The 56,135-nt window shown below is 40.7% G+C and overlaps 1 protein-coding gene across 6 annotated transcripts; it reads right to left on the minus strand.

Moving 5' to 3' along the window:
• Window positions 1-12,323: 12,323 nt before the first annotated feature.
• IL20RA (interleukin 20 receptor subunit alpha) lies at window positions 12,324-31,267 on the minus strand. 6 transcript variants are annotated; one of them, XM_069008529.1, is made up of 8 exons: window positions 31,169-31,267; window positions 20,193-20,322; window positions 17,793-17,971; window positions 17,120-17,139; window positions 16,964-17,020; window positions 16,659-16,803; window positions 15,975-16,114; window positions 12,324-13,521 (listed from the first exon to the last, which is right to left on the minus strand). In XM_069008529.1, the coding sequence occupies exons 1-8, from the start codon at window positions 31,233-31,235 to the stop codon at window positions 12,607-12,609; spliced, it is 1,653 nt and encodes a 550-aa protein (XP_068864630.1). In that variant the 5' UTR covers window positions 31,236-31,267; the 3' UTR covers window positions 12,324-12,606. The 6 variants fall into 6 exon arrangements, with proteins under 6 accessions (XP_068864630.1, XP_068864629.1, XP_068864633.1 ...); XM_069008528.1 differs by having other exon boundaries at window positions 16,964-17,139; XM_069008532.1 differs by having other exon boundaries at window positions 16,964-17,139; window positions 20,207-20,291; window positions 31,169-31,253.
• Window positions 31,268-56,135: the final 24,868 nt, after the last annotated feature.

Genomic DNA, 56,135 nt, shown 5'->3' on the forward strand with positions numbered 1-56,135 from the left:
AAGGCATCCTAAGGAAGCTAAATATGAATTTCAGGTACATGCTAAAATAACACCATCACTTTTCATAATTTGATCGAGGATAACATTCTCCACACCATGTACTTTAAGCAGGCAGAAATACATTGAATCCTTCTTAAAGAAAGAAATACAAAGAAACTCCACATCCTTTCCCACCCACATGTAGGAGCTGGGCAAGCACAGCACTGCAGGAGCACCAACTGGCTTTTCCGTGTGTCACAGCAGAGGTGTGGGGGGGGACAAATGGGCTCCGAGAGTTTGGTGGGTTCAATGTCCTAATCTGCTGCTAAACAACTGGCATACCAAAGTACTGAAATGGAAAAAGCTGTCACCCCACTTAAAAGCTTGCCAGCAGCCTCTCTTGAGAAAGTGTGGAGCCCCAGGACAGGTTACTTGTGGGTTTAGACAGGTAAGTCCAGCTGCCGATTGCTGGTTTAAAACTTCCCTTGAATGTGCTGGTGGGGAAGGTGTTTGGAAGCCTGGAGAAAGATCCCCACAGAGATAACAAAAAGAAGAAAGGAAAAAGGTTTGGAAGTTCTTGTAGTTGTGTATGCCAGGTCTCAGAAGCATTTGGGCTTCAGGTTAGGGTTATGATTAGGGTTGAAAAAACCACAAAGTCCAGAGCTCCAAGGACACTGCAACTACAAAAGGCATGCCAAGGGGAGCACGGCACTGCCACAACATTGCTCCCTCCACAACTTTCTCCTTGGCACCACCCATGTGCTGGGAACCTAGCCTCAGGAAAAGGCTGCTTTTACTGCTGTGCTTAGGGTTAGGGTACAGGTTTACCTTAGACATGTGTTCTTTTGAAGTTTTCGGGCTTTACTGCAACAGCCTAGTAATGTGGCACTGAGTCCTGAAACTTTGCAGATTCTTTGACCTGCATGTCTTCGTGTGCTTTGTCACCCTTAACAGATTTCCTCATATAAAGCTTCTTCAAGAAGTCCTCAGTGACATGATTTACTTTTACACCATGGACAGCTTTCTGCCTGAGTCTTTACTAAACTCACAAGCAGAGTAGGGAAAAGTGTAAAAACCCAGGTGCAGCAAAGTCCTTCTTTCAGTCCCTTGGTGTTCTGGAAGTGAGCACATAGTCCTTCTAGTTCTGAATTTATAGAGTGGTTGAGAAAAAAATCTTTCCTTTACTTTCACTTGTCCTGAAATCCAAGGCTGCCCCTGTCCTGCCTGTGGCAGTGTGACCAGAGGCCCCTGCTCAGTACTGTGGTCCCAACCAGCAAGTGCTCATCCACAAGTGCTCATTCCTCCCTCCTCAGTAAAAGATGACTCTCCTCTCTGAATATGAATGTGTGTTCTTCAGACTCGAGTTTCTGCTGGCCTGCTTGCAGATGGATAAACTTCTGGGTGAACAGCTGGGTGCCTGTGTCCAAGCTTTCCCTTCAGTTTGCTAATGAGAGGTTTCCTGTAAAGGAAAATTCCCATGGATGTTGGACACATCATAGATTAAACTACCCAGGTAGATGAACCAGCTGATGCTATTTTGGGTGAGACACTAATTTTGGTGAATGGAAATCAGGCAAGATTATAAGCAGTCCATGAGATTGGATGCAAAATCACAAGTTAACCTTTTCAAGGAGGTCTCATTTGGAAATTAATACAAATGGATGGATGAAAGTGAGTCTGAGCAGTGTACGTGCTCATTTGTGGTTAGTTACAGGGCCAAGACTGCTCCAGGTTTATGCAGTAGCCTCAGTTATGTATCACACTCATGCTCCTTCAGAACAGCCTGTCTGGTTTAGCCTTCTAATATGATGTTTTTATTATTATATTATATTATATTATATTATATTATATTATATATTGTAAAATATTCATCTGGGAGACATCCACTTGGTTTATGTTTTTAGATATTGAAATAACATGTGGATTTCACCCACTGCAAGTTTTTGCCTCCTTAGATGTGCTCATTATAGACCAGAAGGTTCATGCTGAATCTGCCTTTGCCATTTTTGCTCTTTTTGTATTACTGACAGGATGCAGAGGAAATAAGGTGAGTCTGAACTGTGCTCTCAAACTCTTACAACCTAGACAAATAACACCGAAATGGAGAAGCTGAGAAAAAAGGGAGTGAACAGTGGGGTTCAGCATAAGTCAGAGTAACCAAATTCTCAGTCATCTGCTCTTCTTGAAACTGTGACTGACATGTATCTGGCTCTCTACTTCCTCTTGCACTTCTGGCAACACCTTTAAAATGTTAAAAAGATGAAGCAGGTTTATTCTACCCATTTAGTCCACCCATTTTGTGATTTTAACTTCCTATTTTATTTGTGAAGATTTTCATATTCAATGAACAACTTCCCCTGGTAGGCTTCCCTCTGCATGGGAAGACTTGAACATCCTTGGTTTCTTTAAGGCACCTTAAGGGGCCTGGGCTCCAATCCTTTCCTCTGAGAAAGCAAGAGTTTTGGAATGTTAGGGACTTCTTGTCTTGGGGTGTTCATGAACCTGCAGACAGGATCTCAGGTGCTGCCCTGGCCTCACCACACAGTGGTGTGACACATTTCTGCCAGTTTTCACTGTTTAGAGAATGAATCAATGGATTTCCCCTGTAGCTCCTGGTGTTAGTTATAAGAAGTTGCAATGTGTCTTGGCAGCCAAAATGCTCCTACTTCTTTCTTCAGTGAATGAAAACTGCCTGAGGCAGAAACTGAGTCCCTGCATGAATTGCACCAGGCAGACCAAAGCTGAGAGAGGTTTGGGGAGCTTTCTAAATACTAAACTTGGAGTAATAGAGGCAGAAGTAGAAAACAGGAAGAAAAAAGATTGATTTGACTGAAGTCCTAGTGAAGTGTGTTGCAAGTCTAAGGATTAAATGCTAAATCCCTGTCTGAATTTGAAATGCTAAGAGTTTTCCATCTCTAACTGAAGCTTTATCTTGGTATTTCTACTGTGCTTGTTGCCATGAGATTTCTATTTTTAATAGATAATATTTACACTACCTATTTCAGGTGCTCAGTTTAACTGAATTTCAACCATGTACACTGACTTTTGATGTTTTGTTGCTCCTAGGAGGACTGGAGGGTGCACTGGATCATGGAGTAATGAGATATCCTTGGTGAGACTGCTAGGACAAGGTTCTTTCCATCTAATTCAGTGTGGGGTCTCATGTGCTCTCTTGCAGAAGAGACAAAAAAAGTAGTAATCAAATGAGACTGAAAGTAATCTTAGCCATCTGCCCTGTGTCATGGTGACCAGAAGTTAGAAGATAAGCAAATTTACAAACCTAGTCTCAATAAAGTTGCTTGGTTTGGTCTTTATTTGTATTTCCTGGGAACTCTGATGGACTCACTATAGCAGATAGCTTTCAGATAAATGTTAACAAAGTTATGAGGAACAGATCTGCCTTCTTACTAATGAAAAACAGAACAGTAAAAAGCTAGGGAAAACAAGCCCCAACTGGTCCATTGACTTAATGGATTTTGATTATTGCTATTTACTGGAATATTTGGCATTGGATCAGGTATGAGCAAAATGCTAATTTTTAATGGAGCCAGTAGTAACATGATCACTGCACAAACTAGAGAGGATAGGTGGGATGGTTTTGCTTTTACAGGATGGACCTCAAAACAATCATAGTTATTACAAAGAAACCTAGTAGTGAGAGATTCTGCATTGCTGAATGCCACAGAAATGCCAGGAAATGATCAATTGTTAGGGAGTGTTCCAGGCATTCAGAACAAAATCTTCAGTTCCTATTCATTATCTGTATCATTACATCAAATGTAGCACTGAGCCCTCATCCCTGGGGGAAGGGGGAATTTCTATTCCAAATGCTCCAATCCTTGGCAGGAGTGTCCAGTGCTCAGTGCAATCACAGGATTTTGGGTGCTGACCACTCTGTTTTTCAGACTACTCAGCCCTGGCAGAAGCCATGGATTTCTCTCTCTCTCACACATTTTTCATGTGGTTTTGAGAAGAAAGCTGGCAATTTGGCACTGGCTTCTTTTAAATGCCCTACATGCTCCACATGTGGCCAGGTGGCACAATGGATCTCAAAGAAGCACTAAAATGTCAAGATTATGCTGCGATTTCCTTTGAGGTTAACTAGGGAATGAAAACTGGTGCTAACCTCAAAAGACTTGAGGAAACAGAGCATGGCACAAGCAGCAGGGTAAAACATCTGCTATAATAAGGTTCCATTGCCAGGAGAATGGGAAAAATAGAACCTGTAGTATTGAGACTGAAGGCCAGCTGCAACGTAATATTGCACAGCATTCTGCTGTAGAAGAAGGCTGTGGCTTGACTGCTCTGTGTCATTAATCTTGGTCAGTTTATTTCTGTTAGTGGCATTGATGCAATCTTGGGAAAACAGGAGTGCTTTCTGATCCATAAGTATACTCTGCAACTTGAAAATGAAGAGGATTTGAGAAGCATGCTTAGATTGAACTTGTGTTGCTTATGGAAAGGTTTCTATTAAAGATAATGGTGTAAGTGGGGTAGAACTGGTCTCTCCTGAGAGACTTGTTTATAAGAAATTTATTAGTTTGCATAATGGAAGCAAGACCCTTTTCTCTGCCACACAGATCAATTGTGTTTACTAATTGGGTAAAAGGTGTTGGCCTTGCCGCACCCCAGTGTGTTGGACCAGAATGTGTTTACAGAGATGTGGGACTGTTTTGACAAGGGCTTCAAGGCTGGGTAGTTCTGACATCTGTGTTTTTGATGATCTAGAAGTACAATTCTCTTAAAAGATAAAAATTGTGATCAAATATTTGTGATGGCAACAAGAAATTATGGATGTTGCAAATACAGGGAAGACATAAATGAAAGTAATTTAATGTTTAACTACTGAGGTTCAAAAAGCTATTGCAAACTAGCCATCAAGAGACAAATGCAGCAGATAATTTACAAGGCTTTTTAGGTTCATGCTCACATTCATGTATTATAAGCCATGAGATCAGTTTGCTGACAAACCTTTGCTTCCTTAGTAGTACAGGAACATACAGACCAGTTCACTGCTGATTCCAGAGGCTCAGCAGAGCAGGTGACATTCCTGCAGGTGACATTGCTTCAGGCCCTTTCTTGGCAGCTGCAATAAAGTCTCTTTGCAAGAGTGAAAGAAAGGAGCAGAAGTCAGATTTCTATCACTACCCCTACTTTTCCCTAGAAGCCTCTTTGCTTACAGAACTTACAGGAAGAGTTTGAGTGTCAGGTTCAGGCAAAGGCAAAACTTGTAGCTGTAATTAATTTGGACCTCTCTGCCAAATGCTGTCATTACTGCACGCTGAGGATCCTAGTAGGTCTGTTCTGGGATGTAGGCACTCCTATTTTCAGTAGGAAACAAATTCCCAGCAAAAGGAAGAAGGTAAAAAGCTCCTGCTGTTGCCTTGGGGTATGTACAGGGCCTCTTTGCTCATCTTTAGTATCATTAAACTCCTGATTCCATAGAACAGAAGACAACCCTTAAACAGCTTTCACTATTTTCCTTTGCTCTTTGGCAATGTACTCTGCCTTTACTGCAACCAAGTGCACTGCCTGACATTAATTTTGCTGGCTGTCTGTTGACAATTGCTGACTGTCCCCTTCTGACTGATAACTGCTGCCCTACTGCCAGACTGCTTTTTGGCTACAGATTAAAAATGTGAGCTCCAAGGAGACGGGTGTAGGAGGAAAGAGAGAATAGCATTGAGCAGCAGAACAGACTGCTACCCATATTATCCCACAGCTAAGAAATATGGTGGGGTTTAAAGTTTCTGCTTGGTCATGAAAACTCTATGGTTTCTAAACTCAAGGTTTCTAAACTTTGTATTATATCCTCATATAAGGATATAATACATATCTTGGGTAAATAATAAACACTTGTTTCCAGCAGTCTGTGAGCTATGCAAGATCAATCTTGCATGCCAGGGAGAAGAAGTCCACACCGAGAACTTTTAAGATTTATCTTTAAAACCTATTTAATTGTAAACATGAAATACTTATTTTTGAATGCATATAATATGTAATAACTGCTTAAAGAATAAAATGTCTCTGTGACCACATAGGGAAACTTAAGTATACTCAGTTCAGGAGAATTATTTTGCGGTGTTTGTGTAAGTCAGTTTAGAAGGAGACAAATAGAGCACACTGTGGTTTTAAGTCCAGTGGGAGAAGAGTAAATAAGTCTCTAAATTACATTACACAGGCTGAGTCCCTCTGATCTCTTTGTAGATGTGATGGTGCTTGCATTACAAGGAGCAAAGGCTAACCTTAAGAACATTTTCCCAGAGACAGGGTGAGAAATAGTTGTACAGATATATCCTAACAACTCTTAATTTTGCACAGAGAATAATTAAGCAAAGTCAGAAAACACATAAAACCATTTTCCAACAGTGTATTGGTGAAAGAAGTTTTATATTTGAGAGTTTGCAGAGCAGAGCTCGCTCAGGGGGAGCACTGGACTAAGAGTGAAGTGGCTATCCGGAGCTTAAAAGATCAGAAGCCTGGAAGGTGGCACAGATAGGGAAGGACTGAGGAACCTGAACACTGGTGGAGAGGGTCCCAGGAAAGAAGTTTGCAAGAGTTGAACCACTTCCCTCAACCCATGCTTCATCTGAGGCCAAGAGCAAAGGAGTAGTGTAGAAACAGTCTCACCAACATGCCCTGGGATTTTTCTTTGCTGTTTGGATTGATGACATTTGCTGTATAAAACAGGAGCAATTAATTCGATTCTCACCCTTCGACCTGACAAGATTGACTGTATTTGAACCACTCCAACTGATGTTTCTCTTTTTTTTTTTAACTCCTAAAGAGTTAACTGTCCTCTCTTCCCAAATTACTTACTCCACTGACTCAGTGCCCTTCTTGGAAGAAAGAAGTGTTACAAAATAAACTAGCAAACAAACCACATCCAGTGAAACAACTTTAATGTCAACATTAAGGAGGCTGTGGAAGAGAATGGGAGAGCATAGGGGCAATTTGGAGCTCACTCCACTCAGCATAGCACAGATTAATGCCACCTTAAGATGGCTGCCTGGTGTGACTTGTTATCTTTTCTTCCTTAGAGAGTGGTTTACTTAGATCCTTTTGGCTGACTTTGCCCTGAGGGTTGGGTTTGTCAGACTTCTGCTCTTGTTGGTCTGGACTCTGCAGCTGGTTCACATACTAAACTTTCACCTTAAAATTTAATATTTTTAATTTAAACCAAACTGGAGGTGTGTCTAGCCTTGAACATCTAACAGCTTGGAGTAACCTCCACTATGATGATACATTGCTGGGGAACTGTGACTTCAGCAATTACCACATTGGGGAAGGATCATCTGTGTTTTGTTGTCTCCTGCCCTGCATCCTACACTTACTGTATGATGGATTTCAATCCATTTTAGCCTTTCCAGGTATCAGTTGCCCAGTCTGTAAAAGTGGAAGATCAACTTCTCTTGCTTTATGTTTAATTACTAGTGCAGAAAATGCTTAAATATTTTGGTGTCTTTCCATCACACTGGGAGGGTCCAGGTATTTTTCAGTATTTCTGGCTGTTTTCAGCAGGGGGTCTTGCTGAACATTTTCCTCCGCTCACAATGACATTATCATTGAGAATTTAGAAAACCAAAACAATTTGCTGCCCTGCTGCTGGGCCACACTGCTGTCAGCTTGCTGACTTACTTTGGACATCTGGAAGATGTTGTTTCTTAATGGCAGTTTTTGGATGGCAGAGCTGATGATGCGTGTTTATAGCACAGGCTGCTGCTGCTAAAGCCAGCACCTGGGTGAGTTACTGTGAAATGAGAATGCTCTGGCACCATGGGAGTCGCTGCAGCAATTTCGGGTGCTAGCAGACAGCATTTGCTCAAACTGCTGACAGAGGGGAGCAGCAGTGCTAGATTTCTACTTGGATGAATAACTTCTTATAACTTTGACAAGGTAACAAGTAAGGTGTGAGAGATCTAGGAGGCCACCTTGCAATAACACAGAATTAGGACAATTCCCCTTCTGCAGGTTTCTCAGCCTGTAGAGACCTTGTAGTGTTGTGAAGAGCAGTGGCAAACGAGGCCTTCAGAGCATGGACAGTGTAATTGAAAAATATTGTAATTCAAGATATTGCTTCTCCAGCCAAACAGAAGCAAAAGCAGAGAGCTGAAGCAGCACTACTGGAATGTGCATCTTCCCTCAGGAGGTGAGAGTTTTCATAGCTGTGTGATGCTAAGGACCGAGTCCTCTTCTTAAAACCTAACTTAGGCCAGAAAAACTTGTCTCAGCTAAACTGATACTGGAGGTATTAGAAAACAGAAGTACTTTTTGTTCTTTTTTTTTTTTTTTTTTTGTACCAGAAAAAAAAAAAAATACAGTGAGAAACTATGGGGCCAGCTTGGCATCACTGCCAGGACAAACTAACAAAAATCTTGATGATTGCTAAGAGGTGGCACTAAACATGAAAATTACTTCCTACACTTACTGCTATGTGCTCCTGGGCTGATCAAGCTTGAAACCTACATGCAAAACTAAGGCAGAAAAATCTTGACATGTTGCTCTGTCTTCCTTTTAAGGAGAACTGTGGTGTTTTGTATGGACAATGTGAGACGGCTGAACAGGTTTAAATCTTTGATTTTGCAAGGATGAACCACATCAGACATAAAAGCTTCAACTGTTCAAAAACATGGTGCTTGGAGTAACTGTTCCTTTAACTCCACTGCAGAGATGAGCAAACATTTCTTATTTAAAGAGGAAACAAAGGGATTAATCAAATTTTAAGACTTGACAACGTATGAACACCATTGCACCACTTAGCATATTCCAGGCAAGAAATGTCACCCAACTGTTAGCATTATTGTTGAAGAACAACACACTTGTTTGAAAGGCCTACAGGCATTAGGGAATTTTCATAGGCCTTGGTAAACAATCAATTGTCCATTATTTTAAAATATTCAAACCATACTGCTCTTCTGTTTTAAATTTCACGTGTTTCACATCCCAGTCATTTAGTCTGGTTAATCCTGGTTTGCAGGTTAGACCATAAGGAAGTCATGACTTATTTTTGTTTTGATATGCTTTGATAGATTTTGTCAGTCCCAAATTCAGGAATTCACTCCATTTTAGGGAAGTGCTAAAGCATTACTTAAAATTTAACTTGAAATCAGCAGAAATTGAACATGTTTCTGTGTATTTGTTAGTAATGTAATTCGAAGTATTTCCTTGCTCAGGATGTTTTCATATTGTGCAATTTCTAGACCCTGAGAATGTTTCTCAGGGCTTTTGCTGGACCTTCCCTACTATCTGTAGGAAGAGCTGTGCTAAGTAATAGTGTTAGCTACTCTTTCCAGACCCCACCTCTGGATCCCTCTTGATCATTTCCTTATCCTTCATGTGATCTTGCATAAAGTACTAGGGAGTTATCATGGATCCCTCACCTGGCTAACCTCATGCCCCTGGGTGGGCACTTTGCAGTCCTTATCACACCAGACATACGACTCATAACTGCACATTTCCCTCAGGTATTTGGACTTTTCCATCTGGTCATTCTCATTCTGCAGTAGCTTCTCCTGGCCTGCTCTACATCAGGTCAAAGGTATCTTGCACTCAGCTCTGCTTCAGTCTCTCCTTCAACACCCTAAGTTGAAGGAGACACCCTACTGTCTAAGTAGTAGGCAGCAAAACCATACTTATAATTATAGTTACTTTTCCAAAACTGTGTGCCCACACCTAGCTATCAGTTTCATCACCATTAGATCTCATTTTGATAGCTAGGTTTCCTGTTTTTCAAGCTCTGAAGTACACTGCTTTGGCCTTTTATAGTAGCATTTGCCTTTCATCTTCATGACTTATACTGTAAACTGGAGGCAGTTTTTCTAGTAGTAGTCACATCAGGCCTGTAAACACAGCCAAAGGTCTGGTTTTACTGCTGTTACAATCAAGAAATATACATCCTATTGTCCTCAACAAACCACTTCTTCATTCTATTCCTCTCCCACGTAATTTTCAAAATCACTGATTTCCCAGATCCAGGTAACCTTGTGTTTGAGTATATCTGTAGTCGAGGTGTATGATTCTAGATATATGACCTTGCTTTTGGCTGCATTAAGTCTACTAAATGTGGCTAAGCAAAGTTTCATAAACTGCAGTAGGAGTAGGAACATGTCAGCTCTCTTACTGCTTGGCTCTTCCCTCTACTATTTTACAAATTTACATGGCAGTATTTTTCTCCTTGCTGACTGCTTTGCTGAAGGTACCATGTCTGATCAGCTTCATTTGATTAACATAATTACAAGATTCTAAGGAAAAATATTAGTAACTTTGAGGATATTAAAAAGGCCATCAACAGTCTACTGGCCTTATATTGATGGAAATTGGCACTCTAATGTCTGCTTCATCAATTCCAGAACTTGACTAGCTAACCTGAAAAATTCTTTTGCATATAAAAGAAAGTTCTTATCTTCATTAACATCTTTTCCACCAGTGCTTTTTTTTTTTTTTTTGGCATAGATCATTCTGAAAACACTTTCAAAATGTATCTGATAAACATGAAGGACTGTTTGCATAATCTAGTATCAGTTCTGAATTTAACGCAAATTCTGATCAAAAGGAAGCAACACCAAAAGTGCTGCAAACTTCTATCACAAATATTTTGGTCCAAAAATTAATCACTATTCCTAAGCATAAATCTATGGTGAAAATTATTGCAAGAATCTCAGCATGTTGTACCTTAATCACAAGTACTGTTAACTAGGAAGCTGCTGCCTTTTCAAGTACAAGAGGAAATAAATGCTATACAACCTAATTGTTACTGAAAAGTAAAAACACCCCAAAACCAAACCAACCAAAAACCAAAAATCCAAACCAAAACAGGACAAGATGCAGTGAAAGATTACAACCACAAAAGAACTTAAAGAAGTGAGATCTTATGGATAAGTTACCAAGTCTTCAAATTTTAATCAGCAATGACTTGATTATGGTATGTTAAATATCCTTACAAGCAGATATCCTTAACCGCTGGTGCAAGGTTTGCTCACCAAACAGAAAAAGCAGCAGCAGACACCAGCAGCTGGCAAATAAGGCCAGGGGAAATCCACACTGAAAATAAGGGATACCTTCCTCTTCAAGGAATGCTGGTTGACCTATACCAAAGTATTTACAGAGCTGAACCATCCATATCTGTCCATATGTAAGAACTCAAGTGATTGGTCTTAGGGCAGCAGTAACTGGGTAATTTTTAATGGACTACTGGAAAAAAAGTAAATATTGTTTCCTACCTATGAGTTAGAGGCCCCACATTGCAAAAGATCATGGATAAAGAAGATAGTTAAGAAATCTTTAGGAAATACTGAGAAAGATTTTGGATGACTGATTTTTTTTGGAGCAAAAAAATTCACATCTTTCAACTATTTTCTTCTTTCACACTAAGCTATAATTCTCCTCTGTAATCCTCCTGATGCACAAAGGTGTTTATGTAAGCTACACGTAACACTATACCTTTATTATAAAAGCAGCTGAGGACAGTTTTTTACTCCTGATAAGGAGTCATCAGCGTATTGTAATGCTGAAATTAGAAAAATTAGAAATATTCTAATGTAATTTCTGGTTTTAAAGTCTACGACTACAATTGAAAAATTCAGAGGATGAACAGTCACAGAGAATGCCAAGGCCAAGCTCATGCAACAACAACTGCTGAGAGAAAACATTTAGGTAAAGGTCTTTCATTAAAAAAACACCTAACCATGTACTAGTTTGGAAGGTACAAATTTAAAAACAGATTTTTTTTTCTTCTTTTGCTTATCCTCTGCAAAACCAAACAAATCATTACTGTGAGGTTTTTTTGTGTACTGGGAGGAAAAATAAAGATTCAGTAAGTGAAAAAGTGACAAGTTTTGAAAAGGAAAATGCCATCTGCCCTACTAAGTCATTTCTAGAATGTCCTGTAATTTTGCTATCCTAAATGTCACACGACATGAAGACAAAGTGAACTTGCATCAGGAGTGCTGGTCAGGACATCAGGCAATAAAAGCAAGCCCGCAGGAAGCCTTTCTTGGTGTGCCCCAGCAGGTGTGGAGTGTCTGAAGCAATGAAGTGGCTGGGGCAGACCTCTCCCTCTGAGCTGGCCCTGCCACACTGCCATTGAAGTCATCGGAGAGGAACAGACACTTGCAGGGCAGAGCCAGACAGATGCTCTGCTGCCTGCTGTCTGAGGCAGGACAAGGCATGGTCCAGCCAGTAAGATTACAGGCATTTCACCAAACCCCTTTGTCCTACAATTTTTCCAATATTTTTGGTTTGTTTGGTTTTTTTCCTCTAAAAATAAGTGCCTTTAAATGCTGGTAATTTGTTTTTGCAGGAATTGCAAGGTGGAAGCATCATCTGTAAAAATATTTATTTTAAAATATTTTTTCTTTTTACTTCTTTATTTTAAAATTATTTCATTTTTAAAAAAAGAATATAGCCTCACAACAATCATATTTTGCACAAGAGGTTTATGATTGATGTCAAAATCATTTATATCACATCTGGAAACCGTTATAAAAAACACATAATGAATAAACTGTTCGACTGAGATGGTTCCAAAAATTTCAGCATATTAAGATGTGTCTGTTCCCCTGAGCCCATCACTCTCTTTAGCAAAATAAACAAGATTTTGCATTTTTGAGTATTTTAGAAAATTACTTTTCAGTCTTCCATTTCTATGTGAAGTCCCCATTGTTCCTTGAACCGCAGGAGATACATTTTTTGGTCCCCAGATGATTCACCAGATACCTCTTTCTCATACAGTCTGAGCAAAATTCCTTCTTTGTCAGGATCATCACACTTGAATACTCCTCCACACACCTGATTTTCAACACTGGAAAAGGTAGGAATATACAGTCTTCCACTGTGAGGATCCCAATCAACTAATGTGGTCTGCACACCTTCTTTCTCTGTGAGGCCCTGTGTGATTTCTTTCAGCAGATGATAGGATGTCTGCCCAGATGTTTCAGTATCCAGGTCCATCAAGTTGATATGGGTCTCACCTGGCAATTCATCTGCTGCATCAACCACCTGCAAACTAAGTTCCTCTGTTTTCTGTCCCAAACAAAGGTCTGCTACCCTTATCTCCAGTTGGGGGGAATATGGCTGTCCTATTTCCATACCAGCCAAGTCCCCCAAAGCAATCTGTGGCTCACCCTGTAGTCCCCCGGGGGCAGAACATTTCTCGTCTAGTTTCTGACCAGGAGTGAATCCTTCAGGCCTTACATCATGTTCATACTCTACTACCCCTGGATTTTTATCTTTCCAAGTATTCTGTGTTCCAGACTGGCCATGAGATGTCCAGTGTCCAGTCTGGTCCCCTTCCACTAAAGTATCTTCTTTCAGTGAAATCTCTTCATGTGAAATACCAAGCAAATATTTTGCTTTCAGCACTTGTTTAGAAGGCAAATCCTTCCCTTCAGTGGCACTGTAAACAGTGTAGTATTGGGGACTTTTCCTTTCTGATAGACGGTTGGATTCCTTACAGTCATCCCCATTAACAGTGATAAGGTTGAGAACTATTTTTTCACTTGGTATGAAAACCCGTTCCTTGCATTTGTCAGTGTACTGCCATACCTGGAAAGTAAGAAATACTTTGAGTGAAGTATAATAAAAATACCATCTTGCTGCTTCTTATACCATCTTATATTCTTAAAATATAAGGCTATGTTCGACCTTATTAGGAGACTATTTCAATTTAGGGAAGAAGAAAGTTCATCACATAAACACTCAGGAGTGTCAACATGCTCCCTTTTTTAATTCTATCTAAAGTAAAACTGTATTATGACCAGTTTTAATATCCCTTTCCTCACCTTCCCCATGTCAAAATATTGGTTAGAACCATTCTGTCAAATATGGGTTTTGTTTCCACCAGCATAAACTCATGTGACTTTGGAAAAAAAACCAGTCGTCTTCTCAGATCAAAAATTACCGGAAATATTCCACTCCTTTTAACCAGTGAAGAGAAAATGGTAGTCACAACCAGTTCCCACAAGAGGTGTGAGGTAACATGTTAATGTATGGCTTACAGAGAATAAATTAATAGCAGGTCTCCTTTCAGAGAGGAAGCTACACATCAGGCTGAAGCACCGACTACAGAGCCTGCACTGTGCAGTCTGCCACAGGTGACTCTTTTCAAAATCATCAAATTAAACAATAGGGATCTTCCTGAAATGACAGGAGCGTGTGGGCACTGGTGGAGTGAGCAGGAAAAACAACCAGAAGCCGCATTTCAGTGTTTTCAAGCTTGAATGGAAGACTAAGACCATTAACTGATGTACCAAGTAGTCTGAAAGGTCCCGCAGGACAGAAGTGCTGGACCAAAACAAACGGCTTATTCCACGTCCCCCCAGCCACACAGGGTGCACAAGTGGAATAGTCTGTATGTTGGGAAATCCAGAGCATCATTAAAATATCAGCTCAATATTCATTCATTATCTTAACATTGACTGACTCCAGAGGTGGAGAAATAAAATCGAAGCTCCAAGATGGTCATTAAAAAGTGCAATGAACATAAAAAAAATTCCCAACATTGACATTACATCTTTACTAGAGAAAAAACTCCAGGAGTTAAGTCTGCTACTGAGTGGGAATTTTTCACTAGGTAGCCCTTCATGCTCTTGGACTTTAAAGAGTTCTGTCCTTTTAGCTCCCCAGGAGACCGAGCTACCTCCCCATACCATGCCCTGCATCCAAGGGATAAAGCGTATAGAGTAAGACAGAGACAGACTTTTTACAAGGGCCTGTAGTGACAAGGGACAATAGTTTTAAAATGAAAGAGGGTTCATTTAGACTGGATTTAAGGAATAAATTCTTTACTGTGAGTGTGGTGAGGCACTGGAATAGGTTTCCCAAGAAGCTGTGGATGCCCCATAACTGCAAGTGCTCAAAGTCAGGTCGGATGGAGCTTTAAGTAACCTGATCTAGTGGCAGGTGTCCTTGCCCATGCCAGAGTGGTTGAACTAGACACCTTTGAAGGCCCCTACCAACCCAAACCACTCTGTAATTCCACAGCTCTGTAATAAAAGCAGTGCCTCATCAAGTGCAGAAGATGTTTCCATGCACATCTGAACACACTGCAGCAGCAGCTGCTCCACTCCTTCTGAGCCTTTCTGAACCCACAGTCCACCTGTGAAGACTTCTCCTGTCACTCCTGCACTGCTCTGATCTTCTTCAGCAAGATCAGCATGTTGAAACCAACTCCCTTGTATCTCCCATCCCACGGTGTCACGCAGATTGGATTAACATTGAAGTCTTCATTCATTATTATAACTGCATGCCTATGGTTGAGCAACTTACTTAAAGATACCTGTGAGAAAGTTCTGTTGACCTCATGAGCTGGAAACCAGTAACATTTCATAGATTTTATGTGTTCTTTCTAAAAATCAACAAACTTTGCAGCACTAAGAAATTTGAGAACATTTTTTGCAGAAAGTGCATTTGGGCTGTCTAAATAACAGCATGTGTTTGTCTATACATTTTTGGGTGCTAGGCAATGGTACAGTATTTCTAAGTATTCTTGAAATCCAGGTTAAATTATCTGTATGAAACACGTGATAAATCCGTAACAATCACAATTAAGTGGAAAAATCTGGTAACACCCAGTAATAGTCCAAGAAAGCATCATGGTGTTTCCATACTGCTTAATTGTCTTCCCTTCTTGTTTCTGAATTCAACAAATTAATAACTTTTTTCCAACTGAATTTACACAGTGCTTCATCTTAGATAAATTTATGGAGTTTGACATCCTGACAGACCTTGCCTAGTACACCCCAGACCTTGCTTAAGGCAGTGACTCTTCCCAAACCAACAGCTCTGTTCTGATCATTGCAAACTTGAGTTATTATTCTGTTTATCTTGCATTTAATAACCCTCAATGTGGTTTTCTTCTCTTGATCTCAGTGGCAACTAGAGCTTTTATTTGGAGCTAGCCATGGTTTCCTCCAAGACTGCTTGGAGCCCTGGAAAACACACAGCTCTGCTGTGAGTGCCAAGGCTGGCAGTGACCTCCTGCAACAGAAGACACTTACCAGGTTTGTTGGATGTTTTTGTTTGTGGATGTGAATATACTTGTGCACACAATAGCATATCACAGAAATAAAAAGGAGAGCCAGCATGGTAGGCATAACATATCCAAATGTGATTGTTATAGTCTCGTCTTCTGTTTTATCTGTTAATAAAACAAAAGTTTTCATTGCAATGGGCAACTTTTTCATGTATGTAGACAGTAATATGTGCATTCACCACACTGTCTTTTGGATACTGAATGCAGATGTTTTAGATAAACAAGGAATTTGCAGGAAAAAAAAAAATATATATTTGAGCTACAGGACAATGTTTATTATTGTCTAAATTATGAATTATATTGTAAAAAGAAGCAACAACCCCTCCCTTAGGTTCTCCTGCTGCTAACTTCAGATTGACCCAGGTCTGCCACTCCCAAATCTCATTCAAGGAAAAAAAGCATTCTTCATGCACTAAAACTCCAAGAATGCAGATACTTTTCTTCAGAGGTACTGATGTACCTTCCAGACAGTCCCAGCTATGTGTTATTAGAGGCAATCATTTTTTTCATTGGTACAAGTGCACAGAGGAGGAAGAAACCATGCTAATTATCACTCTCAAAATGGATACATAAAAAACTCACAAATTCAATCACCATTATTTTTTCTAACTTGCATCTTCTTTTTCTTAATTTGCCACCTTACACATACCTTTCAGTGTAGCAATGCAATGTTCTTTGGAAAAGCTGCTGTCCAAAACTGGTGTGGTGACGTGTATCTGTGCACTGACACAATAAGCTGTTCCAGGTTCTAACCAGGGCACAACCAAGGTGTTGTTGTTGATGGAGAAGAACCACTGGAAGACATTAAAAAAATATTTTCTCCCCTTTAACTCCTCAGCTACAGAAAGGTCAAAAGCATACACATTTTCTAGAAAGATTAATGATACTTTAAGAGCTGCCAGCTGCATCCTTTTTTTCCAAATGCATTCAACATTCAGCCTTGTCAAAGCTTACCCGCTTCCTTGTTTTTTTGTTGAGGACAGACACGTTGTACTGTAGGCCAGGATACACCTGAAGCAGAGATACGGATTCTTCCTCAGGACTTCCCTTCCACTTCTCAGGAGCAGTCAGAACGATTGAAATAGATTTGTCAGTAGAAGATACACTTACCATGGGTGGATCAATTTTAGCTGGAAAAATGAACATGTACAAAAAGCAGTCAAATTCAGCAGAAGCAGGCTGATTTGACCAGTTTCAAAAAATTGATCATATTACATTTTTGCAATGTTTGGGGGAGTTTAAGTAGAGCTTTGAATAATTTACTTATATTGGTAAAAAATTGTTTGATCAGATAACTAAGAGGTTCTTTATAGTGAGAAAGTGAACACTGACTTGCAACTTTGCCAAGGAATTCCTGGGACTTCACAGGATAAACAACCTTGAAACTCAATTTACTAAAATAGGCTGAATTAGCAATAGGTTCTTAGATTATCTGGCACAGATAAGAAATACTGGGCTCTAGAGTATGCTGACTGATTGGTTTAATAAAGACTTTTCAAAATGAGTTATTTACACTGTGAATGTGCCACAGCTTTTATTTGCCTTGAGTAAGGCTTTACCATAACATTACAAAGTATTCCGTATATACCAGACTATATATATCTCTCTCCAAATTCCAATTTTATTATTTCAATTACTTCTGTCAAAAGCATAACTGTGGAACAACTGCAAAAAAATGTAACTTCATGTTAAAATATCATACACTATGAAGGCACAGGCAGTCTGAGCACACATTACACATCAAGGCCATTGAATGTCTGGCTGTGTGCTCAGCCCTCCTTACTGTCTGTTAGAGGGTTGAATCGTGTGGTCTCCGTCCAGTCAGAGCATGTCCCATTTAGGAATGCTTTAACACTTGCATAGTATTGTTCTTCATAGTCAGAGGTCTCACTGGAGAGGTCACACCATGTTCTGTTTATATTCCTGCATTCTGGCTTTCTAATCCATTTGCCAACACCGTATCTATATTGAAAAAGAAAGAGAAAGGAGCTCTACAAAAGCTATTTCCATTATATTAGTCACCTCATAATATAATTTTCTCTGCTTTATTACAGCTAATAAAACAGTTCTCATGTTTAGCAGAAATCTGAAATTTCAAGGAATCCCAACTTCAGCTAAGATGAAGCACAAGACTTTCACAAGTTTTTAATGCAAAATAGATTAGAGTAGATCCTAACCAGAAGAAGCCAGATGGAGCTAAGTGGGATGTTACTGATACCAATCTAAGTCAAGCTTTGCTTGCGCAGACCAGAGATCTCCCAACTTCAGTCTCCACAGCTTTAGTTTAAATTCTACACACACGATAACAGAGAAAGGATAACTATTTACATGGAAACAAAGAGTTCCGTCAGAATGGTCACTGACTCATCCTCAAGTATGGACACAGATGATGCTCAGGGTCTCCAAGATGAATGACAGGAGACTACTCATTCCTGCCTGTTGCCTCATTTTCTAGTTTCAAAGAAAGCTTCAATTGGAACACAATGAACTTCAAAACCCTTCCAGTTGAAAAAAGGCCATATATCTGCTACCAACAATGCTTGGTACTGACCAGCTCTTATACACTAGTAGAAAAAAACAAGATTTCATTGGAAAACTCCTGCTTGGATTTGCTCAGAAGCTCCTGCTTCTCAAATTCACATTAAGAACTCCCCTTTGGCTGCTAATTAGTAAGGGCGAGTGGCCGTTTCTGCCTGACTGCCAGACAGGATCACTCAGCAGCATTTTCAAGCTGTCCCAAGGCCTTGCTCTCTGGGCTGGGTAGAGGCACGAGTGTTTTTGTGTTCAGTGTGAAAGACGGCCATACCTATGGCTACAGACTCTTCATGGACCAGCTGGCCCTTCAGAGTCAGTGTAGCCAGTGCTCTCTGAACATTTTATCTCCTACACAATAGTCCTGGATTCAAGCCAAGGACAGGGTGAATTTTTGCAGTAGCCATGAGTGGATGGAGCCTGGAGCCATGTGGGCATGGCCAAAATCTTAGTGTTATTCCGTACCATCTTTTGTCATTGCTGGGGGCATGGGAAAGGGACTCTCTCTCCATTCCAAGAAGAAAGGTGTTCCTTTCCAGTGCAGCAAACGTGGTGGATGGAGCAGTGTGGTAACATTGGTCCAGACTGGAGGGAGCTGTTTGGGTGGCATGGCTGCAGTCAGGTCAAGCTCTGTGCTCTCTCTTTTGTACATTTTTATCATTAATATTGCTGCTGTCACTGCTTTTTGTCTTATCTCACTGCTGTTTCCAGTAAATTGTTCTTATCTCCATCTGTGATCTTTGCCTTTTGTGCTTCCAGCTGGAGGTGGAGGGGAAGCGAGTGGTGCCATGTTTTTTTAGCAGAACTACTGAATTGGAGAACACTGTTCCCAAACCATGACAATAATTCTCGTTCACTCTGTAACTCTCAAGGTACAAGAAACTTCCAGAGATCTACATTCATTTTGCTGTTCTGATAATATTCCTAGATTGAGGGAAATGTAAATATTAGAGGTAAAGATTGGGAGCATTTTGCATCATCTGTCACAACAGTGCTACACCTATTTAGAGGCCAAACTTCTATCACTGCCCTTCAGAATGACACAGCGGGGACAAAGGAAATGCGGGCTGGTTCTCAACGCAAATTCCTTGACACCCTACTAAGGTGCACACCTTGACAATGTAAACACCTGATTCCAACCACATTACTTGGTTTTGTACAATGCTTGATAACATCAGTGGATTTTCTCCTAGAAAGGCTTGCTGGATCAAAAAAAATCTGGGGGAGTGGGTCTGTCAGGAAAGAGCAGTGACACACTGGGTGTTATTAATATCGTATTAAATACTACATCTCCATATCCATTTAAATGTCTACAGAGGACGTATGTGGACAGATACCAGTCCCCAGCACAGTCCTTCTTCATCCTTCTGTCTCATTTTAGAAGAAATGCCTCTGAAAGCTTCCGTAGTATTAGAATGTTGTTTCCTACACTTCTTTCATAGGAAGAACATCTCCTTATGCATTTTCTAACTCGGTGTGAAGTAAACAGTGCCAGAAGTAGAAGTTAAAAACCACACTGCTTAAGTCTAGCTCACACTTTAGTTCTTTCTTTACTTTGTATCAGCAATACCTTGCATGAAGTTGGGGTTTTTTAAAATTGTTATTTAAAATGCTAAAATAAAGTCAGTAGGAGTTAAACAAGCCAACTTACACTGCATACTTCACCTTGTAGAGTACTCCATCACCTGTGCCTTCTGGTGCTGACCAGTGAAGGACATTCTTCATGTTTATAGACTCAAAATGGACATTCCTAGGGTTGGGCAAAGAACAATACAACTCTCCTGAGAAAGAAAATAAGAAAGGAACAACACGCACTAAGAATCCGCAAATACATACACTTCCAACGTAGCCAAAAGAGAGAGTTATTTTTGAAAAGGCCATAAATTCAACCTTTTTTAGCATTCAAAGTGTAATGTGCTTGGCTATGGGAAATCAGTTTTTTTACAAGTGTCCCTACCTAGTGCAGTCTCAAATTCCATCTTTACAAGTGTGTTTTTTCTCTAGCAAAAATGACTTTGCCATTTATGACAGGCACTGGCATGGAAATATTCAGGGACTGGAAGCTAAAACTAGGAAAGCTTAGCCTAGAAGAGACACACTTTTAAAAAATTGTAACTGTATTTGAATTGAAGAAAAATTTAACATTGAAAATTAGAAAAAAATCTTTAATACTTCATTAGAATCATCTTGTAGCTGAGTGGATTTTTAAAAGACAAACCAGGCATTTTTTAAAAAGACACATAGAGCCTACTGCACACACAGCTTTACAAACTGAAATAAGACTTTAATCTGGAGAATTGGACTGGATGATTCACAATAGCACCAGTATCATTTGACGACCCCTTTTGATTCTCCAGAAAGTCAAAAGCAAACATCTACTGGTAGGTCACACATCTAAATTGCTGTTCATTGAAATTTTGAAATTAATAAACAGGCAAATCTGGCTATCTTAAGAACACAGTTTCACATCTTTCTAATACCCACTACTAATCTCAAAAATGTCATGAAGCACTGCTAAACTGCTTGCAAAAAGAAGCCTGTGGGCCCAGGGGAAGAATCCCAAGTGCAAAGTTATGGCTCAAGCCCCAGATACTCCTGCCATGCACCAGGGGGAGCAACCCCGAGACCAGCCCCGAAGCTGCCGCTGCCCACTGCAGGTAGCCAAAAGAGCGTAACAGGGAAGAAAAAAGTGACTCTGTGGGTTTTCGGGACTTTTTAAAACCCTGTAATTTCCTCCTCTAGGAATGCAATTCTAGTTCTTGAGATAACAAAATGAGGCAAAGAAAGGGGGAAATAAAATCTATCAACACAAGCAGTGGGAACCTGTTCAAATGAATAGTCCTTGAGCTGTTACTTCCGTAAGCAGACCTTAGGGGGTTTTGTAGTATATTTTACTATTACTAGAGCAATAGTGTTCATCCTCCTCTGTATGTAACATATAGCTGCTTTTGTAAGCAAAAGTCACCACCATTTTCCTGATTAGTGTGCAGGCTCCTATCTGTCTTTGAGCCAAACAGTAAAAGCTTTTTTCTCTTCAATACAATTATTAAAACAATCTCCTTGCAATTCCATAGAGACCTATTACTTTAAACTGTCTCAGTGCAAACTCTGGGTCTTCCAAGCCTCTAGCTGCTCATTAATGCTGTAGTGCTATATGTGTGCATCTGTATCTTCAGATCACAACACTGTTTATGGAAGGTATTTCTAATGTTGCTCTCTTTTATCTCTAGCTCTTAGTGTTCAGTAGCTTGCATTTTCTAGTCAGAGAACAAGTTTTGTCAGGTATAGTCCTTAGGGCAAGCTTATCTATTTACAAAAAGTAGAAAGTCCCATTTCCTTGACTCTTGGACGCAGAAATATCCCATGACCGTCAGCTTGTAAGAGTTCAAACTATAGACTTGGTTGTAACAACATAAAAATTCCAGGGTGCCAGGGGATGTAAAAACAGCAAAACAGATTCTCCCGGAATTTGCCTTACTCTAACACTTGCTTCCAAGTGGGAGATACAGAATCTAGAAAATCAAAGGTTTTCATTTCCCCAAAATAAATGTCCTTTGCAATTGCTTTAAGAGAAACCAAATGTAAAGATGAAGCTGCCCAGGAAAGCTGAGAAAACAGTTTGATTTTCTGAAGAGTTGTTTGCCTGTACCTTTCCACATTTGTCCACCCTTATTTTAAAACATTTGTATTCCTCAAGCGCATTTTAAAGTAGCAAGAGTCATGCGTTTGGCTGTTACATTAAAATATTTTTAAACTATTAATGTGTAAAACTGGCTCTTTGACTTTTTACATTTTTATTTTTTTTAAATTTTAATTTCCCTCCTCCCAGTGTGGTTTCTGCTGTGGTAAATGAAGTTTCAAAACAGAAACTGACTGCAGCAGAGGAGCCAATCTCAGTATGCAGAAGCCGCAGACTGTATCTTTACAAGATCTAAAGCATTACAACACTGCTGGTTGTGCTCCCACCTACCCCCAGCTCATTGAGATTTGGAAGACAGAGCAGAGGGACCAAGACCATTAACTTTCCATGAGAAGCAAAAGCAGAGATTTGGTTTTTACTTCTGGTTTTGCCCCTTTACTAAAGGGCTCCTGCCCTTACAATAAATCGTGCAAGTTAGTTCTACCTCAATTCTGCATGTGTAAAACAAGAATAAAATGACCATACTCCCCTACATCTCTAGGAAAAGTTAAGAATAAATTCCTTCCTGTCTATTTGGTGATCAGCAGTATCAGGAAGCACGTGTAGAAAACAGATCATACATAGAGCTTGAATGTTCCATAGTTATCAGTCAGGAAAGGGCTCAAGAATATGCAACAGCTGCTTGTTTCAATCTTTTAACTTGTCTTCAGTCTTTCAGTTTCTTGTCTTTAAACAAAATACATCCAGCTATATTCTGATTTTATTTCCATTTTTCAGGATTAATGGTATGGGTGTCACATAGAGCATTTTCAGTTTGTACTGGCCTAGGAGCAGAAATCAGTCACACACGTTGCTTTGCTAGGTTAGGTCTGCGTAATTGATTGCTAGCAATGGCTGTCATTCAGTTTCCAGTACAACTAAGTCACTTTATTTATTTATTGCATGGAAAAAAATGGAACCCTTATTAGTGTCTTTGGAAAGGCTGTAAATCAAACCTTGAGTAATATCATGGTTTACATCTTCATGATTGACATCTGGACTGGAATTAAAGTAATAATATGGGCTTGCAAACTTCATCACCACAAGGAACAGCCAAGTCCTGATCTTAGAATAAGCTATAGCAAGACTCCCCAAAACAGACATGACTTAGCCCGAAAACACCTTTGCATGTGAGTGAAAAACCCCGCTGACGTCAGTGAGATTATTCACATGAGTAATAGTCTGCATGGCAGGTGCTCCATCTTCTCTTTATGAAATCGCCTGCTATGTTTAAAAACCTGGTCAGTTTGAATCACATAGAGCTGCCTGCCAAGTACCTGCTTTGCTCAAGTCAGTACAGTTCACAGCTCAGTTTTGATTATAGCCCTGTCTATCTGTCTACATGCACACACAGACACATACATACAGACACAAGGATAAACACACATGTTTTCCATGTTACAACCATTACCCATTCAGTGCATGTCTTTTACCTGCTAGGAGGTCCCCCTGCCTGCCTCTGTGACAAACAACTGTGTTTAATGGCAGTGCTGCAGAACAAATACAGCTGCAACTACCCATGTCCTCTGGCTCTAAACAGATTTTTTAGCTTTGCACTTCAGTTGGGTAACCCAGAAGCCACAAAGCATAAAAATATAGAAATATAGAAAAGTTTAGATTATTTTTTCTGTGCAGTGGCAAAAATTCTGGAGTGGGGAGAAGGCAGAGGACCCACTGAGAGCTGACCTATTGGTATCCAAGTGCCTCCTTGTGTGATCACTGTTGGTTACTGTAGCCCTCTCAAGTAGAGTGATCATCTGCTATATTTTACTGTGGCATGGCACAAAGGTGCAAACACCAAATTATCCAATCAAATACAGCAAGAAGTATCACAGAACCCTCTAGACAACTGTAAGATAAAATTTAAGACAGTGAGTGATGTGGAAAGCATTAAGACAGAAAGATGAGACTTACTGCAACAGTCTTGCTACCCACAGCAGTAAAACCCAAGAACTCTCCCCTACAGTCCTCTCAGAATTCAAAAGAGGAACTGCTTCTCAGACTTTGGCTTCAATTGCGGTCGTATTTTCTTATACAGAAGTGGCCCTTGGGAGCACCTCTGATGGAAGCGAAACCTTTGTGCTGGGTACCGAATTTGTGGGCATCACTGCAGCTGTGCCTTGGCATTTGCAGCTGCCACTTCAAGGCCATGCATTGAACTCCCACTTACACACCTCAGAGAGCGGACAGCCTTTCAAACAGGCAGAGTCCCTGATTTACCTTTTCCCACTGGTAGCTTAGAGCCACCAGTGAAGCACCAAGCAAATGAGGATCAATCTAGGATACACTGCATCTGAAAATGAACACTCTAAACCACTGCCCTTTCTTTAGTCTTACAGTTCAACTTTGGATGACTTCAACCATATTCCTCTGAAATCTCGTTTGCTCCTTCTATGCTGTTGCTCTTATTTTTTGAGGCATTTTTTTCTCTCTTCTCTTCGTCCAGCTCATCTGTTTTGATTATGTTGTTCTCAGTGAAAAAGAGTCCCTCAAACACATGCCTAAGCATAACATAAAAATAAAACTTGTCATACTCAGAGTAAATGTCCATTTAGCATCATGTCCAGTGTCCCTCACAAGCAGAGGGTTGGGGTTTTTCTGGCACATTTCCAGCTTCAGGCAAGTCAGCACTGGCCATGCAGGAATGCGAGGGACTGCACCAAGTGGTAAACAGGGGGACTGAGCCAAAATTGTAGATCATAAGATAGACAGAGGAAGGGAAACCCAGCAAAACCAAGAATATACTTTAGCAAACTTACGACTTACTCATTGTCTTAGCAACAATTTAAGTAAATGAGTAAACTTCTTAAAAATTAAGTGATCCTGAAAGCTTTTCTCTGTGCAGATTCTTTTTGACTCAAACTCAGCAGACTGAATAATGAGGAAGAGAAAAAAGAGCGGTAGGAGGAGGAGGAGAAGAGGTACGTAGAAGCCATTACAGCTCAGCTGCCTTTCTCCTGGTGGGTTGCTGGAACTCTGGTGTTGCTGGGTATGAAGTCAGGTTAGTGAAACCCTTTGACCTGAGCGGCACTGGTGGGAATGTGGGGAGGGGCACAGAGGTGATTTCCTGTTCAAGTCATAACAGCACTCTAGAGCTAGCCACAAAGCACACTCTTTGCTCTCCCACAAGAGGAGCCCGTCACTCCCTACACAGCCTGTTCAGATGGGCACATGGGAAAGAAAGACAGGGACAGAAAGGGAAGCATAAGGCTGCATGAAAACCAAGTGGTGGAGCAGATGGAAAAGCTTGAGGGAAGAGATGGGGAAAGGTGGGAGAAGGATGAGACTGAAGCACATGGGGTTTGTTTTTCAAGAAACGGGCAGGCTGCCATTGGAAACAGGTGAGCCTGAGGAGGTAATTTCGTCAAAGAGTGTGAGTGGAAATACAGCCTGAAGAACAGGAGATACAGAAGTGGGACTGAAGCTATGGCTTGCCCTGACAGGCTCTCCTCCTCCATGTCAAGCCTTGTTGTTATTTATCCAAATCATGTGCTAACTTATAAAAAACACCTCTAAAGAGAATATTGGTCAAAGAACATTTCAGACTCAGTCCAGAAATACCCAACTTCAGAGAGGAGGAGGAAGTCTTCCCAGTCCATTGAAGGCTTGTTAGGAGGGAGCTGGAGAGGACCATGGCAGCTGACATCCATTCCTTTTTGCTAACTTTTATGAAATAAAACAAACTGAATTTTCTTCCCACTGCATTGCAAGTTTGCAAGTACAAGAGTAGAGCTCCCACTGTCTTCGCCATGCCCCGCTGCAAACACATTTGCTTGATGCACTCCAGCAGGCAAAAGTTACTGTAGGTATGTTTTCTATTAATTCTGAGTGACCAATACTTGCCTGAAACAAGCAAACAAGGTGAGTGAAATTCAAAGTGAGCTTGTCTAAAATTAGTCACAGCCCTTTCAAGGCTTTCAGAGTTGTAATCTGATGGAGGTGTTTTGTGCTTTATGGTTTGGTTTGGTTCCAGTTTGGTTCTTGTTATTTTGTTTTTTAATTTAAAATGCAAAGAGGTTTTGTTAAGTTTGGCATGCAAAACCATTTTTTGTCAAAAAGAGCTACATTAATTTTAAAAGCCCAGTGGTGACACAATGCCATGACATGATAACTGTTTTTTAAAACAGATGTTTTGAAATTATATGAAATATTGAAAATTGCCTGTCCAGCATTTAATGTTGAGGATTTTCTTTTCTACCTAGAACATGTTTAGCATTACCCATTTATTGCTGCTTAGATCAATCACATTGAACAGCCAAGAAAATGCAAGCTTAGTTAGAATACCTCTGACATCTTACATTTGTTTTCCAAAATATCCAAGAGTTAAGCTTTCTATTTGAAATACTGTAAAAATGACGCTCTGTGACAGTTATCAGCCAAACTGCCATACACCACATTTTGGTACACTCCTAATCCATCTTTACATAAAATATCTATTTTTTACATATAAATTGAGCCAAAATTAGGCTTGGCTTTCATCATTCAGCACTGACTAACAACTATTAGGCAACAACAGTCCAGTTAGAACTAGCAGCATTATATTTATTGCCTAATAGATGTTGCTCGTTGCTCTGTGACCTACTGATGGCTTTTCTAGAAAAGGGATTTTGCTTTTCTTGGGAGTCAAAACAATTTTAATTAGAGAAATCCACAATTCTCAATCCACATTTTGCCTTGGACAGGAGACTGAATGTAACATCGATGGGGGATGAGCACTTGCCTTCCTTTCTGAGGGAAAGGCAATCCTAAGAAGATGGAAGTTGAACACCTTCTTCTGCACCCGAGATCTCAGAGGAAGGACCAACACTCCCAGAAAGTTTGTAATGCCTCACCTCTCGCAGGCAATGCCTCTGGGAAGGAACTGTCTGCAGAGAACTCCTGGGGCACCCCCTCATTGGTGTGAGACTGAACAGAAATCCGGTGCCTCTGAACAATACCCAAGTTACTGGCACAACAAGTACAAAGAGAAGAGCTGTATTTAATTTTAAATTTTTATCTAGAGATGGTCCTAAGTTCCAAAATTCAGGCTCTTACCAAGTCAAGCCTCTTAAAATATGGGAGCTCTTGTTCAGCTGGCTCATAAGGGTGGTTTTTCTCTCTCTTTCTTGCAGATAATCAATACCATTTCTCGAGGAGAACTCAATCAGCAGAAATCAATCTGTTCAAGCCAAAACTATAAAACCAAACATAAACAGGAACCACACACACACAAATGACTTGAGTAATCCTAACCACTTGCTTGTCTTGGAATTAAGACTATAAAGGTCACTAGACAACAAGAGGCCCAGAAAGGAATGGTTATCAGCTACAATGGTGAACCTGAGTGTTTGCTGAGGAACTGCAACGCACATCTAAGTTTTGCCCTTTAATCACAAATCCCAAGAGTGTTGGAAGTCCCTCTATGGAATGAACTGCCTCCTTTAACAATTTCCATTTCTCTTTAACAGGCAATACGAACTTGTCGAGTCATAAGCAAAGCCGAGTACTAGGGCTAGATCACAGTGTGGTCCAGAACAGCCTAGCATGATATTGGAAGCTGGAGATGAGAAGGTAGGGATGAACCTTTCAACTGTATCAACATGCCACTCCTTCTTCATATACTGCCAATATCCATTCTCCTTATGCCAATATCCATTTTTATTTATTTCTATGTTACATTTATTCTTTCCTTCACGCTAGCGGAGAGCAAGGAAATACTGTGTAAAAACACCAAGCTCAACCCCCCTATATACTTCCATTCTTATTACTGAAGCTTTATGCCCTCTCTGGTAAACAGATTATCACCAATACACATGCATTTCAATCTTGCAAAGTATATAGATATATACTACGTTATACAAAATACTATGTGCACAAAATTTTCAAGCTGAGAGTTCAAAAAATCGTTCTATTTTACAATTTTTCCCCACTGCTTTTCCTATCTCTAGCCTTTTATCCTGTATTTCCCAGAACATCAAAAGAGATGTTTTGTACATTCCAGTACAGTTCTAGTAACTGTGAAAGAAAACACATCGAAATTTGCTTAAAGGAAGTCCTGAAGCTGCTTCTCAAATTATTATTTATTAGTAAAAATACGATAAAGTGGAATATGAAAGACGTAAATTAAATCAGGTATGTCAGTGCAGAACAAGCAACTTACACTGCTATTAAAAAACATCAAAAGGGGGAAGCTTTCAAGGTTGCATCATATGAAATGTAGTTGATATAGCCACATATCAGCTCCAGTGGGATCTAAAGCTGGGTGTATGCCAGCAAGGACTGCAACCCAGTCTGAGCAGGTCTGTTAGATTGAAATGTTTATACTGAGAAAACCCTGTCTACATTATATACATTTCAGGGTTTTGCTTTTTAACACTGGACCACCTGTACTTGGCACTACATGAGCTGATGAAGCACATCTTCAAGGGCAGCTTCATCCAGAAAAAAATCCAGTTCCAAGACTGTGTCACAATATACACAAAAATACAATAAGGGAAATGATTGAGATTTGCTTCAAAATCGCATACCTTACCTGAATGAAAATAGTAAAATATGCCTTAAATAAATCAAAATGCTTCTAGTTTTGCTGTACAGCATTCAGGCTCATTTCCCTTTCCTCACCATAGTATAGATACCATAGTATCCAGTGCATTCTTTCTTCTGTATGGATCTACAAGAGAGAGACTGGACTCTACAGGCCAAAGATTTCAAGGTTTCTCTAACTGCAGAAGAATGTGGTTAGGGAAACCTCCCCTAAAAGCAAGCAGAAGGATTTAAAATAGAGCTTGGTAAGTTAATAGATTAATATTCTACCACGTAAAAAAATTCAGGCTGTTCCTTCACATCCTCACAAAAATTGCTGAACTCTTCCATGTGGTAAAGAGGAACATGCTTAAACATTCTTGATCCCGATGGTTAAAAAATTAATTTTCCATTTTATTTCACATTTTCTTCACTTTTTTATTTGCTCTACAATACAGATTTTTAAATGGTTGAGTGGAACACCAATTTATAAAAATCCCAATTGCAGTGACAAGTGAAATTTTTATCCTTGCTCAGATAGTCTATTAAGTACAGTTCATTGACAGCAGGGCCTGAAAACAGAATGCAGTCAGAAGCTGCTGGAACAGTAGATGTAATCCAGTAATGATAAAATCATGCCCACTAACACATCACAGCCAAAACAAAAGGTGTTTTGCAAAGGTCAAGCTCTAATTTAGCATTTAAATGCTGCTGCTAAGGAGTTCAGAAAGGAACTTGACAAGAGATCCCAAGGAGACAGGCACAGGACAGATCCCATAAGATCTAAGAATCTGAGTGTGCAAAGTCCTGCTGCAAAACTGCATTACATGGCACTTGGGTCCTGGTTTCTGTTGTTGAATCAAAGTACCCAAAAGGAACTCCTCTACCTATCACTTCCCTTCAGAGAACGCACATGAGCACTGCTATGATGGTTCTGCACTTCATATAATTTCTTCCATTATTAGCAAAATACTTCTAGGATGAATTAAACTAACATTTACGGTCTCACGCTGAAAAAGGTAAAAATGGAAGCTCTAAGCCTTCAGTGGAAGGCACAGCTCTCCTTTCCGTGCTGGTATTGCTGACTGTCAACAAAACTCTGAAGTCATGTCCAGCTAAAACCTCAGGAATGTGCAAACAGATTCCCTTCTTCCTTGAACAACCACTAGACAAAAGCAGCATAACCCCCTTGACATTTTTCTAAACTTTCTTCAGAATCAAAACCAGTAGTAAACATATTTTAAAGTTTTTTTTAAAGGGTAACTGAATGCCAATTGTACAGATTTTCCACAACACTTGCACTGATGACCATCGGACTTAAATAAGATGAAAATAATGTGGTCAGTTAATTAAAAAGAAGCTGGCATTGGTACCTCTGAAAGCAACTCAAAATCACTGATGCCTATTGGAGTAGTTTGTCAAAAGAGTAACTGGGACACAGTACTTAGTGGTACTCAAAGGCATTCAGGGTATGAAGAACTCTCCTCACTGCCTTCCAGCTCTCACAAGATCGGAAAGTTTTGCTGTGGAGTTAAATGGGAGCAGATTCTGTCCCTGTGCATTGAGTTTTGGAGGCAAGACTTGCAGCAGAGAACAAAATTACAAAGTCAGAGTAGGTTTCTTAGAAGATCTGCTAATCCCTCCAAAGCCTTGCTCTGTTTTATAACAGGAGATATATTAAAAAAAGGAAATAGTGTATGATTTTAACAGCAGCAGGGGACCCCCCCTGCACACACATTCCAGGCTACAGTTTATTAGCTCGTTCCCACTGGGTAACATCCTTGTCCATGCCGAGACACTTCTGCTCTCTGAGCTGCTCCCACAACCCACTCCAGCTGCCACCTTTTTTGCTCCCTGTCTGTTGTGCTTGGATGTGTGGCTGTCACCATATGATACAGCCAACAGGTGGGAGAAGGGACTTGGAGCCACTCAGGACACTAACACGCGGGCTGAGTATCTCTGCCAAAACCCTACCCTGACTTTTGTTTTAATCTAGCTCTTGACTGCTCAGTTACACTCTTGAGGGTGATGCCTGTCAAACAGAAGGGAAAACTACAAACACCAAAGGTATTTGGGGAATTATCGCGATGGGTATAACAAGAACTATCTCAAGAGCACGCTATCGACTTAGAGCTGACAGCAAATCAACACAGAGCTTTGTAAAACCTAATTCCAGCTTAATTACAGAGAAAAAGAAAAGATGAAGCAACATTACAGAAATACCCAGTTCTCCTCCTCCAGCCGAAAACACGAACACCAAATGCACGGCCGTCCAGGGCGGACGGCACGGGAGCACCCGAGCCCTGCTCCGGTCCGCGGCTCCCGGGCGCCGGCCGGCCGGGGCTGAAGGAGCACAGCTCGGCTGTGCGGGGTCACGGCCCGCACCGCCAGCCCGGGGAGGGATGCGCGTCCCCACCGCGACAGGCGGGGGCAGCGCCGGCACCCACCTGTGCGCGCCGCGGGGCTCGGCGGCGGCAGCGACAGCCACAGCGCCAGCAGCAGCCAGGCGCCCATCGGGGCCACATCTCCCGGCCCGCGGGCTCCCCGCGCCGCGCAGGGGGCGGGAGCGGGCCGGCCGGCCCGGCAGGGCAAGGCAGGGCAGGGTGGGGCAGGAGGTGGGAGGAGGAGGCGGGCGGGAGGTGCTGCGCTGGGCGGGAGCGCTCCCGCGGGGCCTGCGGGACCCGGTGAGCGCCCGGTGATGCTTCCACGGCCCTGTCGTCCCGCCGTGACACCGTCTCACCGTCTCCAGGCTGCGGGGTGATTTCTGCTGCACCCCTCAGTGCTTTCACTGATGAATAACTCTCCCTCGAAACCACCGTGAGACGTGAGTGGGATGCTCTTGCGCACCCCCTTTTTTTTTTTTTTTTTTTTTTTTTTTTTTTTTTTTTTCCGGAGGAAGCTGAAGGCTAACATGCTACATCACTGGGTGTTCAAAGATATGATTTTCCCTACTACTTGGCATTTAATTGTGTATTTGAAGATGGTAAGAGGCTATGGAGTCCCCATTCCTGGAGATACTCAAAAGCCGTCTGGTGATGGAGCTGAGCATCCTGTTCCACCTGACCCCGGTTGGAGTAGAGGGGCTGCAGAGGCACATTCCCACCTTAGCATTTCTGGGCTTGTGAGAAATAACATGTTTTTACTGCGAACAGAGCTCTTGCTGGGGGTGTGTAGAGCTGCCCAGTGCGACCCTCACTGAGAGCAGGAGGTGAGAGAACCTGAAAGGGTGCACGCTTTGCTCGTGGGGTGCTACAGACTGAATACTTGGGGAGGCTCTAGCAGTTGAAGGTGCTGAGACATAAGCCCTTCTTCCCTGAGATAGACCCCAGCCAGCTCCTTTCCTGCCAGCTGATCTGATTAGCTGTCCTCCCAGTTGTTCTGTTCCCTTCAAGTTTACCTCCTCCATCTTGGCACTCTTTTGCTAGTTTTTGGTCTCTTAGTCCTTTCATCACCAACCATTTCCCTTGGGCCTTTCTGCATAAAGGGAGTATCATGCAAACAAGAGCCAGGTGTCAATGCAACTGCTACAGATCAATTCACTGAAGTGATGGTCAGCATGGGTTGACTGGTAGAACAAGAGGCTGTGTCTGGACATTATTGTCTTGCTTGTTTATTTAATTCTAATTTGCAGAGGATTAGAAACTGTACATGGTACATGTACAGAGTAATATATATTGTAAGTATATATATACTTATAGAGATATACACTACAGTGTTCCACACTGGTCTCTCTCCCAGATTAGCTGACTCTGTCACTCTGTGTCTTTCCTGCAACTCCTGCTTTTTTGCCTGCTGTGCTGTTTGTGTTAGGAAGGGGGTACTTGATGCCTTTGTCTGGATACAGAGGCCCAGTCTGAAAGTGTGCTGAGAAAATGAGGTTTCTAGCCTCAATTCTGGCTCCACAGACAAAACAGCTTCCCAAAGTTCAAAGCCATGGTCTGAAGGCAAGTAATCTGGCTTGCTCACAGTCTTAAGTATACATACCATGAATGATGAGAGGACCTATAATGAGTTCAGGTACTCAACTGGACAGTGTCTCTCCTGTCAAGTTTTGGCCAGATTTTTCACAAAGACTTTGATGAAAGATGACACTACTTTCTCTAACTAGAAATGTTTCCACATTCAGCTGAAACTTCTTAAACTCTTGTGGATAAATGGCATTTTAAGCAGAAGTGGGGAGAGGAGGCCTTCTGGTGGGTTTTTTTTTATTCTTCTACCCTTAATCTTGGAAATGTCCCAGCTGACTTGACTTTTGAAGACTGGAGCCTGGCTTTAGATGGGAAACCTTGTCACAAGTGGCTGAAGTTTCTGAGTATTACAAAGAGTGGAAGTAGCCCCTCAATTTCAGTGTCTCATTTTCCATTTTCTTTTTTGGCTTGAAGAGAAAAATTAATACCCTTTTCCTGCCAGAGTTTGGCACTGCCAGTACTATTTGCTATGACCTCTGACTGCATCTTCACCCATGACAGTGGAGCTTTTTTTCCATTGTATTTTGATCTTTTTCCTCTCCATCTTCATTTTTTCTGTCTAAAATAAAGGATACACATAAGAGATTAATGATGGAATACTCTAATTTTAGCAGGACAGGATCTCTCTCATTTACATTACAGCAAATTTGCATATAGCCCTTAACTTTTGCAGATTTACTCCAGATTGATTGTACAAGAGAGGGGTTTTATTTAGAATTTAACTGCAGTACAAAGTAGCTAAAAGACTGAATAGGTTGAAGAATTTACTCTTTATTATACAAAAAATTAGCTCAAGAAGTTAATTTAGCGTACAATGGAAAAAGTCAGAAGAACATTTAGGATTATGTATCATAAATGGAAAAAAAATCCAATCCTTGACATTTTGATTTATTCTCCTTTTTTAGCTGGGTGTTGAAATGGTGTTAAGATAAACTTCTACCTTTGTAAAATAAGTGTGAGAAAGAGATTATAATCTTTCCTGATAAGATGCTGTGTGACAGGTGTTCAGGAGCAGTTTGCTTCTCCAAGGAACTTGCTGGCAGGCTTGAGGTTTTTTTTTCACCTGACATCCTTAGCCCTAGAAGCCCAGCAGGAGGGAGGAAATTCTGTGCTTGACCGGGTGGGGAGTGTTAACTAGCTTGATTGCATCAATCTGGGACTGTGAGTGCCCTTTTTTATTTTCTTTCTCTTTCCCTGATCACAAGACCTGCAGTTGAAATCAAGTAAGAGTTGTGCTTTTCAGCAGTCTCCCTCTCATTCTCAGTACTGCTCACATTTCTTAGAAATATGTTTATTTTGTGGAACAGTGCACACACATCTTTTGGCTCCAACACTACCTGTAATCCCACGCTCCTTTCTCAGTCTAAGTTGCTGTTGGCTTTCATTGGAAATTTGCCTGAGTGAGGCTGGCAGTGTCTGGCCTCGTGTTTCTGCCAATTGATGGTGATATGTTGACTGTGCTTGGGTGGTGACTGTTGCTGGGTGTGTTAGCAGGCAAAGAGTGAGGTAGATGGACTGCACAGATACTTCTACAGACTATATTTACTGTCTGCAAGCAATAAGAAAAGCCCTGTTTGGACAAAAATAGAGTTTCAGTCAAGAGAATCACATCCTAGATGCACCCCACTGGATCTGGGCCTGCTATTGGTGAAGACAAGAACTTTTCTGAGACGTTTCCTCCTGCCAGCAAATAGAGAGATGGTCTTAGAAAATCAAGGGCCTATGCTTTACTCTGTAAATAGTTTAACCCAGGAGTGTAAATGAAAGAGTCATTTCAATGCATATAGCATGAGACATTGCCAAATGTATCCATAAAGAGCAACACGAGTACTAGAAGGAACTGGAAACTTCAGACATGTGGCTACAATCCAATCCAGCCTTGCACAACTGATCTTTCTACGGAAATTTTTTAATTGTTTTTATTTAAGGTGCAGGTAGGCTGCCTTGGATGCTTTTTTAAATTATACATGGAAAAGATAAACCTACACTGTTGCTCAGAAAACATTTCAGGAAATTTTTGCCTTTGCATTCTTTCAACAGAACAGTAGCACTATAGTAATCTTCAGAGGAACTTAAAGAAAAAGTGCTTGAAAATACTAAAAGATGCTATCAGACTGTGTTTTGAAATCCAGATGCAGAACTGAGAACGATGGTGTTTGTGTTTTGTGCTCACTGCAGGAACAAATCTGTGTCTTGTGTAACCTGAACAACCACCTTCCAAGAGGATTTTTTAGGTTTAACCAATTGGTTTAGGGTTAGATTGGGATGCTTTTTTTCTGATACTGTACAGTTTTATGCTTCTCATATCTGCAATGTCCTTTGCCTACTAATCAGTTCTTTGTTGTTGAATCTGTATTTTTCCAGCCAGGTTAAAACTCAGGTGCAGGCTACTAGGTTTTGCTGGTGCAATCAAGAGGCAATGGTCATCTTGCTGTTCAGCTCAGCAGAAGATTGTTGGGAAGGTGTCTCTTTTGCTGATCCTGATACTTGTTGCTTTGCCAGTAAGTTCTTCTGACACTGTTCACATCGATGGGAAGACTGTCTGACTGCTAGCTTTGCTACCCTCCATGCTGGTATTTAAAAACTCCTAAGAAAGTATCCAAAGGAAAATAAACCAGGTCATTTATTTGTGGTACTTCCTTTCTGATTATGAAATTCACTCACATTTTGAAAATAAATATATACTTACACAGGGTATGAGTTATATAATTTAAGTAGCATTTATCCCTTCTTTGATATATGAATCTATCACAGCTTTGAAAGAGAAAACTGAAACAAAATTTTTTGAGTGACGATTTATGTTCCTCCAGACAGAGTTTATAGCTTATTCCTTGTGCTACAGTAGTTTCAGTGTAACAACAGTTACTCATCTTCCCCCATAAAATACCTCTCGTGAAAGAGGTTCTTCATCATCTTGTTTCCTAAAATATTTCTGTCATTTACTGTAAAAGATTATATAAAAGTTCACAATTTTCAAGGTATGAAAACCAGCACAGTTATTTTCAGTCATAGGCTGAAGGAAAAGGATCAGATGTTTATGTTTCTTTAAGACCTTGGATAAAGAGTTTAATAGATCTCATTTAAACAAAGTTCTTTTTCAGAACTTTGGAAGAATAAACGGGCCTGAAAGTCCTGCTTTTGCTCACAGTGAACTGAAACACCTTAAAAATTCCTTCTTTGCTCTTTGTAGATTGATTGGCTAAACAAAATATGCAGTCTTTTAACTCAGAGGTAAAACAATCATCAGCAATGAAAAATCATTCTTAAACACAGCTGTAATTAGGAACACACCTACACAGCTGTACAGGGAGCTACCTAAAGTTCAAATTCAAATGAACATGAGAGTAGTACATACTCTAAACCCTAGAGATAGTTCCGTTGGATCTTTTGCAAATGCTTTGCCTTTTGTCTCTTACAAAGTGTTTCTAATAAATGCAAACATGACCAAGGAGAAAGTTCTCCTATACCAGGAGCCAACATGTGTGGAGATACTTTGTGTGTAGGTTACCTGCAGTTAAAAAGTTGAAAATGAACGTATACATCCTTCTGCATTCCTGTCCCCTTGCAAAACAGCCAGAATATCAGTCCTGTGTCAAGATGGTGCCACCTGCAGCTGAACCTCAACTCCACCATGTCATGGGTTAACCAAAGGGAGTCAATTCAAGAGACTCCCTCCAGTGTCCCTGGAGCTCTAGGCTTTGTGACTTTCAGAAGCCTAAGCCTAAGTGGAGCAGTGAAAGTAGCCATTTGCTGAGGCTGATGTTCCTAGCCCACGGCTGTTTGTTACACATGCACTTTTTCTTGATCTTTTTGACAGTGAAGTCACAAAATAAGGGTCTCCTCACAGAAAAAAACAATTCCTTCTGAATATTTCATCTCTCCTTCTTTTGACAATCTCTCTGTTATAAAATATATTATAATATTGGCTTCTCTCAAGTATTAATGTAGATATTATATAATGTTAGAAATGCTTTTTGCTGTGTGGATGTAGTTTTCTTTCTTTTTAGCAAGAATGTTAGCAAGTGTGAGCAAGTAAGATAACCTCCAAGTGAAGAGAGGATGAGGCCCGAGAAGCTGCTAATCAACACTTTGTCCAGGGAACAAAAGGGCCCAAAGGCTGCTCTGCCCGGAGAACGGGGGCCCAGGGCCGCTATCACCGCCCTGCCCGGGGAGCAGAGAGGCCAAAGCTGCTATCAGCCCTGACTGGACTGGAGAATTAAGAAGCCCACTCTACTATCAACTCTCACCTAGCGAGCCCAAGCATCAAAAGAAATAAAACCACAAGGCAGAAGAATACGCATGCTCTAAAAAGGCAGAACCAAGGAGTGGCCATGCAGAACAGCTCCTGGAAAAGTTTGAATATGCATAGAGAACAGACAGTAAAAATGGTATAAAAAGGACTCACCTCGAGCATCAGGTGTGCTCTTGGCAGAGTGCCAAGGCACCCGGCCGTTACCTCTTTGCTTTATTTTATGTGTCTCTTACTGTCTTTATATTAAACCTTTTAAATTCTCACAGGAGAGTGAACCTCATTTTTCACACCTCTAAAATTAAACTGCTTATTATAAGACTTACACTCCAGGAAAGCATGGTAAGCCTTGCAGTGACCCCACTTGTTAATACCTTTAACAGAGCTTTTCCTTGTCTCTAATTCAATTAAGAGTAGTTATGATTTTCCACAATATTACATGTAGGAGGATGTGGCACGTGTTCTTGATCTGTCTTGGTCTTCTGATACTGCCAAAACCAGCAAAGTTAAACCATTGCAAACGTAGAAGTAAAAGTCATTCTTCCACTCTCCTAAGTCACATCTGCAGAGCTATTTTGAGTGGTGTATTCACAAATCCTGATTTGCATAGCCCAGAACAGCCAACCAAACCACTGAGCACAGCCAAGACCACTCCCAATTCATAAAACCAAATCCAAAGCGAGTTCACTGAGATGGAAGAAAACTAACCATGACTGGGAAGTAAAAATCATAACAGCACTATTCCCAACTGAGCTTGACCCAGGACACTCACTGAAGCAAAAAGTGCTCTGGGAAATGCTTGAGTCCAACAGCCTGCAAGATGAAGTTTGACTCTGATTTAAGATCCTCTGCTGCAGGTAGACATCAGGTAATGCCTCCTCTAAAGGAAAACAACTGATATCCTTCCTGAAGAGACATCATTTATCCTGTCCTCAGAATGCAGCCTCTAGAACATCAGGAGGTTGTGCCCAAGGATTAAGTGGGATCAAGAGCAGCCTGATTGGACTGACCATGAATTGAATATCTCCCCACTGTCTCTTTGGGAGGAGTTAGTAGAGGAATAATGACTCAGTATGTCATTTGTATGCATAGGTTTCACTGGGCTACTCAAGTCATTTTATTTCTTTCATTCTCTTCCCTTTATTAATTTGTTGGATAATTAAGTGGTATGATAAGGCATAACTAGAGAAATCCTGCTGTGCAAAAGTAGGAAGGATTAAGCTCCCAAGAGGTCTCTCATAAACCTTCAGAAAATCACGATGACAATATGCTAAAAAACGTGCCTGTCCTGCAAACCAGACTTCTTAAATTGCTTATCAGAAACATTAAGATACAGCCTTGTAGGACAGAAATGAGTCTAGCAAACACCTGGAACAGGAGGGAAACCTATTCCTGCCTGGGTCCTCAGAATCCAACCTATCCTTTATACTATGACACCTAGCCTAGAAACCACAGAAACCTCAGCTACCTCCCCTGCTGCTAGAGGCATCATTCCTGGCCTGAGAAGTAGAAGAATGATGCAATCTCATCTGAGTTTAGATCAGACATCTGAATTTGTGGGCCTACTCTATGTTCACAAATTATTTTTGAACACCTGCTGTTTTTTTAATGCTTGTTTGTGGTGCTACCACATCTGCATGGCTAACATGCCTGAGCTTTAAAAAGTCTGATTTTCAGTCATCTGTTCACGTTTGTGTTTCGAAAACAACACCTATTTTAGGTGTCTTCCTAAAACAGAGGACTGCAATTCACTTGGGGAGATCTTCTTGTGATTAGTGCTGCAAACAGCAAGAAAGCCAGACATTATTATTAACTTAAGTGCCCAAAGTCAGTCATGTCTTTGAAATCAGATAAGCCTGAATCTGGATAACTTATATTTTCAGGACTATTTTATCACATGGGCAGTAAGACTGGGGCCACCACACACAGGGCAGAGTTCACTGCAGACATGTAGATGCAATGGCCATCACACAGGCAGGTGTGACATGTCCAGAATTGTACTTAAGGTGTGCCTGCTGGGGGGATCACCCTTCACACTGTGGCCTAACATGGTCTGCTTAGCCCAGGCAGCACTGCCACCTAGGAATTAGGTGTGCAAAATATGGTCGTACTCAAGAAACTGTGAATAAGGGAGTCAAGCATTCAAAAGTTTACACAGAAGTGCTCGGTTACCTCCCCTTGGGAACAGAGTGGAAACTGTCCTTTTCAAGGTGGTACCACCCTGTTATGATAATGTAACAAAGAAAAGGAAAAACATGGCAAATGCTTAATAAATCATAAGAGACAGATGAAACAGTTACTCACATGGATGGAGAGGGCTTTTTCCATATCAATAATGAATGGCTTCTCCTGTGAAAATGAAAGACATGGCACGTATGAAAGAGGGAGCGATGTCACTCTAGCAGTGTTTTGTTAAGGAAGGAGAGATGCCTAAAAGCAGGATTTTGCCCTAACAGTAAAAAAAAGTGCTTCTAAGTGGAGCAGGAGCATGCACAGGCAATATGACATGGCACTTCCCATCATCTTGGGAATGGTGCTGTGCAGGGCTGGGAGTTGGACTCTGTGAGCCTTGTGGGTCCCTTCCAACTCAGCTTATTCTATGACTCTGTGAATAATTGTTATTATGATGCAAGGGACAAGTCCCTTGAAACCCATGGCAGTTGAAGGTGATTTTAAAGCTCACAGATGCAGGAACACAGTAAATGTACGAGTATGAAGTTTAACACAGCAAAAATTTAATGAGGTTCCCAACTAGAAGTTACCTATAGGAATCACCGCCCTTCTTTTTCAGAGGCTAGAGGAGAAGTTTGCATTTATTGTAGTAACAGCAATAACCTGAACAGAATTTTTGCTTCCATTATAGTTGTTCAGAAAATAAGCAAATCTCATAGCTTCTGAATAAAGTTTCTGTTACTTTCTTCTTCCCTGCTTAACTCCAGTATCAGACTATCAACTCTTGAAATCAAGTTTTTACAAGTATTTTGTTGCTTGAGAAAATTGAATGAAGAAACAGCCTATAAAGAAGCAATAATGGTATCATTTTGAAAGCATTAGCTATAACTCATGCCATTAACTTCTGAAGGAATAAAGCATTGTTGCTACTTGGTTTCTATGTAATGGTAAAGAAATCAATATGACCACACAAATGCTTGATAGCATGAATACTTGAGTCATTGTAAATTATATGAAATCTATTTTGTAAAATGTCAACAATTCATCTCTGCAGGAAACTGCAACTTCTGCATTATATTTATCAACATCAATGTCATACAAAACATTAGAGCATCTTAGCTCTAATAAGAAAATAAGTGCTAGATTTATATTTGCTACAAGAATCTCAAAGAGTTTAAGGATAATTTTTATTTTTGTTTTCTTACCATACCATCTCCCATTTTAAGAAATTTAATGAAAGGATATCTGTATTTATTGCCTTAGAGCAGTGTTATTTAGAAAAGTTGCACTCAATGCATCAGCTTACATTTAAAATTAAATAATAAACAAAGAGAAAATATACAGTCAAAGCTAAAGCTGCAGCTCTGAGTAAGATTAGTCTCAAAATTAATGTCCAATTAGCCAATCGATGAGGATGTGCAAGCCCTTTGCAGGTCTCAGCAGTGGCCTGCCAAATAGCTGGTAGTATTCATCTCACTGAAAAAGCAAGAACTACTTAAATGTAGAGAATGGATATGTGTTCTAAGTTGGCTTCTCTTCTTTGCTGTTAGGATGTGAAGAACTATCCATTAATTTGTTTTTCGTTTTTGCCTTTCCACATAGAAGATGCTTTAATTTTTGACTAATAAGCTTCCTTCTCATAGGAGTTTACATGTCAATTTGAGAGTTATTCCTGATTTCTGCTGGATTTGCTGAAAGCCAGTAAGTGTTGTTGAGTTCACATCTGCCTTACTATGTTCATTTGTCTCTGTGACAAAGTGTTTTTTTTCCTGTTACCCACTCTACCACCACAGGCTATTTCTAAGCTTCTGCAGCTGTTTAGTACTCATATAGAGTTCGCTGACCTGGCTCTTTCTCGGTGCAAAGGTTGCAATAAACCAGTCCACGAAGATGTGTTGAAACTCCTTCTGATTATCCCACATTATGCCATTTTATCAAATACTTTCATCTCATAAAATATTTATTCAGATAATAGTGGAAATGTAGTCAGAAATCATTATAAGGACACAGCAGGATTCCATCATTTTTTTTTTTTAGAAGGCTTATGTCAGGATGCTTCATACTTTTTTCTGGGATGGAATAATTTTCTCAGTCAGAAGGAGTCTTAGAGTAAAGGTTAGAGTTTCTTACCTTGCTTAGATAGATATATCTTCCCAGGATGGACTTCCAATATAAAAGGCTTTTTCCTCTATCAGTGCCCTTGCTCCTTTCCCTCTTTTTCCAAAATGTTCAAATGAACTAAAAAATTTACCAAAGTAGCAACTGGATGTCACAGTTTTCTTTTAATATCTACTCCACCTTTTTATTGCAATATTGCAACTTTTATGGATGGCCCATGAACCCGAGCTTAAAGTCAAGGCAGATCAAGATACTGCATCCCTACCAATGAGGTCCTTGGGGACTCACTTTGAGATTAAACTAAAGTAATTTTCAATATGGAATCATTTTATTGTGTGGGTGCATCTGCGCATAAAGTTTACATTGGGCTCTGAGCAGCATATAAAGGCTTGTGAGAGATAAATTAGGCTAAGTAAAGCACTCATCATTAATCAGAGTACTGAACAAGCATGAGCGCTAGAGAATGAACACAGCTGCCATTTCATTTGTCTTGCTGTCAGAAGGTAACTCTCCTACAAAGAGAAGCTCTGAAGTTGTGGCTTAGGTTCTTTTGTGTCTCTCAGCTTGCAGAGAATATATATGCTCATATATATTAAATCATCTTATACGTCAACATATATATATATATATATATCTACATTACACACATAAATGTTTTTATATCCAAAAATATACCATATATAAGCACATTTTTCTACTGGTGGGTGTAGACTGATGTTTGTGTTCTCACTAGTCCTAAACTCTAGTTTGGAGCTTAAAAGTGAGAGATATGCCAGTTTATTTCAATGAAAACATATTTATTACTGATTTTTGTATACTCTGGGTTTCTAACTCAATAACAGAAATCTTTGCTACCGTCTTGTTATCTTCTGTGATAACTTTCATCAATTCATCCCTCATGGAGATGTGATGTGTAAATAGCCCATATGGTAAATCAGAGTATCTTGGCTTCCATTTCAGAGTGAACATGTGATGCTGGAAGGTGATAGAACCTATTTTCTCATTTCCTTTGGAAAAAAAACCAGAAAAGTGAAATGCAAGTTACTGAAAATCTCCAAGTGTTATTTTTATAGTGGCTGTTTGTCAAAGGATGTTTTGAAGACAAGCTAACAAACAGCTTGTCATATACTAAGTTTATAGGGCAACAGACTCTAGTGTCTGGTCTTCCTTAGTCTGACCTTTTGCATGACAGCAATAAATCAGTAGCCTTCCATGTCTCTCGTATTGTCCCAAGCTCTTGGGAAAAGGATGATTGAATAGGAAGAATTAGTGCTGCTGCACAGGATTTAGCATAATAGATAGATCATTAACCTTTTAAGTCTGGTATCCTGGCTTCCAGACTGGCCTACCATGGCTGCTTCAAGGAAGCAAAAATCTCCATACAATAGCAGGGGTGGTTTGTGCAGGCAAGGGGAAAGATTTCCCCAACCAGAGTAATGAGAATGGGTTGCTGTGAGGCCGGGTGGCACTGCAGCCACAGTGGGACAGCACTGTGAATTACACAGACCTCAGGGACATAGGCAGTGACATGTATAGCTTTCACCACACTGCACAACCAGAGCTAAGCACTCACTGTGCTGGGGTTATGCTATCTCGTGGTGTCATCTAGACCTGTATCCGAGGTACCTGAGATGCCTATAGCAGTGTGTCTGAGGGAATATGAAGCTCTGTGTGGGCTGCAGTAGTCAGGGGGTTTGCTTTTGGGGGCATACTGCCTTGTTAACAGCATCCAAATTAGCTAGCTTCAAGTCAGCCTAGGAGTGGGCACCTAAACACTGATGCAGGACCTGCACTCATCATGATGGCAGTTTTCAGTTTATGTGAAAGAGGGTGTGCGATTTGCTGCACCTCATCCAAGAACTTTCAGGAGGGAAATACATCACCAGCTAAAGGACAGATATCAATACACAGCACTCTGGTAGCTGATCATATCAGATATTCAGGGTACCATTTCCTTGAGTATCCAGGACACCTGCAAGGACAGGTATAGGGAGACCTATGTGTTACAGGGAGGCCTGAAATCTCTTTTGCAGTGGCAGCTGAAGACCAGGCAGGATACTCTCAGTACCTAAGATGTACCTGCTTCCCTGATTTAGGCAACTACATCCTGTCCCAGATGTATGTTTACAATGGAGTCCTATTAAAATTGGAATTCAAAGTTGAAGATAAATAAAGTTTCTAATCTCATGTTGGATATTTGGCCTGAAAGAGGCTGCTCAAGGGTGCCGTTTCAATTCCGTTTGATTTGAAATTACCTCACAGGATGTGTTGCAACACTTGAAAACATATGTCAGAGGATTCACCTTGACAGGGCTTTCCATGAGAGAGAATAACTAGATGTAGACAAAACTAGATGGGTGACACATAATCAGATCAACCTCAAAAGTACCAGCTAAGCATGTTCTTAATTTCTGGTGATTTTGATGAGCCCACACTGAAAGCATGTGTCCGTAATGTAGTTCATACCTATAAAATCTATTAAAAAAAAAAAAAGGTTTTCCAGTCCAGGAGCTTTAATTCATGTCTTAACAACACCCCACACTGGTCATTACAATGCTTTGTGTATTGTCTTACCATCTGCCTACAGAGAGAAGTTACAGTCCCCTTACATTATACTGTTGGTACTGTGCTAAAATGTAGGAAATTATCTGAGAAGTTTTCAGCTTAATTGATGCTGTGATATTTTCTAAAATAATGGTAAAGGTAGCAAGTGTGCCAGTTTGAGCTGACTTACACCTCACGTTAACAGTGCCATGGAAATCTAATTGTGATATTTTGTACTTCCTCATCTCTTACAGCGTGTTACTGACAAGCAGCAGTAGCACAAGAAGTCAGAGCAACAGTCTGACTTTAAAGGGAACAGAGATCAGGCATAAACTTGTTTCCAGTCATAGTAACACCTCTTTCTGGCAAATCACATGGGAAAGTGGGGAATTTACAAAGCTGGATCAAAGCTGGAGTCTGACTGCTGAGGCTACCTACTTCAGAGATGATCGAGTATATAGCCAGCTGCTTGGCTGCCTGAATTGTGTGTGTTCACAAAATTCTGTGTAAAACCTCTGAGCATATATTAGGTAGAGATTTCTCTTTTAAGAATTGGCTATTCATGCTTTACCCTGCCCACCAGGTGTTTTACTATTATTGCCTTTATATGGTCCCCTGGGCTTTGCTGTCATCCCTGAGCAGGTATGCTGCCACTTGCCCATTGCCTGACTAATCTCACCTCAAGAAACCTTCTATTTCTGTACTCTGCTCAAGTCATGTCCTTACTGGTCTGGTTTTGCTGCTGTGCAGAAGTTTTTATTAGTTTTATTAACAGTGTAAAACCAAATTGTTTAAATAGCAGCAAGCATAACAAACATCTGAATTTCTACCAGTTCTCTTCTGTCACTGGCATGTGTGCTCATAGTGTAACAGGCTTCACCCTCAGGAAATCCGATTTTCAACTTCTACATTTGTTTTGTGCTTTGCTGATTTTAGAAGATCAGGGAAGGAGTCGGGAGCGAAGCTTGTCCTATAAACAAAAGTGAAAAAAAATCAGAGTGTAGAGCTAGCTGTCTGGGAAAACTTCATCAGGTCTAAAGTTCATAGCTCACCCACAGAAACTTCCTTGCATGGTCAAGGTGTGAGTGTCAAGAATCCAGAGGACTGTCACATTGTCACTCCATGACTTCACCTCTGAGGAGAAGCAGAAGTTCAAGAGGAAAGCAAGGCTTTTTGCCTCTTCAGGTTTCTCTGGAAAGATCATGGATACTGTACCTAAGGGCCAAATTTGAAATGCTGATAGAATTTTCAAAGCAAGTTGCCATTTTCAAGCATTCAAATGATAAATTTTTCAAGATAGCACATGTATTCTTTTGGCAACTCACAAGATGCTCTGATGTGGTCTGTTTTCTCTTCCTGTCTGCTTCCAGCAGAGGGTTGTTGGTCACCACATGGCTGCAAAGTTCTGCACTTCTGACAGGGCTCCACGGGGTAGGGAGACAAATGGGATTCATGCCCTGCAACATTCAGCATTGCAGCATTCGGTATTGTAGTACTTAGTTTCTAGGCGTGGTGCTTAGCACAGTGCACAATCTTTGGTGAAGTGCCTGAATTGCTGGAGAGAAGTCTTTCTTATTACCATAATCCCACAGTGGAATTTTCTATGTCTTGCCTCTCTGGTTATAATCTGCACTGTTGGCACACCCTGACTGCTGCTTTCATGCCTTGCCTTTGCCTTCCGGCCATGCTGGAGAGCCTGGAGGGAGTCAGAAGCTGTCTATGCATCAGGTTACTGAAAGGGAAAGGTGGCAGGGCAGGGCCTTCCCTGTTGTTTTCAGGATGAGGAGTCCATGGATGCTGGAGGGATGCTACTGTTCCTGTACAGCCTTTAGCACAGTCTGAGAGGAGACTCTGCACTGCTGACAGCTGTGCAGCTCCTTGGGAGGTAAAGATGGGTGTCACCAAAATCGGGCTGCTGGCACTGCAGTGTGTGCCAGGGGCTGCCGCAGGCTCTGCTGGGCTCCACCCAGACAGGAGCAGCCCACTTATGCAGTGGTTCAGCGCACACCTCTGGGATGTAGGCAGTGGCCTGTGCAGAGTGAGAAGGTGAAATTGGGCCGTGGTAACCAGCATGTTGGCTGGAGTCACTTTCTCTGGTCTCTACAGTAACATAAAATGCAAAAAATTTACCAGTGCAAGGAAACACAATGCTATGTGAGCACCAGAAGCACTGGGTTGTGAAGTAGCTTTTTTCAACTTTCTTGTCTCTGACCAAGGAAGTTGTAAGTATAATAAAGAAATACTAATTTAAACCCTCTCACTGCTGGTGCACTTTGAGTGTTTTGCAGATAATGCTTTTTATTTTTCTTGTGAGTAAATGTCAAGCCATTTGGTATTTGTATCTGCATTTATTCTGATAACTAACATTTATGTCAGGACAGAGAGGAGAATTATACACAAGACAGTGGCAAGGATGTGAAACAACATTGTGAGTTTCCAGCAGCCACAGAAAAATTATTCCTTTTACTATAGATATCCTTTATACTACAGATAATAATACCGCACATAGTTCACTTCCAGAAAACATTTCCTCAGTAGGCACGACAGGCATTGCCTGTGCATTTTCTGTGGACTGCAGGTTCTTTACAGGAGTCACAGCTCTTTTTTAGTTGTTTACTTCTCTGTGCCTGAGGAGCCAAGTACTGTGCAAGGTAGCAGGGAACAACAAAACTAATTTCACCTCAACATAAAGTTCAGCACAGTCAAAAGTGCTGCTGCTTCTTTCAATTCCCTTCATACATTGTTGCAGTGGGGATTCTTGCAACACGTGTATCAGACAACGAGGCCCGTGGAAAAGAAATATATGGACCAATTCTTGGTAGATATTTTCAGAGATGTTTATTTTTCCAGCTGCCTGGTTGGCGACTTGGCCAAGAACTGAACAATCACGGGACCAGAGGGTCCTTCCCGGGCAGGGGAACACAAAACAACCAGTGGGGAATAAGGTTGACCAGGGAGTAGGGAAACCCCATAGGCCCTGCCTATACCCCGGGGCCCTTCTCCCACAGGACCACATGGCAGGGGGGAGGGCCCCAACAGTACATAATAGTGTCATTAATAGGAATCTGTTTTTACATGGCAACTGAGGTTAAAAAGTCAAGACATAGCAGTGGTTAGCACATCTCAAGCCGTAGGCTGAGTGTCTACATTTTTGTTGGCCTGAGAAGTAAATGAGTCAATGTTTTCCGCTGAAACACAGAGCACACTTTCTTGGGGAAGAAAGTGAAAGTGCTTTTGCACAAAAATGCTGCTTTTTTTTCCAGTAGAATAGAATAGAATAGCAGAATATTCTGTGTTGGAAGGGATCCACAAGAATCATCAAGTCTAACTCTCAAGCGAATGGCCCATACTGGGATCAAACCCACAACGTTGGTATTATTAGCACCATGTTCTAACCAACTGAGTTAATTTTGGTGTTTTTTTCCAAGTAGCAAAAAAGAAGGAATAGTCTTTAGTCATTCTAGGGCTGAATCAGAGAAGGGAGTGTCCTTTCTGTTGCTGAGCCAGCTGTTCTGTAACTTCCTGCATTTTTTGAAACACAGCTTGCCAGAATGGATATTTCCCCTTAAAATAACTTGGCACTTAGGGTCCTGGCTGACCTTTAACCACTGAACCTGTTGACTGTGATATAAACTCTGCCATTATCTTTATTGCAAAGGAAGACTTCTGTTCAAATTTGGCATTCATGCCAAATCACATTGATGATTATTTTTGTGTGATAGGCAGTATCACAGCAGTCTAGTATTTGAGGTCCTAAAATCTTAGAAAATAAAATCCAGTTCCCTGCATTGCCCACAAACTTTCTGTGTAATCTTAGCAGTCAGTTCAAAGGGGATTGGCTGCCTGTAAATCTTTACAAACTGATTAATGCCCTTCTGTATTTCACATGGATACTACAAAGATAAATACATGAAAGTATTTAAGGCACTCTGAAAATAGGGGTATTTAGATGATTAACTCCCACTGAAGTCAATATTTTTGAATAATGTGTTCCTCACAGGACTGTGTTTTTTCTTACCTAGGAAAGATGAGCTCTTCTAGCTGCCTTGCTGTTTAAATGACTGTGGTCTTCATGGTCCAACAAAGATGCTCCATGTTTCAAACATTTCTCATTGCCCAGAAAGAAAGCACACCAAGTAACAATGCAGAAGTCTTCCAGCTTGTGCAGCTGATGACATGGTGGAGGCATGGGTGGTCAGCCTTGGTTCATGTCACCCTTTACCTCCCTACCACAACTATTCACTGGTTAGGAAGAGTTGTAGCTCTCTGGCACTGAGACTGATTCTTGTGAATTCATAGATGGAAAGGCTTATTATAAAGCCTCCATGCTTCAGGAGCTTATTCACTGCCATAGGTCTGTTAATTATTTTGTCTGCATGGCCATTTTCCTCTGAAAATGTATGTCTCAGAACACAGCTTGTCCCTGAACTTTTTTTCCCAATGTATCGATGATACGGGAAAGATTATTCAACTGAATCATTTGGGGATATTTTTTTTTTGAAAACAGAGAGCTTTCCGACTGGCTCATAGGTTGGAGCCCTCCAAATGCACATCTGCAGCTGCATGGGATGAGGGTTTCCAACTTTTGATTCAGACAGGGAAGCAATCTGCTCTGCATCTCTCCAAGCTAAGATGTGGAAATGACTTCACTGTTCCACATACCATGGTTGGAAATACTGGAAGGATCCAGTGATAACATCTTGCTCATATATTTTCTCAGTTTCTTTGTCCCTGTCCTCCGTTTGGGACTGAGGATCCCTGACTTCTCTCTGCTCCTCAAGCAGAGGAAAGAGCATAGCAGAGTAGCTTATGGTCACAGATGTGATTAAGGCACTGCATTACTTCCATCTTGCCACAACATGTCAGTATAATCCCATATATGGTTCAGCCACACTTCGTTTTATAGTTCTTTGGTTTATTTAGGAAACATTGCCTTGGGATTTGGGATTTAGCTGTCGTTCTTTTCAGCTTTAATTTGTTTTCCAATCTGTGAAGTAGTAACTGCGTGCACTGAGTAGAAATGTACCTCTTCTGAGAAAAGTAATACAGATTTGTTTCAGGAATAAATCCCTCCTTTTTGTACTTTTCTTTTAAAAAGGAGTGTTCATGCCTTCATTAAAGGCTCAGTTCTGAAACGTACTTTTCCAGGACTGGCTCCTGCCAAGCTAGGCACACTTATCAATGAGAAATGAAATTATACCTTATGACTGTGGTTTGATTTTTTTTTTTTTTTTGACTTGTAATTGTAGTATTTAAATTGGGATTTTCTTTACAATGTAATTCTGACTCTTCTCTGGTAGTGAAACATTCACATCTGGTGTTTTTATGTGGACTCTGGCTAAAATGCTGTCCCTAAGCAAGTGAACAGATGACCTGTATCATTGTGTGAAGTTAGCCTTTGGACTGTGAAAGCTGGCTCTGATTTTGGCACAGCCCATAGCAAGCAGAGAGTCTGTCCCTACTTCTGCTTCACAGCCTCTCCAAATAATTGTGATACCACCCCAGACTTGAGGTCATCCACATCCATTATGTCCACTCACCAGTACCTGCTCATTCCTTGCCTAAAACCATGAGTAAATTGCTTGTGAGGGTTAAATACACAGCCTCCTGAGCCACAACAGAAAATGCAAAATGGCCAAGAGGGAAGAGTGAACCTCTTGCTCTTTTCTCCTGCTTTGCCACTAAGAAACTGAAAATAGTTTTTGAGAATTCTGTCTTCTCCATATCCCAAGGATGCCCTAGGACTTGAACCCACTGGACTGACTGTCTTTCTCTTCTTGATTTTATCCATGCTGTTTTCCAGTTAACTGAAATGCTTTTAGGCTGGAAGGGACATAATCTGCAAAGCTCTAGATAAGTGCCTCAAAACTTGCTTCTACTTAAGAAATATTACATTAATACCGTATGCTCAATAATATAAGCAGCTATTTTCTCTGTTCTGTTGTGCCTGCATAATGTGGGTGTAATGTCTTCCAGTCTCCTCTTTTGGCCTGCTGGTTGTGACGTTTCAGTCTTCAGCTTGCTCAAGTCTTGAAAATCATTAGAAGTACTAGCACTGGTGTTTGGATCGTAAGCATTAAACAGATGTTTTTAATCTTGACTGTTCATGGAGGTACACCCATGTCTCTGTTCTGCACTGTTCCCAGCTGAAATGAAGTGCAGGGTGGGAGTTAATACTCAGTTTGCTGCATGTAAACTTTAGTAAGCTGTTTGGACCCTCATGATTACACAGCAGAAGTTTCTTGGGTGTTGTTTTTTCTTTTCTAGCCAGCACAACAAGGAAACAAGGTGTTGTGAAGTGTAACTTGTGAAACTTGCACAATGGGAGCAGGAGCAGAGCCCCTGGAGCAGGGAAGGGGCCTGACCCAAGGCAGGGGAGACTCTTTGTTCTCTTGTCAATGTAATGCTGACCTGTCAGTCTCTGTTGGTGAAATCACAGGGCTGTCATTAACAAGAAGCTGAGGGTGGCTGGAAGAACCTCAATGCCTGAAGTAAGACTGATGAGTGTGTAGAGCAATGTCCTCTTTTTACCTCCTGCCTCAGATTATGTGTATGCTGTATTCCTGGCAGGAGCATTGAATATTATATATTGAATTATACTGCTTTCAGAGAAATAGAACCTCACGAAAAGCATTCCCAAAGGTCACTGATTGCAGTGTGAGCTCTGACTGGATGTGTTAGATAAAGATTGATCAGGACAATTGTCTAGGACAATTTCCATTCCTGTCCTACTCCAGGAAATTTAGACATGTCATTGGAAATCTCACAGACTGGAAAATTAAGGACACAGGGTTTTTTTTTTTCCTACAGAGAAGAGAATCTTATTTTGTTTTTTCACTCAAAAACCAGAATGTTATGAATGGTATTTTAATTAGTCGTATTTTTTCCTTGCAGCAAAATTCCAGTTTTTCATTAGAAATATTTCTCTGGGTGTGTTTTCGTTGATACTACCCACATGCATTGCAGAGGCTTGTGGAAAATCAGCTGAAGCTTCTGGGCTGTTCAGTTTGCCCTCCCCTGTTTGGCTTATCTTCCCACCTTACCCCATAACATGACTGGCTATCCTTGGACCTTGAGAGGTCGTGTTTCTTGCCACAGGTTGCCAGGTGTTGGTTACACCAATGCATGGCTCTTCTGTTTGGTCAGGTTGATGGCCTCACTCTGAAATGTTACTTTTCCTACTTCATCTGGAAGTAGCAGAATCTTTTTTGTTGTAATAGTCAGTCATGGTAAAAATATGAACAACATAATGTTCCTTTAGAGGACCAATGGTAATTTGAGTTGGTGCTTTCAGCTGTCTTTAATATACAGCAGGTATAAAAATTAGGGAAAGTACCTTTTCCCAGCACAAGCCATTTTGGCCAGCTTTTCTCCAAGGCATCACAGATACTCTGTTTGCACACACTGAGAGGATCACACAGCTGCAGTAGCTCTTGCTTGTTTGTGGCTCTGGTTCTTTTTTGAGGTCATAGCACAGCTTGAAGAGCAAGGAGGTGTATGACTGGAACATACAGAATAAATGATCTCACTGTGTCTCCCAGCTGGATTTCCTAGTTCTGGGCATGTCCTACTCAGCTCTTCCCATTGCTTGTGCTTGATCCCAGCCTGTTGTGTTTCAAAATCTTAAGCACTCAAAATACATTGTACTTTATATCATTGTGTCTCCTGTTATTTCTGGAAGTCTGTCTTTCTGTGGCAACCACCAGTGAGGAGCAAATTGGCAAGAAATAATGTCCTTGTGTGATCAGGGATGGCATAATGATACTTCTTGTGCACCTGAGAGGATTTTACTATTTATTTAGTAAGCTTCTGTACTTTCAGCTTACATTTTCATGTTATTTTTGAGAGTGAAGCAATATTTCAGTGAGGAGAGAACCAGCTTCAAGAAAGTATTCAGAATGAATGTGATAAAAAGAAGTACCAAACTGGGATCTCAGTCAATTTCTGAAGTCTCTTCACATTAATCTTCCAGAGTTTCACTCATCCTACTCCATTTTCCACAAGATCGTTCAAATTTAAAAGTGATCATTCAAATATAAAAGTAATCACTCAAAGGCAAAGAGAAGGTCCTTGGCACTAGAAAGGCTATTGTGCCCAAGGCACCCTGTAACTCCAGTGTACACATCAACATGATCTGATCTGCATTTCATCCCCATAACCAGGTTTTCTCTTCGGATTTGTTAATGTAAGCCTACAAATCAAATACACATGACTCCAGGGTCCAGTTTGTATCTGGTAAATATCCCATTAGTACATTACAGTAGTATTTCAGTGACTGGGGTAGAGCTTCAGTCACCCAGGCATAGATGCTGTGTGCATGGCTTCAGCTGCCACCCTCAGGACGTGAGGGTCTCATGCAGATCCCTCACTGTATCTGCTAATCACGTATGAGTTTCTCTCTCTGGCTTTAGAAATCGTCTCTGTAATGTCTCTTCTCCCTCTAAGGTTGCTTTTGAAATAGCTGAAGTTGTCTCTGGTCAGAATACATCTATGTTGTGTCCTTACAGGTATATCTTCTTCTTGACTATGGACACATAATAAATACTTTTGCTGCATAGGAATATGGGTCTCCTTTTCCAAGGCAGAAACTGCTTAATGTCTGTGTTGTACGTCAAATTACTTTGCTCCTATTTTCTACACTTGTTGAAATACACATTTCTGCTCTAATGCTGCATGTTCTCTGCTTCCCAGCCCCTGTCTGTGTGCACTTTGTCTTCTTTCCTTTTCTTTTTTTTTTCCAGCAGTTTCTTCTCCAGGTTTGTGTCTCTGAGTCTTATTCCACTCAGAGCATGATTTCACAGACCCTCTGGAAATGTTTAAGTTTGATTTAACAAAGACAATGTTATTGTTTGTCTTTTTGCTGATACCTTTTAGGAGTTTTTTTCTTCCAAATGTTAGAATTTATATTGACAAGTTAGCCTAGAAATAAAACCTTAGCCCTGTAACAATCATGTACTTGTCAGCTATTAAACAAATCCAGCGTCACATAAAAAAGCAATGTTAAAAGAATACTCCTCTTGTAAAAAATGAAAAACAAGAGTTTATAGCTGTTTCTTGGGAATTGGGATGATTTGTGATTTCTTATACCCAAAAAAAGAAAAAAAAGTATTAGGAGCACATTACCTGGAATAACTAAATTAAGTTAATAACAATTTTATGATGCTCTTTTGTGGGTATAACAATTAGCACAATGACTCTTCATTGCCATCCGGTTCTTGAGTTTAAAAGGACATTTCTGAAGAGTCTAGTCCTCAGTGTGATACTCCTGGGCTGCATTTTGTCATTAGTAATGATACGTAGGCAACTCAGCAGCAGAGCCCCACTGCCATAGAAAAGAGCAAAATATTTAAACATTTAAAACTGTTTTCAGTATTTACCTCAGATCATTGAGCTTTTTCAGGTATTCCTTTCCTTGTAAGCATTGGGTCTCAAACTTCCCATTTTTCCCCATCTCAAGCCAAAATTCTGGTAGCAATCACTTCTTTAACTGGGTTTTCAGTGGAGTAAACATGTAACACAATAAAACAACCAGTGACTTCATAATTTGAGGAATTACATTTAAAAGGTTTTTTTCTTTCCTGGGGCACCTTTTACAAAAGATTCTGAAAACAAGTTGCAACGGAGACTATAACTTTCCTGATCATGAACACCAGTGTCAGTTCTTTCCCTCCCCTTCTCTGCAGAAAGCACCCTTGTTTTGTGTCTTGTGTCCTTTGTGGCAAACTAATACTCAGGAGTTTGAGATTTCTCCTTTTATTTTTTAAGACGAGTTTTACAGATTAGTATCTTTGATCTTTGTAGCAAACATTGAAGTCTATGGAAAACCCCACCTATTTATGATTAATTCCCTGCAGTCTGGAATACTTGATAATGTCTAACAGATCTGCGGCAAAAGCCAATGTTATTTCACAACAGAACCCCACCCTGGGCCGCAAAGTGGTTCTTAGCTGAGATCAAGCCATGCAAGTAAATAAACCCCAAGTCCACATCTGATTAAAGCAGATATATGGGAGGTATGAACAGGACTGGCCAGATGCTGCACCATATGATAAACACCAAGGACCATGGCATCCTATAAAACTGGGCATTTATATGGTACAGCTGGCTATGCATAATCTTCTCCTAATTTATAAGGCTGGAGCATCTGGTTCATTGCTGTTGCTCTATCAGCTTTTCTGGAGGCCTGTTCTTGAATTTCTGGTAGCTGAATATTGCTCTTCTGAGTGCCAGCAGAATGAGAAGTTAAATCCATTTATAGTAGGAGATAAGCTCTTATTCTATCTGGCAGATAAGTTATGTTCAAACAAAAGAAAGAAAGAAGGTTAGGCCCTTTTGGGATGGGTTCCACTTCATGACAAAATCCCCAACTGCAAACTGTAAAAGAAATAATATCAATTTCTCATTGGCAGGACCCTCAGCCATGACAGAGAGGCTCAGCCAGAGGAGGCCATTGTGACAGGCTGTGCCTGTGACTGCAGACATCCCTCAGCAACGTGGCAGGTGAGAGTTCACAGAATAGGTCTCACAAGTCCTGCTCTTGTTACACTGCTTGATCTTTCTCTCCCAGTGCCATAGCCCTAGAAGTCAGCATTTCTCTTTCCTGAAACAGAAGCTGGCACTTGGCACTTGGTTAGAAAATGCCTGCTGTGTAAGTGACTAAAAAAACAAGACAAGTGTTTTCAGCAGTGTCTTGCAAACTTTTTGCCAGAAGGAGCCAAGCCAACAGTGTGAAAGCATCCTGAACTGAATGGTGTGCATGTGCACAACCCACTGTGGAGCTGTGTGCCAGCCTGGGCAGTTCTGGAGATGTGGACCCACAGCAGATGGTTTGCTTGTTCCCACGAGGAGAAAGAGAAAGGAGGGCTAGAACTCACTTTTCCAGGTATTTCCAAACTGACTTGCCAGCAGGAAAGTCCCAGCTGTAGTTGAGAGAACTCTTTCTCCATTCCACCCTCGCAGAGTTGTAAACAGCATTGCAGCATGCAGTCTAAGGCACAATAAGATGTTTTTTAAAGTTACAGCATTACCAAGTCTATACAGAAGCTGTGAGTTCAGACCACTCAGCCTTTGGGGAGAAAAAAATACAGCACTAGTCATTCTACCAAACCCTTCCTCAGTAAAATTACATGTCAGAACAGCACTGAAAGAAAATTTGCATTTCAAATGGAAAGGGAAAATTTGCTTTTGCAGAACATCATGGGGTTGGCAATAATAAATCACTGTCAGAATGGAAGTGGGTTCCTGCAACTCTTGCACTGCTTTCTGTAAGCCTGTGTTGTTGCTGAGGAAGTGAAATCTGGTTAGCACACAACTTAGCACACAACTGTGCAAGACTTCTTCAGATCTTTTATGGTTTTTTGCAGCATACATGTGCATTTTTCATAATTTTATCAAATAAAAATCTTTCAGATTTTTAATGTCTTCATAGACCTGTAGCATGGCAGCTGCTATATTTCCAGCTAGATCTGAATGCTTCAGGTACTCTTATGGCTCTGCCTCTTCTTTTTTCTCTCTCCTTTTTTATTTTTATGTTTTCTATAAAACATTTTTACCCTCTGCGTCTGACATAGATACAGTATCTGAAATTGTCAGTTTGTTCTCTGATAAAGCTTTATCTTGCACAGCAATGGCAACACAAGCTGTGCTAAGGAAATAAGTGAATCTGAGAAAGCACTTCAATTACTACAGATACTGTTTTCAGGCTGTGATAACCCACAAGTGGATGAAGTCACCACTGCTAAAATGTAAGATAGACTATTTCTTAATAGTTTGCCGGGATAGTTTTTCTGGCCAGTGCAAGATGTGCAGGATCTCACACTCGTCTGGGCACTAGATACTGCACAGAGATTTAAAGGCTTGCTTCTCAAAAAAAATCTTACCCAAATAAAGAAACTGTGGGATATGAGTGGTCAAAGCAACTGGAAGAATTGGGAAAGGAGCAAAAAGTAGTGAAAGAAACCTGGTTTTATGGACTAGGTATGTGGATACAGCTGGATGTTGTCTGCAAACCTAGTTGTTCAAATATATCATGTAATAGAATCAGGTGGTGGAAATATTTGTTATGTAATGACCTCTTTCATTTTGTTATAGGCAAGAGTGACCAGCATTGACTTCCTTAAACACAACCTCTTCTCAAATGCCTACTGCCAGCATCTTGATGCAGCTCTCAGCTCTGATGCCTCCAGGAGAGGTGCTAGTGATAGACCATGAAAAATGCTTTGGATGTGGATTAAGAGAACTCAAGGTCTGTTACTCACACTGAATTGATCCACCTTTGTGTACGTGAATTAAGGGAACAGTGGATAGTGATTATGTAGCTGGGATCTCCATTTTTCCCAGGGCTTGCTTTGCCCTTTTGTGTCT

This window comes from Aphelocoma coerulescens, chromosome 3 (genome assembly GCF_041296385.1).
Source record: "Aphelocoma coerulescens isolate FSJ_1873_10779 chromosome 3, UR_Acoe_1.0, whole genome shotgun sequence".
NCBI lineage: Eukaryota > Metazoa > Chordata > Aves > Passeriformes > Corvidae > Aphelocoma > Aphelocoma coerulescens.

Coding starts and splice junctions, on each gene's coding strand:
- IL20RA (XM_069008528.1), bottom strand. CDS start 31,235: ATGGGCGCCTGGCTGCTGCTGGCGCTGTGGCTGTCGCTGCCGCCGCCG. Junction 17,972..20,192: donor TACAAGGTGAAGTATGCAGT/GTAAGTTGGCTT, acceptor TTTTCAATATAG/ATACGGTGTTGGCAAATGGA. Junction 16,804..16,963: donor ACAAAAAAACAAGGAAGCGG/GTAAGCTTTGAC, acceptor AATGTCTTCCAG/TGGTTCTTCTCCATCAACAA.